This window comes from Rana temporaria, chromosome 2 (genome assembly GCF_905171775.1).
Source record: "Rana temporaria chromosome 2, aRanTem1.1, whole genome shotgun sequence".
Classification (NCBI taxonomy): Eukaryota; Metazoa; Chordata; class Amphibia; order Anura; family Ranidae; genus Rana; species Rana temporaria.
Window position 1 is genome coordinate 46,045,447 of NC_053490.1, and position 72,089 is coordinate 46,117,535.

The 72,089-nt window shown below is 44.4% G+C and overlaps 2 protein-coding genes across 4 annotated transcripts in view; one reads left to right on the forward strand and one right to left on the reverse strand.

Moving 5' to 3' along the window:
* Nucleotides 1–1,582, forward strand: part of LOC120928991 (high affinity choline transporter 1-like) — an 80,728-nt gene extending 79,146 nt beyond the window's left edge. For all 3 annotated transcript variants that reach the window (XM_040340154.1, XM_040340152.1, XM_040340153.1), the window contains exon 8: nt 1,009–1,582. In XM_040340154.1, the coding sequence (XP_040196088.1) occupies nt 1,009–1,509 (501 nt within the window). In that variant the 3' untranslated portion in view covers nt 1,510–1,582. The remainder of the gene's footprint in view (nt 1–1,008) is intronic.
* An 18,993-nt stretch (nt 1,583–20,575) lies between these two features.
* Nucleotides 20,576–54,324, reverse strand: LOC120928992 (transmembrane 4 L6 family member 1-like). The gene is made up of 6 exons (XM_040340155.1): nt 54,160–54,324; nt 43,097–43,279; nt 40,706–40,771; nt 34,181–34,326; nt 24,103–24,295; nt 20,576–20,743 (listed from the first exon to the last, which is right to left on the reverse strand). The coding sequence occupies exons 2-6, from the start codon at nt 43,265–43,267 to the stop codon at nt 20,729–20,731; spliced, it is 591 nt and encodes a 196-aa protein (XP_040196089.1). The 5' UTR covers nt 43,268–43,279; nt 54,160–54,324; the 3' UTR covers nt 20,576–20,728.
* Between the last annotated feature and the right edge of the window lie 17,765 nt (nt 54,325–72,089).

Here is a 72,089-nt window from a genome sequence, read left to right on the forward strand (position 1 = left end):
TCAGTAAAAATAATCTTTATTGGGACAAGATATACATGTTGGCATTTAATACAAGCACACAATACGCACCTGGGTGCATATAAAAGCAACAATGTGCAAAATACAAAAACAATAAACAGTAAATATGCCAAGATTGGCAAAGACAAAGGAAACAAAACAAAAACAAAAACAAACAGAACACGAAAGCACTCTCCTAGTGGGTGATGTAGATATGCCTGACGCGTTTCTGGTTAACAAACCGTCATCAGGGGCCACAGGAGCAGAGTAGTGCAGGTTGTAGTTCAAACCACAGAGTGGACTGGGTGTGGGTCCCCCTAGACTAGTTCAGTTCACGTTCAGTCCAAAAGATGTATAAGGGTGGAGTAGCGTCCAAAACAACCCTCACTGCCGGAGGAGCGGAAATTAGAAGGGCCCAGGACCTGCTGGTGTATATACCAGCTGAGTAGCGTCTTGCCCAATTCCAAGCACTCGTCATAAGTCAATCCCCCTTTACGGTCTCAATAGACCTAAAGCAGGGATGCCCAACCTTTTGAAGAGCGGGGGCCACTTAAGTGACTTGGTAACCGGGCGCGGGCCACAATGAGTGGAGCAGGCGGATGACAGGTCTGTGTCCACTCTGCATATCGAGAGCAGACACAGACATAGCCCGCTCCACTCTATGCGCCCTTCGATTCAGTCCACCCAGGCGGATTTGATAGGTAGGCGGTGCACGTGCGGATCAGTTTGAAAACAGCCCAGCAACCCCTGCAGAACAGACATGCCTATATCAGCCATCCCAGAGCAGGAGGTCGTGGGCCACATCAGAGGGCTTCGCGGGCCACATGTGGCCCCCGGGCCACTGGTTGGGCACCCCTGACCTAAAGCATTCAGCAGGGTCCAGGGGTGAACTGTGGCGTTGTCCCAGTAAGAGTAGGTACACTAATGGACCCTAATGGATGAACATGAATATCGATGGCCACAAACTGATTTATGAACATGTCCCTTATTTTCTTTGCTCTACTTTCCTAGGCCTCTGATCGAGAAGTTCTGTGCGTCATGCGTCTTTCCATGATCCTGCTGGGCTCAGCAGGTACAGCTTTGGCGTTCCTCTCAAATTCCGTGTATGACCTTTGGTTCCTGAGTGGAGAGCTGGTGTACGCCCTTTTGTTCCCTCAGCTTTGCTGCGCCCTGTTCCTCCCCAGTACCAACACGTATGGATCTGTGGCTGGATTTGTCTTGGGATTTGTTCTCCGACTCCTGGGAGGAGAAAACTCCCTTAAAATTCCCCCATTGCTACAATACCCAGGATGCATCTTTGCAGATGGTGTCTACGTGCAGTTGTTTCCCTTTAAGACGTTTACCATGCTGGTCAGCCTGATCACCATAATCGTCACGTCTCATCTGGCCCAGTTTTTGTTCATGAAGAAAATACTTACATTTCGATGGGACATATGCAACGTGTTTCACAAAGAGCTGTCTCATCCAGCTCCACATGAACTGGAAGAGCGAGAGACTCTCCATAACACCTGAGACCAGGCCCAAAAAGCTTTCAATGACTTCTACCATCTTTTTTTTCCAAAAATAAATACTTTATGCAATAATATTACTGCTATGTAAATACATTCAAAGTGATAATTGACTCTATTAAGCAATACTATGCCTTAAACATTTACACTTGTCATTTGCAATGTAATAAGATGTTTTAGTTACTGTATATGTATCGTGTCTTGTCACAATGTCTGGTTACAGTACACTAAATCTTAAAGGAATTTCATTTTTTTTTTTGTTTTTTTAAGAAAATGTATTAATTCATTAAAATAATAATGTTATTTTATATAAGCATGCTGAGCTCTCTATATATAATCATAGATACTTTAATTTCCAGGGTAACATATCCTAGATCAAATGTACTGTATATACTTGAGTATAAGCCGACCCGAATATAAGCCGAGGCGCCTAAATTTATCACAAAAAATTGGGAAAACGTATTAACTCGAGTATAAGCCTAGGGTGGGAAATGCAGCAGCTACTGTAAGTGGAAAAGAGGCTCAACAATGCCCATCTGCAGCCTCACTGTGCCCATTTGCAGCTTCACTGTGCCCATTTGCAGCCTCACTGTGCCCATTTGCAGCTTCACTGTGCCCATCTGCAGCCTCACTGTGCCCATATACAGCCTCACTGTGCCCATTTGCAGCCTCACTGTGCCCATTTGCAGCCTCACTGTGCCCATATACAGCCCCACTGTGCCCATTTGCAGCCTCACTGTGCCCATATACAGCTTCACTGTGCCCATCTGCAGCTTCACTGTGCCCATCTGCAGCTTCACTGTGCCCATCTGCAGCCTCACTGTGCCCATTTGCAGCCTCACTGTGCCCATTTGCAGCTTCACTGTGCCCATCTGTAGCCTCACTGTGTCCATCTGCATGCCTCAGCCTCATTGTACCCATCTGCATGCCTCAGTCTCATTGTGTCCATCTGCATGCCTCAGCCTCTCTGTGCCCATCTCCCTCATGTACCTGATCTGTGTCTCATGTACCGGCGCTGGTTCCATCTGCAGCCTTATGATCTCCCGGATAAGGTCAAGGAGAAGGCGGGGCTTTGTTACACTGCCCGGCCACCGACTAGACTACATACAATGAGACTGGGTTCACCCCTGTGTGATCACAGACATTGCATGTGTTTCGCACCGCACTGCTGGGCAGATCACATGCAATGTCTGTGGGAATTCAGCCATACAAACTGTATGACTGAAATCGCATCACATTCATATCAAAATGGTGCAGGACCCTTTTTTTGGTCTGCACTGGAATCGGATCGCATGGGTATTCACACCTATGCGATCCAATTCCTGCACCATTCGACAGTTTGCACTGCGATCTGAGAACCAGCCTGGGGGTGTCATTACCTTTACACTGACCTCCCAAGTGGTTCACAGATATCAGTGCGAACCAGTGTGCGCATCGGCACTGAATCGCAGGGTATCCTGCATCTCACCATTGTGAACCTGGACTTAATGTAGCCAGCATCTAACAGGAGGCTGGACCACAACAGAAAAAAAAGAGAAGGGATTTGGAGACCTGGAGAATGAAGAGATACTGTTTTTGAGATAAGAATACATACTCAAATATATTTTATTGAAACCAGAGTTTAGTGTAATTTTAATGGACCAATCCACTTTGCAGCGGGGATAATGTGCCACCTTCACCTGAACTAATCAAACACACCTACCAGATTTTAGATCTTGTTGAATCTAGAGAGGTCAATATGTACTGGATCTGTGGTGCTCATCTGTGAAGCACTCTCCTAGGTTAGAGTAGACTGTTAGATACATTTAGTTAGCCCCTCTGTAATCAGTGGAGCAGGGGTTGATTGTTTAGGCTTGCTCCGTGTCTCACAGGCAGCTACTTTCCTCTGTATTCTAGAGGATTCTGGAATTCTAGTGGGAGCAGTGGTGGCTGGTGCTCAATATTTTTTTTGGGGGGGGGACTCGGCAAACAAACATCCTTCTCACTCGCCAATCGGTTTCAGAACCCACTTCCTGATTGGCCGGCAGGAGAATCAGGAAGGCAATAGCAAATATTAATTTGCTATTGTCACACAACTGGGTGGGCTCAGGGCGCAGTGCTCTACGCCCCAAGCCCACCCTTTTTTTAAGCCAATTAGAGCCTCAGGCTCTAATAATGTGCTTAAAAAAAACAAAACAAAAAAACAATTGAAATCCAATACGCCCGGCGGCCTGCATGGAGATTAGGGGCAAGGCGCATGGATTAAGGGGGGGCAGTGCCCCTGAAGTCCTTATGGACAGGCATGCCACTGAGTGGGAGGAAGAACAGAGTGGGCAGCCTGAATATTCATGGGACTCTAGCCAATCCCTGGGGAGGTGTGCCCAGAAAGTTGTGGAAAAGCCTATAAATAGTCCTGGGCCTGAGGCAGAAGGTGCGTAGTTCCTGGGTCCAGCACTGGTGGAGGAGACCCCTATGCAATTTCTCGAGGTGCCATCTAGGTTTCCAGATGTCCTATGGTGGCGTGGGTTCATATCTCGTTCATTAGAGAGTGCCCAGTGCATATCTGAAGGAGGCAACCAATGATCCTGTGACCACGTGTGTAGATGACCTGGTGCTAGAAGTAAGTGACTGAATGCAGTTTTGGTCCTTTGGGAAAAGTCCCAGTCACTTGTCAGCATTAGAGACTCTGTGGGACATTTTTGCATACCTCAGCAAATTGGAGAAGAATCCTCAAAGTCAGCAGTTCATCGGTTTTGGGGTATCCCAAGCTCTCCATATGCCCATCCATGTTTTAAGTTATAATAAATCCTAAAGACACTTAGACCTGTCCTTTGAGCCAGTGGAAAAGTGAAGATAATACTGTGTGTCTGGTTGTGAGTGCTCTAACCGGGCGAATATTTATTTACCACTGTATACAAGATACATTTTTATAAAACTTAATTAATAACTTCTTATGTTTCACAAAAGCTTAATTTTCCATGCTCTCCAAACACTCTTTTTAGCCTCTGTAGGAGCCTTTCGAAAATATTGGTGCTTCTGGGGATGGGGGAACATGTGAAGCCCTCCTCAGATACAGTAATCAGACCTGAACAGTCAATCACCAGTGCAACTTTGGATGGGTGCAACTTGAATACAACTTTGGCTTTGACCAGTGATAATGGACAACTGTTGCACACAAGTTGCATTGTATAACATTCAGGTACACTTTCATGCAACCTCTAAGGCCTTGTACACACGAGAGGATTTATCCGCGGAAACGGTCCGGAGGACCGTTTCCGCGGATAAATCCTCTGGCGGATTTTGATCTGATGGTTGTACTAACCATCAGATCAAAATCCGCGTGGAATTCCCTCCGCGGTGACGTGTTGCGCCGTCACCGCGATGATGACGCGGCGACGTGCGCGACGCTGAAATATAAGGACTTCCACGCATGCGTCGAATCATTACAACGCATGTGAGGGAGGGAATCGGACGGATTGATCCGGTGAGTCTGTACAGACCACCGGATCAATCCGCTGGACTGGATTCCAGCGGATAGATTTCTTAGCATGCTAACAAATTTTTATCCGCTGGAAATCCATCGGCCCGAAAAATATCCGCGGATAAATATCCGCTGGGTCGTACACACCAGCGGATCTATCCGCTGAAACCGATCCGCGGATAAATTCCAGCGGATAGATCCTCTCATGTGTACGGGGCCTTAGGGTTATACCATTAAAGTCTATGGCCTTCAAGTTGCATGAAAGTCAGACCAAAGTAGTGCATGAACTACATTGAAGTTACTGCAACTTTAAGTCATGCATATATGAATGGTTATCATTGGAAAACATGGGGAACGACTCGTCATGCAACGTTGATGTCCAAAGTTGACAAGTCGCACACAAGTGTGAATGGGGCCTTAACCACAGTGACAAAAAAATTTGAATGAGCACGATAGAAATTTTTTCTCGAACAAACACATTTCTATGTATATGGTTTTCATTCAGTAAACCCCATTTATTCTAAAATTAAATGTTAAAAGCCAACAAAATCTTTTGAATGACAAATGAATGTTCTGAGAATTTTCAGACAAATTTCCTAAGGCCAGCTATACACTGTTCGAGTCCCCCCCAAAATCCATACCAGACCCTTATCTGAGCACCAGCCCGGCTGGTCAGGAAAGGGGGTGGGAACGAGCGAGCGCCCCCCCTCCTGAGCCGTACCAGGCAGCATGCCCTCAACATGGGGGGTGGGTGCTTTGAGGCAGGGGGTGGTGCTCAGCTGACCGGCCGGGCTGGTGCTCGGATAAGGGTCTGGTATGGATTTTGGGGGTTCCCCTTAAAATCCATACCAGACCTATGGGCCCGGTATGCTCATGAAGGGGGAACCCATGCCGTTTTTTTTTTTCAAAAAAAATTGACGTGGAGTTCCCCTTCATGCACAAGTCGAGTACAAGTCGCATGCGAAAGTTGGATCTGTTAACACGGAATCCGACTTTGATCTGACTTCAGAAAAAAAGTAGTGCAGGAACTACTTTGAAGTCGGCACAACTTAAAGCGGGAGTTCACCCATTTATTACATTTTTGCCCTTGTCCCCTTAGATTCCTGCTCGTTCGGTCTAGGGGAATCGGCTATTTGTATTAAAATATGATCCATACTTACCCGTTTTCGAGATGCATCTTCTTCCGTCGCTTCCGGGTATGGGTCTTCGGGAGCGGGCGTTCCTTCTTCATTGACAGTCTTCCGAGAGGCTTCCGACGGTCGCATCCATCCTGTCACTCGTAGCCGAAAGAAGCTGAACGTCGGTGCGGCTCTATACTGCGCCTGCGCACCGACGTTCGGCTTCTTTCGGAAAATCGTGACGCGATGGATGCGACCGTCGGAAGCCTCTCGGAAGACTGTCAATCAAGAAGGAACGCCCATTCCCGCAGCCCATACCCGGAAGCGACGGAGAGGATGCATCTCGTAAACGGGTAAGTACAGCTCATATTTTAAAACAAATAGCCGATTCCCCTAGACAAAATGAGCAGGAATCTAAGGGGGAAAAGTGCCCTCTAAGGGTGAACCCCCGCTTTAAAGTCGTGCCAGTATGAATGGTAGTCATTGAAAATCATGGAGAATGACTTGTCATACGATTTTGCCGTCCAAAATCGTGGTACAAGTCGTAAAAGTGTGAAAGGGGACTCGGAAAACACTATAAGCAGACAATCTGTAAAATAGCAAGCCAAGCAATCTAATTTAGGGTGACCAGACATCCCTGGTTTCAGGGGACAGTCCCCGGATTGAGGACACTGTCCCCGGACCAAGTCTGTCCCTGGTTTTGTCCCCAGATTGGATTTGAACAGGGGCTGGGGCAATTTCAAAGACATTCAGTGCAGAATAAAAAATAAATTCTGAATTACACACCTCCACTCCACCGCTTCTACTAGCTTTTGGGGGGGGGGGGGGGTGTATTTTTTTCCATTACCTGTGCCTCTTTCTGATGATCATGTGCTGGTCGGAGCGGAGGGAATATTTCTTCAGTTTCGGGTGCATGCCCATTCCGCTCCACTTCTGTTCTTCTGCCTTGGCTCAAGTCCCGGTGTAGCGTCCCACTCAGGACATGTGGGAACTGCAAAAGTATTACTTCTTTGTCATTGCTATATTGCATGTCATTTTGCATTGCTACACCTGTGGTATCCCTGTTCATAGGCTGGTCAAGTGTGCTTCATACTTCCCACCACAAGATGGGGCTAGCACCACTCTGGGATATCTATCCCAGCTCAGGTTTATCTGTGGTCAGTTGTTCAGTTCAGGAGGTCAGTGTGCAGAGAGAAAGCAGAATGTCAAGGTGAGAGAGAAGGTCAGTCCAGAGAAGGGACACATTGGAACTGCTCAAATCAAAGGGTAAAAGACACCATCCGGCAGCAAAGACCTTTGAGAATAAAGGTGAAGGATTTCTTAGCCACCGGCAACCTCACCAATGTCACTGGATTCAAAAGGGACCAGAAACAAGTAAGCATTATACTGAACCACAGCCTGAGTCCAGGCCTACTAAAGCCTATTAACAGTGGATCAGCAGAATTCCTCTATTTACCCGGAGACTGTATTCTAACTGGATGTTTGTACTGCAACCAAAACCAGTCACAGTAAAAGTTGTATCCTACCACTGTCTACCTCCTTCTTCGACATTGCTACTACAACTGGTTGTACCACCATTAACGGTACTGGCGTCACGACAAATACCATCAAGGGACCCAGCTGCCACAAGCACTCTAACACCCCTGTCATCACGGGCACCTCAACCACCATCTCGGCTGGCGTTTCCCTATCACAGAGCGTGCCCCGGAGGATTTCGTGCTGTCTTCCTCTTCACTGTGCGACCGGCCCAGGGAGGCTTTCTGCTAACCGTGAGTAAACCGATGAACTGTATTATTGCTGTCTCTCATCGGCCCACCGTGCACTGCACGTGTTCCCCCTGCGGTTCTGGCTCGTCGCACCGGCCAGCCGCCAGCCTGTCTATCTCCTTGCCTTCCCTGGTGGAGGAATCTTCCTCCGCACCCCATCCAGTAGTAGCCGGGGCCCGGAGAGTTAGACTTGACAGGCTGTGAGGCGGGCGGCGACGGGCAGAGAGTCGCTGATTGCTGCCATTACTAGTAAAGTGTCCCCGGATTTCATTTTAAAAATCTGGTCACCTTAATCTAATTTCATATAAAAATCTGCAATGGCAACCACCATATTTCTGTTCTGACAGGTTTTCTTTAACTCAGTCACATACGTGAGCAGAGGAACAGATCAGCCACCCAAGCATAGAAAATAAACTTCCAACACCACCAAGACTTATATTCCCAGTTTTATTTCATTTACCAGACATCATATACATTTATCTTAGAGACAAACCAACAGTTATTTGTGAAATAAATGGGGCCACCAATTATGAAAAGACACCCCAGGGTACCAATAAATTTAAAATATAAGCACAGATATGATCAGACACATGATATACTAATAAATACAATCCATATATACTCATAGAGGGCCATTTATGAAGCAGTAGCATTGGTCATACCACTGATCTTAAGAAAATGAACATTTATAAAGCACAGCAATAAGCTATAGCAATGTGCTTGGCGCTCTGCTGACTCTGTGGACAATGAAGCCAGGAGTGCTAGTCTTATGAATAAAAGCACAAAAGATAAAGAAACCATTAGGTGAGTCTGGTAAAGTGACCTTGGAAAGTAATGTGACCTGATTTTCCTCCAATCACAGAATTCTGCTTTGAGCAGAGCGAGCTCTTTGGCACACCCTAGGCGCCACATCATGGCCTGCGTTTTATGACTGAGGTGTAAAACATGGCAAGTGGATTGCATTATATAGTGCAGTGCAGGGCTGATAGTGATACCTGCTCACTATTATAAATGAACATTAGAGATCTGGGGTCAGATTCAGAAAGATGCGCGTATCTTTAGGTGGGCGTAGCGCATCTCATATGCGCTACGCCGCCGTAACTTAGTCAGGCGAGTAGTGTATTCAGAAAGAACTTGCGCCCGAAGTTACAGCGGCGTAGCGTATATGGGCCGGCGTAAGCCTGCCTAATTCAAAGTAGGCTGGTAGGGGGCGTGTTGTATGCTAATGAATCGTGACCCCACGTAAATGACGCGCCTTACGAACGGCGCATGCGCGCGCATGCTCAGTATCACGTCGAATTTTGTCCCTAAGTTACGCCGGCTCAATGTTTAGTCGACGTGAACGTAACCTACGCCCATCCCCATTCACGGACGACTTACGCAAACAACGTAAAATACGCCGCTGTTCCGACGTTTCCGACATCCATACCTAACATGACTTACCCCTGCTTTATGAGGGGTAAAGTTACGCCGGACCGACGCCTTACGTAAACGGCGTATATAGATGCGCCGGACGGAACTACGTTTGTGAATCGGCATATCTAGGTCATTTGCATATTCGACGCGTAAATCAACGGAAGCGCCCCTAGCGGCCAGCGTAAATATGCACCCAAGATACGACGGCGTACTAAGACTTACGTTGGTCGGCTGAAGCCAGATTTCAGGCGTATCTAGCTTTAAGAATACCGCGCAGAGATACGACGGCGCATCTTAAAACTTACGCGGCGTATCAATAGATACGCCAGCGTAAAATCTTTCTGAATCCTGGTTTATTCACTAAAAAATAGCAAAACTTTACACTTATGGTTGCACAGATGGTCTTTTAATGATATAATGTTTGCACACCACCTGTGCCCAATGCAGACACTGCCTATTTTCTAAAACACACAGAGACAAAGAAACCAATGCTTTCTCATCATTTATATTCACAAGTTATTGTGCTAAAAGCACTAGGTGGGAATAAAAGTCAATCTATGCTCCCTAGCCTGCTGAGCTGCAATTTATTTGTTAGGTCTGATCAGGTTCATCACTATACCTGCTGGCTGATTGCTTCTGCCTGCCTCTGGAAGAATGTTCCAGAAATAGTGTGGGAGGGTCAGCTACTGGATTATGAATATTTATTTGACCTCAGCCAATCCCTGTTAAGGCTGACCAAGAAGGTGTGGCTGGGGACATGGCCGTCTTAAGAGCCCTTTCACACTGGAAACGCCTATAGCGGAGCGTTAAAATAGCGGTAAAACACCGATATTTTACCGCGTTTTTACCGCGTTTTCAATTCATTTCAATGGAGAGGGGCGTTTTTGGAGCGTTTTTTTCAGCGCTCAAAAGCTGCTGCTTGCAGGACATTTCTCAACGCTCCTCCAGCGCAACGCCTCAGTGTGAAAGGGTCCATTGAGATGCATGGGGAGCGTTTTATGTGTGTTTTAATAGCGCTATTTTTACCGCTTCAAAAACGCGGCAAAAAAGCACCAGTGTGAAAGGGCTCTTAAGGCAGGGCAAAAGGGGGAGCTGCCCTGTACCCTGTCATTGTTGTGGGGCCCAAAGCAAAGCAAGTGCCAATTATCCCAGTTTAAATTCCCTTTTCCATTAAAGTTTTAGCCCCATGATGTGTTCTGATATCTCAGTGTGGAGTGCTGCTACTAAAGCTCTGCCCTATTGTTGTGTACAGATGACTCACCTGCAGCCCCCGTGTTTACATGTAAATAACTAGCGTTGATATGTAAATAATGGGAGCATTCATATGTAAATAGTGGCAGCATTCATATGTAAATAGATGAGGCCGGCTGCATTCGTATGTAAATGAAGGCGGCATTCATATGTATATCATGCCCCTCTGCAGTGGAGAGCTGATGTACTGTAACCTCTAGCAACCAATCAGTGAGCAGTATTACTGTACAGTAATCTCTAGCAACCAATCAACAAGAAGAAATCATGTGCTGTAACCTCTAGCAACTAATCAGTGAGCCGTAATGTGTGCTGTAACCTCTAGCAACCGTTTGAAAAGGAAGAATGAAGCTAGATCAGTTGTTGTACAATTCCAAGAACTCACAATCACATCCCGATAAAATTTGAAAATTTATAGGAGAAAAAGGCCCCTGGGATGGTGCGGATTGTAGCAATTAAATGGAATTAGCAAAAGGTATATAAAAGTAAAAAAGTTTATTTAATATGGATCGTAATGTTTATTAAATATGGATTACGATCCATATTAACCACTTCAGACCCGAGGACGTCCCAGGACGTCCTCGGCTTTGTGCAGTGATATCTGAATGATGCCTGCAGCTGCAGGCATCATTCAGATATCGCCGTCTTCAGCCGGCGATTCTGTGCACCAGAAGAACGATCAAAGCGGCGGTTCCGCCGCTCGATCGTTCTTCTAGGCAGCGGGAGGGGACATCCCCCCTCCCGCCGCCATCCGGTGCTTCTCCGGGCTCTCCCGTGCCATCGGGGGCCCGGAGAGCGAATCGGCCGGCGCTCGTTGGTGAAGCATAGAGATGACTGGTGACCAGACTGTCACAGTCATCTCTATGGCCGTCGGAGGACCGGGCGCGACATTATGACGTCATGCCCGGTACCCGAAAGTAAACAAAGCCGCTATCGCGGCTGTCGGCATGTAATCAGTGATTTTTTTTTCACCGATTTCATGCTTGTACGCCTGGAGGAGAGATGTGGGGTCTTATTGACCCCACATCTCTCCATAAAGAAGACCTGTATTCCTATTACAAGGGATGTTTACATTCCTTGTAATAGGAATAAAAGTGATCAAAAATGTTTTTTTTTAAAAAAGTGTAAAAATAAAAAAATGTAGAAAAGTAAAAAAAATTATAAAAAAAAATGCAAGTCCCGCCCACATATGTAAACACCGTTCAAACCCCACATGTGAGGTATCATCGCGTGCGTTAGAGCGTGTGCAACAATTCTAGCACTAGACCTCCTCTGGTACTCAAAAATAGTAACCTGTAAAAAATAAATAAAGCGTTGCCTATGGAGATTTTTAAGTACCGAAGTTTGGCGCCATTCCATGAGTGTGCGCCATTTTTAAAGAGTGACATGTTAGGTATCTATTTACTCGGCGTAACATCGTCTTTCACATTATACAAACAAATTGGGCTAACTTTACTGTTTTGTTATTTTTTAATTCATGAAACAGTTTTTTTCCCTAAAAAAGGCGTTTGAAAAATGATTGCGCAAATACCGTGCAAGAAAAAAAGTTGCAATGACCGCCATTTTATTCCCTAGGGTGTCTGCTAAAAAAATATATATAATGTTTGGGGGTTCTGATTAATTTTCTGGCAAAAAAATTGTGATTTTTACATAAAGGAGAAAAGTGCCAAAATAGGCCCGGTAACGAAGTGGTTAAATAAACTTTTTTACTTTTATATACCTTTTGCCAATTCCATTAATTTGCTACAATCCGCACCATCCCAGGGCCAGTTTTTCTCCTATAAATTTTTTAACCTCTAGCAACCAGTCAGTAAGTGGTAATGATATGCTGTAACCTCTGGCAACCAATTGCAATCACTGCCTGATCTGATACTGTAAACTGGTTTTAAGTCTGATATTTATCGTACGTCCCAGAGGAGGTGGAGAGCAAAAATTGCATCCCCCCCCCCCCCCCTCAGTGTGTGCTAGGGCTGAGGATCTGAACTTCAAGAGGAGCTCAAGTCTCCTGTGTAAAAATGAAAAAGTCAGCAGCTACAACAACTGGACACCAGTGGGGAAATGTCCTCTACCTTTCTATCCCTGTGATACCAGAAAGAGAAATAAGAGGGAGTCGGGGGTCACTATGACAGTTTTGGTTTGAGTTGGACTATATATTCCAATTAAAACATGTAATACACCCATTGCTACTCATCTTATGACAATCTGCTGCATCCTAATTTCAAATCATTCTTCATTTGTTTCACTAGATGGCAGTGTTTAGTCAATGATGGCTCAGAGACGCTCATGTAAATTGCTCTTTCCACAATGGTAACTCTTTGAGAAAAGATTTAAAAACGTGCAAACAAATTTAATTTGTGAGACTGATAACTGTACCCCACAGAACCCTTTATTGGGATTACTAGACAATAGAATGTTGCCTTCAGCATCGTGTGAATGTTAAATTTGCCTTGAAAAAGTATTAATTTTCCACATTTTGTCAAATTTATTTTATTGCCACATAATTGGAAGTGGAAGGTAAATGATAAATGATTTTTTTTTTTTTTTTACAAATAAATATGTGAAAAGTGTGGCGTGAATTTGTATTCAGCCCCTTTACTCTGATACTTCTTAACTAAAATCTAGTGGAACCAATTGCCTTTAGAAGTCACCTAATTAGTAAATAGAGTCCACCTGTGTGTAATTTAATCTCAGTATAAATACAGCTGTTCCATGAAGCCCTCAGAGGTTTGTTAGAGAACCTTAGTGAACAAGCAGCATCATGAAGGAACAAAAAACACACCAGACAGGTCAGGGATAAAGTTTTAGAGAAGTTTAAAGCAGGGTTGCCACCATTTCTGCAAGGCAAACACTTTAGCAGTGCACGGCACATTTTTTTTTATAGTATACACTATAGGATTGTAAAAGACCTGGGACATCTTTGGGTGCTTCATGGAAAGTAATAATGTGGCGTGCTTATCACAATAATTTAAAAATAAAACTCTTCCAGTACATATGATTTTGAGTACACTGAAAATAGTCAGAGAGCTAACACTTTGTCTGATCCGACCTTAAGGCCAGGTTCACACCTATGCGAATTGAGTGGGGCTTAAACCGCATCCAATTCGCAGGACATTTCAAAATACATTGTTTTCAATGAGGCTGGTTCACATATGTGCGATGCATTCGCACTGCGCATTGCCTCCAAACCGTGTGCGGTTTTTATGTCTTGCGGTGCGGCTCAGGTGCGAATTCAGTCCCATTATCTTCTATGGGTACGCATCTAATTCGCAGATGTGTTCAGTTCTCTTCAGGAATTTCTCTCATTCAGCTCAATACACTTCTCCCCCCCACTCTCCTCTCACCCGGAACTTCTCCCAGGTCTCCAAATTTGCATCTAAAACATTGCTAATCTGCTGAACACTTCTCTTATCTCTCTGCAGAGATAAGAGAGCTGAAATTCGCACCGCACTAGTGTGATTCAGGCCTAAAGGAGTTGTAAAGGAAAACATTTTTTTTGCTGAAATGACTGTTTACAGGGTATGGAGACATAATAGTTAACTGATTCCTTTTAAAATTGATTGAAAATAGATAAAAATCAATCATATAATGTACCTCTAGTTTAGTTTTTGCATCTAGTTTCGTTTTTGCATGTTATCCTGCCTCTGTGCTACACAGAGCCATAGAGCAGTGATGGTTTGGAAAATTAAACTATAAGCTCCCAGAACTGTGGTCATCAGGAAACAGACAACCAGGAAGTGTCCAGAACAGAGAACAATTACAGCAACATCAGAGCAAAAACGAACAATGAGGACATGAAACCAGGACTGCGGTAAGGTAATGGTGTTTTTGTGTTGTATAGCCGTTTTTAAGCTGCAAAAAAAAAAAAAACAGGACCAGTGCGTTCTGAGGCTCCAGCGCTAAGCTGTAAAAACGTCAGACGCCGGCAAAAGGTGTTAAACACGATTTTACAAGACTTATTACTGTGTTAAGCCTCGTTTGGCGTTTCTGTCTCTATTCAAAATCAATGGTTCCCTATGGGATAGAAGTCGTACCAGAAGTGGAGTTTTTGGCTCAAACTTATGTTGCATACACACGGTCACACCAAATTCCGACCGTCAAGAACGCGATGACGTACTACACTACGACGAGCCAAGAAAAATGAAGTTCAATGATTTTGCGCATGCGTGTTTTTTTTTGCGCATCAGAATTGCATACAGACGATCGGAATTTCCGACAAGAACGTTTCCCGTCTGAAAGTTTGAGAACCAGTTCTCAAATTTTTGCTGTTGGAAATTCCTGACAGAAAAAGCCAGATGGAGCCTACATACGGTCGGAATTTCCGACCAAAAGCTCACATCAAACTTTTGAGTCTGCAAAAGACTTGAGACTTCCATCAGGACAAAGACCCTAAACATACAGCCAGAGCTACAATGGAATGGTTTAGATGGAAGAATATTCATGTGTTAGAATGACCCGGTCAAAGTCCGGACCTAAACCCAATTGAGAATTGAAAAATTGCTGTTCACAGACGCTCTCCATCCAATCTGACAGAGTTTGAGCTATTTTGCAAAGACTTGCAGCTGTTTTTTCAGTAAAAGGTGGTTCTACAAATTATTGACTCGGGGGGCTGAATACAAATGCACGCCACACTTTAAATTTATTTGTAAAAAAATTGGAAAACCATTTATCATTTTCCTTCCACTTCACAATTATGTGCCACTTTGTGTTGGTCTATCACATAAAATACATTTACATTTTCGAGTAACATGACAAAATGCGGAAAATTTGAAGGGGTATGAATACTTCTTCAAGTGGTTTGGTTTCTACATTGCCACCATCCTTAAGGCCCCTTTCACACTGAGGAGTTTTTTAAGCGGTTTAGCGCTAAAATAGCGCCTAAATACCACCTGAAAAACTCCTGCAGTCTCAGTATGAACACTGAGGCGATGCGCTGGGGGGACCACTCCAAAAGTCCAGCCAGCAGCATCTTTGGAGCGGTGAGAGGAGCGGTGTGTTTACTGCTCCTTCCCATTGAAAACAATGGGACACCGCGGCTATACCCCTGGCAATGCGCCTCTGCAGGTGCGGTGGCGGTATAGCGCCGCTATTTTTAGCGGCGCTATACCGTTGGAATTGCGGCAGTATTCGGCCACTAGTGGTGCAGTTCTAACCCCCTCTAGCGGCCGCTAGGGGGTTAGAACTGCACCACTAGCGGCCGAATACCGCGGCAACTCCGCGTCAATTTCAGACGGTATAGCGCCGCTATACCGCCAAAGCACCTCCCACCCCAGTGTGAAAGGGGCCTAAATCCAATGTACATACAGATATAAGGTTGCTGTGGGACTTTGAGTGCAATGTGTACAATAATCCACAAAAGTATAAAATGTATGACAACTTTATTACAAAATATGTATAAAAAAACACAGTTGGCTATCAATCATAAACAGACATTCGCTGATTAAATACGAATATACATAATACTCATATCATAGTCCAAAGCTGGGGGACTTATCAAAGGTTATCTGAAGTATGATGTTTGTCGAGAACATCTGCAGATATTAGACCGACCCTTTTTTTATTTGTTATAGATAGATAGATAGATAGATAGATAGATAGATAGATAGATAGATAGATAGATAGATAGATAGATAGATAGATAGATATATTATAAAGTTGGTATACGTTTTATAATTTTGTGGATTTTGTACACATCACCCTCAAAGTTCTTACGGAAACCTTTATATTTGTATGTCCAATGTTTTATTTATGTACAATGAAATGGGCATTTTTTATGTTGTTGACAATGAGAAGAGTTTTGGAATTGTCCGTATAATTGGCACATAATGCAGCATTTACATAATAAAACTTGTTCACTCCACATTCTACACATCAGGGAGGTATAGCAGCAGCTGGGAGGTGTTCAGGAGGTGCTACTGCAATCTCCTGACGCCTGTTATTTTATTTTTTTTAATTGCCAAATATTTGGCTTGTGATTTTGGTGCAGCCCCCACTGATCTCAAAGGGTGAGTTGGACATGCGGCACCTCCTATCAAACTCTGCAGTTTCTCTTTTCTCTTTGGGATCTGACTTTTTACGACTTCACAGCCAAAACCTGCCAACTGGCGTTCCACAGTCCAATAAGTCTCATCGGATGGTGGAATGGCAGCGCATAGTGCTTTGTTCAGGAAAAGTAATTCCTCCGTAACTAAGCTAAGGGAAGAACATTTTTTTTTTAGCTAATCAACCACTTCAATACAGGGCACTTTTACCCCCTTCCTGCCCAGGACAATTTTCAGCTTACTGCGCTGTCGCACTTTGAATGACAATTGCGCGGTCATGCAGCACTGTACCCAAACTACATTTTTATAATTTTCTTCCCACAAATAAAGCTTTCTTTTGGTGGTATTTGATTACCACTGGGGTTTTTATTTTTTGCTAAACAAACTAAAAAATCCCTTTTTTTTTTTTAGTTTTTTTTAAGTTTTGGTTATAAAATGTTGTTTTCCCCTTCGCTGACTGGCACTGATGAGGCGACACTGATGAGATAGAACTGATGTGCACTAATGAATAGGCACTGATATGTAGAAATGATGGGCACTGATAGGCAGCACTGATGGGCCCTGACAGGTGGCACTGATGGGCACTGACAAGCGACTGTGATGGGCACTGATAGGCGGTACTGATTGGCACTGACAGGTGGCACTGATGATGAGGTACTGACAGGTGTTACTGCTGGGCACTGATATGGGCACCGACATCCATTTCTGATGGGGCACTGACTGGCAGCTGATGGGCACCTTTTTGGCAGCTGTAGTGGCACATCTGATGGGGCTGTGTGATAATCAATGTGCTTATTATCAGCACAGACCCCCCCTCTGACAGGGAGAGCTGCTGATCGGCTCTCCCTATCAGTGCGAACCGAGGAATGCCGTCACTTCCTGGTTCACGCGATGATCAGCTGTGATTAGTCACAGCTGATCATGTGGTAAGGAGCCTCTGTCAGAGGTTCCATACCACGATCGGAGATGCAGAGTGTCAGACTGACACACAGCACCTCCGCGGGCACGCGCCGGCATGCTATCCCGCTGGACATCATATGACGCCCGGTCAGGATAACAGAACCACAGCCCGGCCGTCATTCTGCTATGGGCCGGAAGTGGTTAAAGAGTAGTTAAACCCAAAACAAAAATGTAATATTTTACAGACTACCAGCCGTTAGATAAGGTAAGGTGAGTGAAGAAGTTTAGTTTTTTCAGGCTTTATTTTCTTTATTTTCACTTGGTAATCCTGAGAATAACACATTTCCTGTCCCTAGGTGGCTACACTCACTGCTCCACTGTATCTATGGAGGGAGCCATGGTTGCCACGTGGCTGGACTGCAAGCATATTGATCTTTGTTCATCTATTACATAGGGGTGTGGGGATTAGTAGTTAGTATTATATAGGATTTATATAGCGCCAACAGTTTAATCGGCACTTTACAACATAAGGGCAGACATTACAGTCACAATTTAATTTAATACAGGAGGAATCTGTTATTAGGTGGAGGCATGATAGGCTTCTCTGAAGAGAAGGGTTTTCAGAGATAATCTAATAGTGGACAGACTAGGATAGGGGTCCTCAAACTATGGCCCTCCAGTTGTTCAGGAACTAGAATTCCCATCATGCTCAGTCATTTCTGTGAATGTCAGGCCCCCGTACACACATCCGAGGAACTCGACGTGCCAAACACATCAAGTTCCTCGTCGAGTTCAGTGTGGAAGCTGCCGAGGATCTCGGCGGGCCGACTTTCCTCATTGAACAACGAGGAAATACAGAACATGTTCTCTTTTCGGCCCGTTCCTCGTCGGCTTCCTCGCTGAAAAGTGTACACACGACCGAGTTTCTCGGCAGAATCCAGCTCCGACCGAGTTTCTGGCTGAATTCTGCCGAGAAACTCGGTCGTGTGTACGGGGCCTCAGAGTTTTACAATGCCTCGTGGGATGTGCAGTTCCGCAACATCTGGAGGGCCATAGTTTGAAGATCCCTGGACTAGGAGATAGTTGTACAGATTGGGGTAGGGAGTTCCAGAGGATGGGAGAGGCTCAGGAGAAGTCCTGGAGATGACATGGGAGCTAGACTTTAAACAAAAAGATAACATTGCTTTTGCTTTCTGTTTGTCTCACAAGAAGTGACAAGGACACAGCTTTTCTGAAAAGATCAACGGGTAAGTTCTGTTCTTGCTCAAAAATGTCTTACACTAAAAATTGAAAATGAATACAGACACCGCATCTAAGGCCCCTTTTACATGGGCCGGATCAGTTTTTCTTAGCAGGGGTGTGGTCCATTGAGCTAAGCAGATTGGGAGGATGACAGGTGTCCGTTCTGGACACAGCCCGCTCTGCTCTATGGGCGGTCAGATGTAAACGAACCAGCTGTCCGTTTATGCCATCTGTGTCCTCTCAATTCCAAAAACAGGACGTGAGAAGAAAATCCCCCAAAGTGAAGGAACTCCTGGTTGTCAAGTGTCCCAAGTGGAAGATTTCCCCTCTTCCTGTTCTGGTGACAACTTAAATTTGGGATTTTTTTTTCTTTGAATCTCAAAGAAACGCTAAACAGGGCAATTAGAAAGAGTGAATAAAACAAACATAAGTTCGTTTACATCCGCCATTCCATAGAGGAGAATGGAGGGTCCGATCAGGTCTACCTGAAAAACGGACAGACACGCCTGATCGGACTGTGTGAAGGGGGCCCAAGGACTGGAAGCTGCAATATATAAGATTTTTGTTCCTGGGTTTAGTTATGCTTTAAGGATAGTAGGCACATTACTTTTTTAAGCTTACAATGGAATACATTCATTTGAAGCTAGAGGTGCAGTATACATATATAAGTACAGTGGAACCTCGGTTTAAGAGTAACTTGGTTTGAGAGCGTTTTGATTTGCGAGCAACTTTTTTTTTTTTAATTCTGGCTCGGTTTGCGAGTGCTGAGTCACAAGACAAACAGAATTCAAGCTAAATAGGCCTGCAGCACCTCATTTGGCCTGAGGTACGGGGGTGCAGAAGCCGAGCAGAGCCGAAAATAGGCTTGCAGCACCTCATTTGGCCTGAGGTACGGGGGTGCAGAAGCCGAGCAGAGCCGAAAATAGGCTTGCAGTACCTCATTTGGCCTGAGGTAAGGGGGCGCAGGAGCCGAGAAAAGCCGAACATTGGCCTGCAGTACCTCATTTGGCCTGAGGTACGGGGTGCAGGAGCCGAGAAAATAGGCCTGCAGTACCTCATTTGGCCTGAGGTACGGGGGTGCAGAAGCCGAGTAGAGCCGAAAATAGGCATGCAGTGCCTTATTTGGCCTGAGGTAAGGGGGCGCAGGAGCCAAGAAAAGCCAAACATTGGCCTGCAGTACCTCATTTGGCCTGAGGTACGGGGGCGCAGGAAACAAGCCATTTTCGGAGCTCTCTGGCGCCCCCCCACCTATGGCCGCATTCGGTATTGCTCCCCATTGAAGTCAATGCGGAACAAATTATTTTCGTTTCCATTGACTTCAATGGGAAAACTCGCTTTGATATGCGAGTACTTCGGATTACGTGCATACTCCTGAAACGGATTATGCTCGTAATCCGAGGTTCAACTGTAGTACATTTGTCTGTCTTTCATAATTAAAACTCCACGCAGAATAAGATTTCTAAAATATGAAAAATATGTTAATAAGATCTTTTACATCAAGAAGTTCACATTCACACGTGTCTTAAAAAAAATAAAATAAAAATAAATATATATATATATATATATATATATATATATATACATATATAGAGATGTCCAGAGCTCTCAACTGATTTTGAATATTTCTGATTTGGAACAAAGTCCCTCTGTCTCTCTTTCCTCCTCATTTTGGTCTGATCTATATAGTTATATATAAAATGCACTTTTTATCTATCAAAAAGTGTTTCCCAGCGCTAAACCTTTCATCCAATTTCTAAATTGCTGCATTTGTAAATTTCAAAAGCCAATATAAAGAAATAGTAGTGGTAAAAAAAAAAAAAAAAGCAGTTGTGGGTTTAACTAATCTTTTTTTTTTTTTTGTATAATTCTTCTTTAAGGGGGCGTGGCAGGGGGTGTGTCCTATGCCTACATACTTTTGCTAATAGGTGTTCCTATCTCAAAAAGTTGGGAGGTATGGATATCCCCTTCAAAATATATTATTGTTAACTTTAAATCCAGAGAAGAATGTATTCAGAAGACTCCTTATCCCAGTGTTTCAGGCAACAGTAGTCTGAAAAAAAAGACACACAATGATTACTGCAGGTTTCCGGAATACCCTGGTCTATATTATACAGTACCATTAAAGTAGAACTAAAAGCAAACCACTTTTTTATTTTTATTTTGGATAGAGCAAGTGACGGTTATACTAGGGTTGTCCCGATACCACTCTTTTAAGACTGAGTACAAGTACCGATACTTTTTTCCAAGTACTCGCTGATACTGATTACCGATAATTTTTTTTCAATGTCATGTTACAGTTTGAAAGATGGGGACTGATAGGTGGCTGGCACTGAAAGGCGGCACTTATGGGCACTGACTGGTGACTGGCGCTGATGGGCACTAATAGGTGGCACTGACAGGTGGCTGGCACTGACAGGTGGCACTTATGGGCACTGATAGATGGCACTAATAGGTGGCACTTGTGGGCACTGATTGCACTCATAATTGGCACTTGTGGGCACTGATTGCACTCATAGGTGGCACTTGTGGGCACTGATAGATGGCACTGATTGCACTGATAGTAAAATCAGTGCCATCTATCAGTGCCACCTATCAGTGCAATCAGTGCCATCTATCAGTGCCCACAAGTGCCACCTATGAGTGCAATCAGTGCCCACAAGTGCCACCTATTAGTGCCATCTATCAGTGCCCATAAGTGCCAACTGTCAGGTGGCGCTGGTAGATGGCACTGATTGCACTGATAGGTGGCACTTGTGGGCAATGATAGATGACACTGATTGCACTGATAGGTGGCACTTGTGGGCACTGATAGATGGCACTGATTGCACTGTTAGTAAAATCAGTGCCATCTACCAGTGCCACCTAACAGTGCAATCAGTGCCATCTATCAGTGCAATCAGTGTCATCTATCATTGCCCACAAGTGCCACCTATCAGTGCAATCAGTGCCATCTATCATTGCCCACAAGTGCCACCTATCAGTGCAATCAGTGTCATCTATCATTGCCCACAAGTGCCAGCTATCAGTGCAATCAGTGCCATCTACCAGTGCCACCTGATAGGTGGCACTTATGGGCACTGATAGATGGCACTGATTGCACTGATAGGTGGCACTTGTGGGCACTGATAGATGGCACTTGTGGGCACTGATAGATTGCACTGATGGCACTTGTGGGCACTGATAGGTGGCACTTGTGGGCACTGACAGGTGGCTGGCACTGAAATGTTGCAAAAAATGACACAAGATTTATTTAAAAAAAACTATGCTGCAACGCCCATCTTGGTACACCCTGCACTCGGGCTGGGTGTAACAAGATGTCTGCTGCTGCTTACTGCAGCCGAGTGCAGGGTGTACCAAGATGGGCGTAGGGACGTTCACCGGTCACCGATCCTGATCCTGATGCGGCTGCCCTACACCCCTGCCAGCTTACCACTGCAGGTGAGGACTCGCTCTCCGCCCGCATACCGTCCACCGACTCGCTCTCCGCCCGCATACACTCGCTCTCCGCCCGCATACCGTCCACCGACTCGCTCTCCGCCCGCATACACTCGCTCTCCGCATACTGTCCACCGACACAGACTCTGCCCGCCCCCTCTCTAGCCAACTCCGCCTGCACTCTCCATCCACCACTGTCCGCCCTCCCCAGTCACTGACTCCTCCCGCCCTCTCCAGCCACTCTACCCTAAAAAAAAAAAAAGAATAAAAGTATCGGGTGAAGCATCGGGAGCATTTGCGCAAGTACAAGTACTCACGCAAATGCTCGGTATCGGTCCCAATACCGATACTAGTATCGGGACAACCCTAGTTATAACCCCTGTGAATTATTTTGCCATCTGTGTCCTCTCAATTCATGTTTCATGGCCAAAAACCGGAAGTGAGAGAAATTTCTCCAAAGTGAGGGAATTCCTCACTTTGGAGAAACCCGACTAGGTCAGCGCAATATCCAAAATTGCAGCTCTTGTGGGATGTTCCCGGTCTGTAGTAGTCAGGAACTACAAAAAGAGTTCAAGGTAGGAAATCCAGTGAATACACGGCAGAGTCACTGGCGGTCAGGGCTCATTGATGCATTAGGGGAGCCAAGGCTGTCCCATATAGTCTGATCTGTACCTTAAAGGGGTTGTAAAGGTTTGATTTTTATTTTCTAAATAGGTTCCTTTAAGCTAGTGCATTGTTGGTTCAGCTTCCTGAGGAGGAACAGGAAGTGAGAAATTCAGACAAAGAAAACAAAGAAAAAATTTTTTAGAAGGGAAATCGAAGGAAAATGTAAGTGAACCAACAATGCACTAGCTTAAAGGAACCTATTTAGAAAATAAAAAAAATGAACCTTTACAACCCCTTTAAATTACTGAAAGGGTTAATGCTGGGTCCCATAGAAAGGTGTTGGAAACCATAGTGCATTGCAATTTGTTGCATATGGGTAAAGTGACCATATTTTTTAAATTAAATCAGGGGACGTATTTTTTTTTTTTTTACAAGTGGCGGCAATTAGCAACTCTCTGCCTGTCGCCGCCCGCCTGACAGCCTTTCAAGTGTTACTCTCCGGGCCCCGGCTACTACTGGGTGGTGAGCGGAGGAAGATCACTCCACCAGGGATGGCAAGGAGATAAGCAGGCAGGTGGCTGGCCGGGACTTGAGCCAAGGCAGAAGACAATGGGAGTGGAGCTGAATGGGCATGCACCCGAAACTGAAGAAATATTCCCTCCGCTCCGACCAGCACATGATCATCAGAAGGGGGCACAGATAATGGAAAAAATACACCCCTCTAAGCTAGTATGAGCAGCAGGGCGGAGGGTGTAATTCAGAATGTTTTTAATTCTGCACTCACTGTCTTTAAAATTGCCCCAGCCCCTGTTCAAATCCAATCTGGGGACAAAACCGGGGACAGACTCGGTCCGGGGAAGGTGTCCTCAATCCGGGGACTGTCCTAGGAAACCGGGGATGTCTGGTCACCCTACATACAGGGCTGTGTTGCAGAAGACTGGCCAGCCTGCCAATGCTGACCCGTGTCCACAGCCAAAAGCACCTACAAGGGGCACATAAGAACTGGACCATGATAGTGTCTTTGAGGAATTCTCCAGATTTCAATCCAATTGAGCATATGTGTGATGTGCTGGAAAAACAAGTCTGTTCCATGGAGGCCCCACCTCACAACTTACTATAACTTAAAGGATCTGCTACTGATGGTTTGGTGCCAGATACCACAGTGTGCCTTCAGAGGTCTAGAGGAGTCCAGACCTTCAATGGGCTGTTTTGGCAGCAAAAGGGGTACCTACTCAATATAAAGTGGACGGTGATATTATGGTTGGTGGCTATAATGTGATGGCTATCTATGTATTTTCATTTAGTAAAACAGATAAGTGTGAACAGCCCCTAATTCTGCAGGAATGAGCATTACTAAAAGTGACGTACGTTGACCTTCCTTTTCCTCAAGCAGGTGCCGCAGATCACCCCGATGACTCCGTTGATGACTTGTATGAGACATAGGACGGCCTCAATGGCAGAGATTCCCAGCGTAATGGAGAACAAAACAACATTCCACAGCACGACATTCTCTGGTTCCTTGCAGATGCTCCACCTGTCCTGATCCAACAGGTAATTCTCTCTGTGGATCAGAGACAAGTTTGTTCAATGAGTATTTCTAAGCGTCAAGTCAATTCAACCAGTAAACGGATAATCTTAATAAGGCTGGACTTCTTACATCTTTGCCTTTTTGAAATCAATGGAAACACATGAAAATGCATCTTAGCACACGCGTTGAGATGTGTGTCCATGCACGTCATGATGCACATTGACCATTCATAACGCACATAAACACACCATGATGTGTGTCATGCATGTTGATGTGCGTTGTGGTGCATGGTGAGATCTAATACAAAGTGCTTTGCAAGGCACGTTGAAAGTGCATCAGCACGCATTAGCATGAATTTTCATGTGCTTACATTTATTTTGATGGTAATTAAACCAGGGAAATTCAATATGAGTAGTCCCAGCATAAGAAACATTGTAAATGTGGTGAATATAAAAACCCTGCACAATTTACCTTACAGTACATGTGGATTTTCACCAGGAAAGGAAAATTATTGTATTTTTATAAAAGTATTTTATAAAAAAAATAATAAACAATTCCGGCACCTGGACGAAGTCTTCTAAGACGAAACGGCGTAGGGTAGCGGCGTGCTGACGTCTTTAACTGCATACTGTGTCCCGGAGTGAACGGGTTGTGCTAGCCGGCCAGCTAAATTTTCACAAGCAAATTTTATCTACTTTCTTGTAAGTGTGATTTTAATTTTTTATAATAAACTGCTATATGGATTCACACTATGTTAGCTCTTTTCCTTCTCCATATTGGTTTTAAACTACACTAACCATCGGTCCATTGTGGGAGAAATCTCGACTCTTGGATATCCTGCCACACAAGCCCTTGGCTGGGGAGTAAGCCATCTGCTGTCAGAAGATCTTTAGTTGGGATCTTTTCCTCTGGTAAGGGGCAGTGTGTTTGAAAGGTGGAGGTGTTTTATCTATCCGTGCACTATTCTGAGGTCTTCATGCATTGATGTCACCATCCACTTGAAGGAATATGATAATTGACTGTCAGTAATCGTCATCAGATGCACGTTTTCATGCGTTCCAACGATAGACTCAATTTTATTTCACTTTATTTTTCTATTTGTCTAAATACACAACCATTGGGACTGTCTCATTTCACCATTTTGGACAACTCAAATTGTTCCATGTGAATTTATCTTATCTGTATCATATCACCAAGCATCACAGATACAGTATTTGTATGTTTATATTAGTTGTGCAGCTTGTTTTTCATTGCATTAGTTCTTTGTGGGTATCTCACATTTTAAGTTGCTAGCATTTTAATTTTAGGTTCACTTATTAGACAGCGCAGTATCACCACATTTTCCACACACGTAAAACTGCCATTAGGGATGAGCTTTATGTTCGGATCAAACATGAGTTCGACTCGAACATTGGCTGTTCCCCAGTTCGCGGAACAGCGAACAATTTTGGGTGTTTGCAGCAAATTCGAAAAGCCGCAGAACACCCTTTAAAAAAAGTGTATGATAGAAGTCTAAAGTGCTAATTTTAAAGGTTAATATGCAAGTTATTGACATAAAAAGTGTTTGAGGACCTGGGTCCTGCCCCAGGGGACATGTATCAATGCAAAAAAAAGTTTTAACACGGCTGTTTTTTTCGGGGGCAGTGATTTTAATAATGCTTAAAGTGAAAAAACAAAAGTAAAGAGTGAAATATTCCTTTAAATTTCGTACAGGCTTATAGTAAGCCTGTAAAGTAGCGCATGTTTCCTGTGTTTATAACAGTCTCTACACAAAATGAAATTTCTAAAGGAAATAAAGTCATTTAAAACTTCTCGCGGCTATAATGAATTGTCAGGTCCCGGCAATACAGATAAAAGTATTTGAAAGTCATTGAAAAAATGCGTGGGGTTCCACCAAATTCCAGTACCAAGCTCTTCAGGTCTGGTATGGATTTTAAGGGGAACTCTGCACCAAAATAAAAAAAATGCCGTGGGGTTCCCCCCAAAAATCCATACCAGACCCTTAAGCTCTGGTATGGATTTTAAGGGGAACTCTGCACCAAAATAAAAAAAAATGGCGTGGGGTTCCCCCCAAAAATCCATACCAGACCCTTATCCGAGCACGCAACCTGGCAGGCCACAGGAAAAGAGGGGGGGGCGAGAGAGCGTACTGTACCGGGCCACATGCCCTCAACATGGGGAGGATGTCCGCATGTTGATGGTGACAAGGGCCTCATCACCACAACCCTTGCCCGGTGGTTGTGGGGGTCTGTGGGTGGGGGGCTTATCGGAATCTGGAAGCCCCCTTTAACAAAAGGGACCCCCAGATCCCGCCCCCCCCTATGTGAATTGGTAAGGTGTACATTGTACCCCTACCATTTCACAAAAAAAAGTGTCAAAATGTTAAAAAACGTCAGGAGACGGCTTGGGACAAGTCCTTTATTAAAACAATAAATAAAAAAAAAAGATTCCAGCGATGTAATCCATTCTCGATCTCCAGCAATGTAATACATTCTCGATCTCCAGAGATGTAATACATTCTCGATCTCCAGCGATGATCTCCAGCGACCCCCGTACACGTCACTGGGTAACCCCGGCGATTCCCCTTGCGTCTCTGGCCCCACCCTCAGCTATATAAGAGCTTTCAGGCTGGCGGCGAATCATTCATCGGGTGCCTCCGGTGGAGGCAGGATCATATGCGTCGTATCCTCACTGGAGATCATCGCTGGAGACAGAGATAAAAATCACTGCTCCCGAAAAAACGTCAATTTTTAAAACGTTTTTGCATTGATACATGTCCCCTGGGACAGGACTTTTTTTGCCAATAACTTGCATATTAACCTTTAAATTTAGCACTTTTGATTTTTCATGTCCCTTAGACTTGAACAGTGTTCGCGTGTTCGAACAAATTTTTTGCCTGTTCGCATATTCTGCTGCGAACCAAACCAGGGTGTTGAGCTCATCCCTAGCTGCCATGAATTGGCATCAGGACAGGAAAATGATGTTAAGTATTTTCCACTGTCAATCTCTCTGCCAGGACATAAAGGAAATAGTGGATGAGACTCATTAAAAGTGTGACAACACTGGGCCAATTAGCACGGTCACACACGGAGTCCATAGCCCTGTGTAAGCTTTTTTAGCTCCCGGCAGGATAAGTCTAATTTAAGAAGTTCCAATTGGGTCTTAATTACAATGTCAAAACACCTAAAGTAGGATCCATCCATGTTACAACACCAATCAGATTCACACCTCCAGTGCAATATAGCAATTAAAGTGACACTAAACACACACTGCTTAATTTACATTATCCCTTCTATTTATGTATCTGGATGATGGATACTGTAATTATTTTAATATCAAGAATAAAAAAAAAACATTTAAGTACTTTGGGCCAGATCCACAAATATCCGGCGTAACTTAAATCTTCCTATTTAAGTTACACCGCCGCAAAATTTCTACCTAAGTGCCAGATCCACAAAGCACTTACCTTGAAATTTGCGGCGGTGTAACTTAAATGTGTCCGGCGCAAGGCGTGCCGAATCTAATGGGGCGAGTCCCATTTAAATTAGGCGCGCTCCCGCGCCGGACGTACTGCGCATGCTCCATCGGGTAACTTACCCGACGTGCATTGCGCTAACAGACGTCGCTCCGACGTCATTTGCTTAGACGTTAACGTAAATGGCCTCCAGCGCCATTCATGGACGTCTTACGCAAACGACGTAGAGTTTAAAATTTCGACGCGGGAACGATGGCCATACTTAATAGGGCTTAGTCAAATAGGACTTAGCCCTATTTTTACACGGCGTAACTCGACGTAAACGACGTAGATTTAGCGCGACGGGCCCGTCGGAACGTTCGTGGATCGCCGTAAGTGTTCATTTGCATATTCTAGGCCGGCCGCAATGGCCTCGCCACCTAGCGGCCGGCCTAGAATTGCATCCTTAAGATCCGACAGTGTAATTCAATTACACATGTCGATCTTCTGCCTATCTATGGTAAACTGATTCTGTGGATCAGTTCCATAGATAGAAACAGGGATACGACGGCGTATCAGTAGATACACCGGCGTATCCATTTTGTGGATAACCCCCTTTATCCGTAAATGATATACAGCTGTCACATGACCTAGATGTTTCCCAGGGAAACATAAGCAGGAGGAGCTCTAGTCCTCTGCTGCTGGTTACATGTTCCAAATAAAAAATAAAAATAAACGCCTTTGGAATACCGAGTAAAAATAAATAATCAATATCAATAAACTGTTTTCAATTGTCATACAAATATGTATTTAAAATCAAATCTTTGGGCCAGATCCACAAAAACCTGACGTAACTTAAAAAATCCAATTTAAGTTACACTGGCTTAAAGTTTCTACCTAAGCGCCCGATCCACAAAGCACTTATCTAGAAATTTCAGGCTGTGTAACTAAAATTCCGCCGGCGCAAGGCGTTCCTATTCAAATGGGGCGAGTCCCATTTAAATGAGGCGCGCTCCCGCGCCGGCCGTACTGCGCATGCGCGTCGGCCGTACTGCGCATGCGCGAAGTTACGTTACGCCGAGTTTTGAGGATCGCGACGGCTTAAAGTTGCGTCGGGGAAAAAAAAAATGACAGCGGCATGCATTCCTGAGGGAGAACTCCATGCCAATTTTCAAAGAAAAAACCGGCATGGGTTCCCCCCCCAGGAGCATACCAGGTCCTTAGGTCTGGTATGGGTTGTAAGGAGACCCCCCCACGCCGAAAAATTGACGTAGGGGGTCCCCCTACAATCCATACCAGACCCGTATCCAAAGCACGCTACCCGGCCAGCCAGGAAGGGAGTGGGGACGAGCGAGCGCCCCCCCCCCTCCTGAGCCGTGCCAGGCCGCGTGCCCTCAACATGGGGGGGTTGGGTGCTCTGGGGCAGGGGGGCGCACTGCGGGCCCCCCCACCCCAGAGCACCCTGTCCCCATGTTGATGAGGACAGGACCTCTTCCCGACAACCCTTGCCATTGGTTGTCGGGGTCTGCGGGCGGGGGCTTATCGGAATCTGGGAGTCCCCTCAAATAAGGGGGCCCCCAGATACCGGCCCCCCACCCTAAGTGAATGGATATGGGGTACATCGTACCCCTATCCATTCACCTGGAGGCAAAAAGTAAAAGTTAATAAACACACAACACAAGGCTTTTTAAAATATTTTATTATTCTGCTCCGGACGCCCCCCCTGTCTTCGTTATTAGCTCAATTACCAGGGGGGGCTTCTTCTTCCACTCTCCGGGGGTCTTCTCCGCTCTCCGGGGGTCTTCCGCTCTCCGGGGGGGGCTTCTCCGGACTCCGGGGGGGCTTCTCCGGACTCCGGGGGGCTTCTTCCATCTTCTCCCCTCTTCCGCTCTTGACTCGGCGAACCCCGGTTCTTCTGCAGCTCTCCGGTGCCTTCTTCTTCAGCGCTGGCTGCCTGCTATGTTTGTGTGTTAGCTCGATTTCAAACAGGCAGCCGGCGCGGTCTTCTGTGGCGTCATCTTCTCTTCTGGTCTTCTGTTCTTCCGATGTTGTCTCGTCGCCTGTTGTCGCTGTAATGATGGAAGCGCGCCTTGCATCACATTTATATAGGCATCACCGTCCCATCATGCTCCGGTAGGTACCCACGTGGTGGGTGCACGTGGGTAGGCACCCACCACGTGGGTACCTACCGGAGCATGATGGGACGGTGATGCCTATATAAATGGGCTGCAAGGCGCGCTTCCATCATTACAGCGACAACAGGCGACGAGGCAACATCGGAAGAACAGAAGACCAGAAGACCCTGACGCCACAGAAGACCGCGCCGGCTGCCTGTTTGAAATCGAGCTAACACACAAACATAGCAGGCAGCCAGCGCTGAAGGAGAAGGCACCGGAGAGCTGCAGAAGAACCGGGGTTCGTCGAGTCAAGAGCGGAAGAGGGGAGAAGATGGAAGAAGCCCCCCGGAGTCCGGAGAAGCCCCCCCGGAGTCCGGAGAAGCCCCCCCCGGAGAGCGGAAGACCCCCGGAGAGCGGAGAAGACCCCCGAAAAGTGGAAGAAGAAGCCCCCCCTGGAAATAGAGCTAATAACGAAGACAGGGGGGGCGTCCGGAGCAGAATAATAAAATATTTTAAAAAGCCTTGTGTTGTGTGTTTATTAACTTTTACTTTTTGCCTCCAGGTGAATGGATAGGGGTACGATGTACCCCATATCCATTCACTTAGGGTGGGGGGCCGGTATCTGGGGGCCCCCTTATTTGAGGGGACTCCCAGATTCCGATAAGCCCCCGCCCGCAGACCCCGACAACCAATGGCAAGGGTTGTCGGGAAGAGGTCCTGTCCTCATCAACATGGGGACAGGGTGCTCTGGGGTGGGGGGGCCCGCAGTGCGCCCCCCTGCCCCAGAGCACCCAACCCCCCCATGTTGAGGGCACGCGGCCTGGCACGGCTCAGGAGGGGGGGGGGCGCTCGCTCGTCCCCACTCCCTTCCTGGCTGGCCGGGTAGCGTGCTTTGGATACGGGTCTGGTATGGATTGTAGGGGGACCCCCTACGTCAATTTTTCGGCGTAGGGGGGTCTCCTTACAACCCATACCAGACCTAAGGGCCTGGTATGCTCCTGGGGGGGAACCCATGCCGGTTTTGTTTTTTACAAATTGACGTGGAGTTCTCCCTCGGGAAAGCATACCAAATGCCGTCGCTGCAATGGGCCTTTACAAGGTGTGACTAACTTTACACTTTGTAAAACGAGCCCTAATTTTACACTTGCAAAATAACACTTACGGCGCAAAAAAGAAGCTAGAAAGCTTTGTGGATCGCCTTAAGTGCTAATTTGCATACTAGCAACGGCATTTCGACTCGAAATGCCCCCAGCGGCGGATGCGGTACTGCATCCTAAAATTAGGCAGTGTAAATCAATTACACATGCCGGATCTTCTGTGTAACTTTGGAAAAAGCCTTTTGAGGATCGTTTCCAAAGTTACACACAGACTGAACAGCACTTAAGTCGGAGTATCTCTTTTGAGGATCTGGCCCTTTATTCTTTTTTGGTAATAACATGGTGTAGGAGGATTTCTGCCAGTCACAGGCTGTGTCACCCACCTCCAGCCTGTATCTTAGAATAAGAGGGAGGTGAAGCCTCCATTAATCTACATGTAATATACCAACCCCATTGTGTTTAGCTGGCTAGTGGGCATAGAGGAGGAAGGAGGGTGTGGGCTGTCATTTACCACTGTGTATACACCCACATGTGTGACTGTACAGTCACTTAGATGTGATAGGGCAGAAATACTCAGCATAGAAGCTCACTGAAAACTCAGCATGGCGGCAAAGTCCCTAGCTGAAATGGGGACATGAACAGACGGTGGAGGTAGAGAGCTGCAGGATCAACCAGGTCTTTTGCTGAATATAGAAAACGAATTTCATAGTGACTGAGTGAGTATGAGCAGTATACCACACAATTTATTAATAGTTTTTTATGCTGTGGGTTTAGTGACACTTTAAAAGCTGAAAATCTAAATCTAATTAGGTGCCCTGTGGCAATACAGATATTTCATATATTTTAAACAGTTTGAAAAATAAGACCTGTAACAGCGTCACCTGGCTAAAGAGTCAGTCCACCTAAAACCGACATACTAGTTGTTGAAAAGCTGTTGGACGGTGAAGACCTTTATCCCTCATGGATTCTGCTGGTAAGATCTTTGCGCTTGATTACTTGGGACTGCACAACTAAGGTTGCCATTGTGAGGGATTAACACCATCTTGTTTTATTTGTACAGTGGAACCTCGGTTTACGAGTAACACGGTTAGCGAGCATTTTGAAAGACGAGCAACTTTTTCTTAAATTCTGACTCGGTTTACGAGTGTTGTCTTGCAAAACGAGCAGAATTCAAGCTAATGGGGTGTGCAGTACCGCATTTGGCCAGCGGTGCGTGGGCGCCGGTGACACTCGGAACCATTCAGAAATACTCAGTTCCTGAGTGTTTCCAAGCCTTTCCAAGGGTTTCCGAGATCAGCCGACCTGTCCCCGAGTACTTCCGAGGCTCTCTGCGGCCCCCCACCTCTGGCCACATGTGTTATTGCATGCCATAGAAGTCAATGCGGAACAAATTATCTTATTATATTCTAATTAGATTCTCCTGGAACGGATTATGCTCGTATTCCAAGGTTCCACTGTATTCATATTATGGAGAATGCAACCGGAGCAGCTGAATGAAAGGTGGATGGGAACACCCTAACCTCCCAAGATTTCTGAAAAAACCTAAAGGATAAAAACATTTAATATGGTATTGTGTGCCTATTGTGAGTAGCTGAACTAAGTGCTGGGTCATTTCTGTATTGTTTAACCACTTAAGGACCGCCTCATGTAAATATACGTCAGCAGAATGGCACGGACAGGCACATGCACGTACCTGTACGTCCTCTGCTTGACGTGGGTGGGGGGTCCGATCGGGACCCCCCCCCCCCCCGGTACATGCAGCGGTCGGTAAGCCTCGGGGAGCGATCCGGGACGACGGCACGGCTATTCGTTTATAGCCGCCCCGTCGCGATCGCTCCCCGGAGCTGAAGAACGGGGCTTCCCCGTGCTTCACTGTGGCGGCGCATCGATCGAGTGATCCCTTTTATTAGGGAGACTCGATCGATGATGTCAGTCCTACAGCCACACCCCCCATAAGTTGTAAACACACACCAAGTGAACACTAAATGTTACAGCGCCCCCTGTGTTTAACTCCCAAACTGCAACTGTCATTTTCACAATAAACAATGCAATTTAAATGCATTTTTTGCTGTGAAAATGACAATGGTCCCAAAAATGTGTCAAAATTGTCCGAAGTGTCCGCCATAATGTCGCAGTCACGAAAAAAATCGCTGATCGCCGCCATTAGTAGTAAAAAAAATAAAAAAAATAAAAATGCAATAAAACTATCCGCTATTTTGTAAACGCTATAAATTTTGCGCAAACCAACCGATAAACGATTATTGCGATTTTTTTAACCAAAAATAGGTAGAAGAATACGTATCGGCCTAAACTGAGGGGAAAAAAAATGTATATATGTTTTTGGGGGATATTTATTATAGCAAAAAGTAAAAAATATTGCATTTTTTTCAAAATTGTCGCTCTATTTTTGTTTATAGCGCAAAAACTAAAAACCGCAGATGTGATCAAATACCACCAAAAGAAAGCTCTATTTGTGGGGAAAAAAGGACGCCAATTTTGTTTGCGAAACACGTCGCACGACCGCGCAATTGTCTGTTAAAGCGACGCAGTCCCGAACTGTAAAAACACCTTGGGTCTTTAGGCAGCATATTGGTCCGGGGCTTAAGTGGTTAATGCAGTGGTCTACAAACTGTGGCCCATGGGTCAGATGCAGCCCTTTCCTAGCATTTATCTGACCCTTGGGGCATTGTTTCCTCCACTCATATGAGGCACAATTCCTCCCACTGATACCAACAGTGGGAGACTATTCTTCCTACTGATACCAATAGCGGGGTACTATTCCTTCCACTGACACCAACCATGGGGTCCTTATCCTCCCACTGGCACCAAGGATAGAGCATAAATCCTTCCACTGCCATCAACGATGGGGTACTATACCTTCCAATGATACCAATGATGGGGCACTATTCCTCTTCCTACTGTTCACAGATGATGTCATTTTCTTACTCCCACTGACCACCAATCCTGAGACACTGTCTACTCCTAAGGATATTGGGGCAAATTCTAATCCCACCAGCCACAGTCCGGCCCTCTAAGATCTGAAGGACCTTAACTGGCCCTTTATTTTGAAAGTTTGGAAACTGGTTTAATGAATTTCCCTACCCATGTGCACCTCATTTTTGCTAGTTATTAATTAATCTGATCAACTGTCGTTTCTTTTGATTTTCTTGAACAGAGCTGGAACTTTCAGCAGATAGACCAGAGATATAAGAAGCCAGGGTTGACGGGTTCTATCCACTGTGCTACTTACTCATTGGTGTCATTCCTGAATGGGTATATGTAATCTCCATCTCCTGTGTCACACAGAGGACCATTAACCAAACCCATCACTGAGATTATCACGCAGTACACTGATCCCACTGTGCCCAGTGCGGACAGAATGACAGACAGGAACATCTGAAAAAAAGGAGACCTATGTTTACTACAGTAATATTCTGTCATCTTTCGCTTTGTCTTTACATATTTTATTCTTCTATATAGAGCAGTGGTTCTCAACCTGGGGTCGGGACCCCCTCGGGGGTCGAATGATGATTTGCCAGGGGTCACCAAAACCTGGGCTGTTCCTGAAGCTCACACCGATCTCCCAGCCTTTTTGTGGCCACCCAGCAGGGCTATCCCTGGAGCCTGTGGTAGCCCAGCTGGGCTGTTCCTGGAGGCCCCTGCCACCCACTCAGTCTCTTTGCAGGCGCCCATTCAGTTCACGATATGGCTGGGGGCCAAAGACTAGAGGTCAGCTGACTGGTGAGGAATGTGAAGTGGGAGGTGCTGGAGGAGACCCTATCTCCTGATTTCGGCATAGGTGTCACTGCTACGAGACACCACAAAGTCGGAGACACAGTGAAGCCGGAGACACAGTGAGTTACATGTGATTATAGTTGCCATTAAAAGGACTCCTTTAGGTAGCGCTATCTGTCTGTGTTTTAGGGGCGAAAAATACTTGTCTTGCCTTGGGTGCTGACAACCCACGCTACGAAAATAATTTTACTGTTAGGGGTCCCCACAACTTGGGAAATTGTATCAAGGGGTCACGGCACTAGAAGGTTGAGAACCACTGATATAGAGCCAACAACACATGCAGGTCTGTGCAGATCTATTACCATTCAGTCTAGCGTTTTCCATAACTCTATGTGGTCTCCTACACCAAAAAGACGTCATAAGAACCCTGCACTATGGTAACCATTTCAGTCACTTCTTTGTTCGTAAGATGTGAAATTATTATCATGATGCTTTACAGTATCATTGCCATACAGAGATCTAGGTTAAATCTAGGTTGAAGTTTAGGTATGGCAATTTCTACATTGTAGACTAATGTAAGTACTGTACGTGCCATACCTGTAGGATCCTTTTGGAAGTTGGGTGGTTGGCACTGATATTATGGTGATCTCCAATTCTCCATTAGTTTCTAGATCCCGTACTGAGCAGCTGCCCTGCTGCTTTGTGAACATAGGAGGCTGCTTACTCAGTGCAGGCGCCATTCAGGAAGCACTTTTTCTTAAAGAATTCAAAGCCTTCTCTGATGGGATGAGTTGGAGCGGCGGGGCAGTGAAGTCACAATCTCTACCTTGTCCAATCAGACAACACTTTGCATTCATTGAAAAAATGCAAAGTGTTCTCTGAATGGCACAAGAGCCGAGCAAGGGATTTCTTGTGCTCAGTTAGCTGCTCAGCAGGAGACCCAGAAGCTAGTGAAAATCACTTTTGTAGCGGTGCCAACTACAGTCATTTCCAGCTTTCATAGAGATCCTACAGGTATGGCACATACTGTACATACATAAACAACATTTATATCTTATTTTTTCACACAAATATAGCTTTCTTTTGGTCACCATTGTTTTATTTATTTATTATATAAACAAAAAAGAATGACACACTTTACACATTAACCTTCTCACTACCGGCCGTCATCAATTGACGGCGGCACGATACCTCTCTTGTTCTGAGAGGACGTCATATGACGTCCTCGTCTTTCAGAGCCACTAGGGGGCGTTGCGCCCCCGCCGCGTTACTGGGAACCCGATGCGCGGGCACCCGCAATTGCCCAGTAACTGAGCAGGACCGTGGATCTCTGTGTGTAAACACAGAGATCCACGTCCTGTCAGGGAGAGGAGACCGATGCTGTGTCCCTTTTACATAGGGACACAGATTGGTCACCTCCCCCAGTCAGTCCCCTTCCCCCACAGTTAGAAACACTATGCAGGGTACACATTTAACCCCTTCCTCGCCCCCTAGTGTTAACCCTCTTCCCTGCCAGTCACATTTATACAGTAATCAGTGCATATTTATAGCACTGATCGCTGTATAAATGTGAATGGTCCCAAAAATGTGTCAAAAGTGTCCGATGTGTCCGCCATAATGTCGCAGTCCCAATAAAAATCGCAGATCGCCGCCATTACTAGTTAAAAAAAAAAATAATAATAAAAAATCATAATTATGTCCCCTATTTGGTTTTGCGCGAACCAGTCACTATACGCTTATTGCGATTTTTTTTTTTTACCAAAAATATGTAGAAGAATGCGTATGGGCCTAAACTGAGAAAAAAAATTTTTATTTTTTTTTTAAATTGGGATATTTATTATAGCAAAAAGTAAAAAATATTGGGCCAGATCCACAAAGAAGTTACGTCGGCGTATCTATTGATACGCCGCGTAACTTCTAGAATGCTCAAAAATCCACAAAACAAGATACGCCTGAAGCTGGGCTAGATCCGACTGACGTACGTCTTAGTACGCCGTCGGATCTAAGGTGAATATTTACGCTGGCCACTAGGGGGCGCTTCCGTTGATTTCCGCTTCGAGTATGCAAATTAGCTAGATACGCCAATCCACAAACGTACGTCCGTCAGGCGCATTTTTTTACGTCGTTTACGTAAGGCTTTTTTCGGCGTAACATTACCCCTGCTCTATGAGGCATACGCAATGTTAAGTATGGACGTCGGGCCAGCGTCAAATTTTCCGTCGTTTACGTTGTTTGCATAAAACGTTCGCGAATAGGGCTTTGCGTAGAATTACGTTCACGTCTAAAGCATTGGCTTGTTGCGGGTTAATTTGGAGCATGCGCACTGGGATACCCCCACGGACGGCGCATGCTCCGTTCAGAAAAAACTTCATTTACGTGGGGTCAAGACGTATTAGTAATAAAACACGCCCACAACTTAGTCATTTGAATTGCGCGCCCTTACGCTGACACATTTACACTACGCCGCCGTAACTAACGGCGCAAATTCTTTGTGGATACGGAAAATACTACGGTGGCGTAGTGTATCGGAGATACGCTACGCCGGACTTAAAAATTCGCCGAGGTACATGGATCTGGCCCATTGTGTTTTTTTCTAAATTGTCGCTCTTTTTTTGTTTATAGCACAAAAAATAAAAACCGCAGAGGTGATCAAATACCACCAAAAGAAAGCTCTATTTGTGGGGAAAAAAGGACCTCAATTTTGTTTGTGAGCCACGTCGCACAACAATGCAATTGTCAGTTAAAGCGACGCAGTGCCGTAAGCTGAAATTTCGCCTGGGCAGAAAGGGGGTATATGTGCCCAGTAAGCAAGTAGTTAAACATACAGTGCTGTGAAAAAGTATTTGCCCCTTCCTGATTTTTTTTTGCATATTTGTCACACTTAAATGATTCAGATCAAACAAATGTTAGTATTAAGCCTCATACACACGATCGGACTTCAAACAAAATTTTCTGTGGATTTTTGTTTGAAGGAAGTTGGCCGGCACACCCATAGCATACACACGGCAGGACTTTTCTGCAAACTTTCCCAAAACTTTCCCAACATCACATGGTTTTTCTGCTCTTTTCTGCTCTTTACCGCCACCCTTTTGTCAACTTCTGCTATTGTTGGTTGATTTTAACATTGGTTCTGGGCATGTGTGTTTGTACTTTGGACAAAAGTCTGATAGATTTCTGTACACACGGATGGACTTTGCACCATCGGACTTTTGTTGCCAAAAAGTTTGTCCGTTTGCAGAACAAACTTTTGTCCGATGAAAACCGAAAAAGTTTGTTTGATGGAGTGTACACACGGTCGGATTTTTTGGAAAACGTGCTAATTTTGAAGTTTGTTGGCAAGAAGTCAGACCGTGTGTACGAGGCTTTACACAAAGATAACCCGAGTAAATACAAAGTGCAGTTTTAAAATGGTGATTTAATTTATTAAGGGAAAAAAAGCTGTCCAAACCTGCCTGGCCCTGTGTGAAAAAGTAATTGCCCCCCTAAACCTAACAACTGGTTGTGCCACCCTTGGTGGCAACAACTGCAATCAAGCATTTGCGATAACTGGTAATGAGTCTTTTACATCGCTGTGGAGAAATTTTGTCCAACTCTTCTTTGTAGAATTTGTTTACATTCAGCTACCCTGTAGGGTTTTCCAGCATGAACGGCCTTTTTAAGGTCAGGCCACAGCATCTCAATTGGATTTAAGTCCAGACTTTGACTAAGCTACTCCAAAACCTTCATTTTGTTTTTTTCAAGCCATTCAGAGGTGCACTTGCTAGTGTGTTTTCAGATCACTGTCCTGCTGCCTAACCCAAGTGTGCTTGAACTGATGGTGCCTGGATCTGATGGTCGGACATTCTCCTTGAGGATTTTCTGATAGAGCGCAGAACTCATGGTTCCCTCAGTGATGGCAGGTCGTCCAGGTCCTGAAGCTGCAAAGCAGCTCCAGACCATCACACTACCACCACCATGTGTGACTGTTGGTATGATGTTCTTTTTATAAAATGCTGTATTAGTTTTACATCAGATGTAACGAGATGCACACCTTCCAAAAAAGTTCAACCTTTGTCTCATCAGTCCACAGCATATTTGCCCAAACGTCTTGGGGATTTTCAAGATTTTTTTGGTAAATGTGAGAGGAGCCAGTGTGTTCTTTTTGGTCAGCAGTGGCTTTGGCCTTGGAACTCTCCCATGGACACCATTTTTGCCCAGTCTTTCTTATTGTTTAATCATGAACACTGATCTTACCTGAGGCAAGTGAGGCCTGTAGTTCTTTAGATGTTGTTCTGGGTTCTTTTTGACCTCCTGGATGAGTCAACTTCATGCTCTTGGAGTAATTTTTGTAGGCCGGACACTCCTGGGAAGGTTCACCACTCTTCCAAGTTATCTCCATTTGTGGATAATGAGTCCCCCTGGGTTCACTGGAGTTCCAAAGCCTTATAAATGGCTTTGTAACCCTTTCCAGACTGATACATGTCAACTACTTTGTTTCTCATTTGTTCTTGGATTTCTTTAGGTTGCAGCATGATGTGTTGCTTTTTTAGATCTTTTTGCATGCTTCAGTTTGTCAGACAGCTTCTATTTAACCACTTCCATACAGGGCTGTTATACACACCTCCATACCAGGCCTATTCTGGCACTTCTCTCCTACATGTACAAATCATAATTTTTTTGCTAGAAAATTACGCAGAACCCCCAAACATTATATATGTTTTTTTAGCAGACACCCTAGGGAATAAAATGACGGTCATTTAAACGTTTTATCTTGCACGGTATTTGCGCAATAATTTTTCAAACGCCTTTTTTTTGGAAAAAAATTGTTTCATGAATTAAAAAAAATAACAAAACAGTAAAGTTAGCCCAATTTTTTTGTAAAATATGAAAGATGATGTTACACCGAGTAAATAGATACCCAACATGTCACGCTTTAAAATTGCACACATTAATGGAATGGCGCCAAACTTTGGTACTTAAAAATCTCCATAGGCAACGCTTTGAAATTTTTTACAGGTTACCAGTTTAGATTTACAGAGGAGATCTAGAATTGTTGCTGGCACTCTAACGCACGCGGCGATATCTCACATATGTGGTTTAAACGGCGTTTACATATGTCGGCGGGACTTGCGTGTGCGTTCGCTTCTGCGCGCAAGCTACTGGGGACAGGGGCGTTAAAAAACATTTTTTTTTTTTACATATTTATTTATTTTTACACTTTTTTTATTTTATTTTATTTTTTTTATTATCACTTTTATTCCTATTACAAGGAATGTAAACATCCCTTGTAATAGGAATGTGTGTGACAGGTACTCTTTATGGAGAGATGCGGGGTCAATAAGACCGCACATCTCTCCTCCAGGCTGGAAAGCATGAAATCGGTGAAAAAAAATTCACCGATCTCATGCTTGCTGTTGCTTAGCAGCCGCAATTGCGGCTTTGTTTACTTACGGGGACCCGGGCGTGACGTCATCACATCGCGCCCGGGTCTTCCGACGGTCATAGAGATGACTGGTGACCATCTGGTCACCAGTCATCTCTATGCTTCCTGCCAGCGCCGGACGATTCATTCTCCGGGGCCCGATAGCACGGGAGAGCCCGGAGAAGCAACGGATGGAGGCGGGAGGGGGGGATGTCCCCTCCCGCCGCCTGTAAGAACGATCTAGCGGCGGAATCGCCGCTATGATCGTTCTTACGTTGTGCAAAATCGCCGGCAGAAGAGAAGGATATCTGAATGATGCCTCTAGCTGCAGGCATCATTCAGATATCCCCCCCACAAAGCCCAGGACGTCATATGACGTCCACTCTGAACGGTAGAGGTTCTTTGTGGACGTCATTTTACAATGGGCCGGTTTTGAAGTGGTTAAGCAATTTCTTGATTCTATAGGTCTGGCAGTAATCAGGCCTGGGTGGGGCAAGTGAAATTTAACTCAGCTTTCCAAAAAATGTGATTACAGTTTATTCATGATTTAGCAGGGGGGGGGGGGGCAATTACTTTTTCACACAACTGTACAAGATATTTTTAAAACTTCTTATAAGCTTGATAATTACAGTTTCTTACCCCACATCTGTTGGCACAACACCCTTCTCCTCCAGCACCCAACATCATAAATGCAGGTAGGAAGACCTGGACAACAGAGCAGTACAAATTAGACAACATTATTCAGAAAACAATTATCCAGTCAGCTTTAGTAGCTGCGAATGCAAACCCCAAACATTGTTAGGTTGTTTAAAGACTAAGGGCTAGATTCAGGTAGCTTAGCGCATCTTTTGGCCGGCATAGCGCATCTCATATGCGCTACGCCGACGTAAAACAGGGAGCCCAGAACAGTATTCTCAAAGATCTTGCGCCGTACGTTGCGCCGGCGTAGTGTAAATGTGCCGGCGTAAGCCCGCCTAATTCAAACTAGGCAGGTAGTGGGCGTGCCTCATTTAAATTAGCCGTGACCCCATGTAAATTAAGGGCCAATCGACCGGCGCATGCGCGCGCATGCTCAGAAGCACGGCGCATATACTCCCTAAGATACGACGGCTCAATGTGAACGACGTGAACGTAACCTACGCACAGCCCCATTCACATACGACTTACGTAAACAACGTAAAATTTGACGGCTGTTCCGACGTCCATACCTTAACATTGGCCCAGATTCACGTAGGGAGCGCGTATTTGTGAGCGGGCGTAACGTATCCTATTTACGCTACGCCTCCGCAACTTTGACAGGCAAGTGCAGTATTCACAAAGCAAAGTTGCGGCGGCGTAGCGTAAATAGGCCGGCGTAAGCCCGCCTAATTTAAATGTGGAACATGTGGGCGTGTTTTATGTTAACTTAATGTGACCCCACGTAAATGACGCATGCGCCGTCCGTGAAAGTATCCCAGTGCGCATGCTCCAAATTAACCCCCAAAAAGCCAATGCTTTCGACGTGAACGTAAATGACACATAGCCCTATTCGCGAACGACTTACACAAACGACGGAAAATTCGACGCTGGCCCGACGTCCATACTTAACATTGGCTGCGCCTCATATAGCAGGGGTAACTTTACGCCGGAAAAAGCCTAACGTAAACGGCGTATCTGTACTGCGATGGCCGGGCGTACGTTCGTGAATAGGCGTATCTAGCTGATTTAAATATTCTAGGCATAAATCAGCATACACGCCCCTAGCGGCCAGCGTAAATATGCAGTTAAGATACGACGGTGTAGGAGACTTACGCTGGTCATATATTAGACAAATTCTGGCGTATCTGAGTCTTTGAATCAGGCGCCAAGATACGACGCCTCACACTCAGAGATACGATGGCGTATCTGGAGATACGCCGTCGTATATCCTACCTGAATCTGGGCCCCAGGCTTTTACAGGCGTTTAGAGGCAGAAAAAAAAGGCCCAAATGCATCTAAACACTTCTAAATGCATCTAAACATCAGTCACGTTCAGCGCTTGAGTGCGCATTCATTTCAATGGCTAGAATAAATGAATATTACGGCCAACAGGATGTATTAATTCCCAAATGCTTGATGCTCCTACAGCTTTCTGTGCATTTTTTTATGCTGCTTTTCTCCTGCCTGGAGAAAAGGCGTTCAGAAGAGCTGGGCAAACACCCATGTTCATGAGGCCATAGTATAAGCAAAGCAAAGTTTATCATACAGTATATTCTTCTTTCAATAAACATAATGGCCCAGATTCAGGTACATCTGCGCGATATTTGCGGGGGAGCAGGGCAACGATTTTGCCCTGCGCCCCCGCAAATATTTTGCGCTGCCCTCGATTCACGGAGCAGTAGCTCCGTAAATTGCGAGGGCGCGCCGGCAAACTTGCCCGGCGTAAGCGCGCACAATGTAAATGATCCCGCGGGGGGCGGGAATCATTTAAATTAGGCGCTCTCCCGCTCCGAGCGTACAGCGCATGCTCCGTCGGGAAACTTTCCCGACGTGCATTGCGGCAAATGACGTCGCAAGGACGTCATTTGCTTCAAAGTGAACGTGAATGGCGTCCAGCGCCATTCACGAATCACTTACGCAAACGACGTGAAATTCAAATTTCACGTCGCGGGAGCGGCAGCTATACTTTAGCATTGGCTGCCCCTACTATTAGAAGGGGCAGCCTTGCGCTAAAGTTGCCGTACAGAAACTCTGTACCTGGCTTGCGCGGGGCCCGCGCAAGTTTGTGAATCAGTTGGTAGTATGCAATTTGCATACTACACGCTGATAACAATGGGAGCGCCCCCTAGCGGCACACGCAAGAATGCAGCCTAAAATCTGCGAGGCATAAGAGCCTTATGCCGCGCAGATTTTAGGCTGCAGTCGGTGTAACGAGGTTCCTGAATCAGGAGCACTCGTTACACAGGAGCAAGTAAGCAATTGCGCCGTGTAACTTATGGTTACACGGGCGCAATTGCTTCTTGAATCTGGGCCATTATTTTCCTTCCCAGTAAAATATAATTTTGCTCTTACCAGTAATCCAGCTCCAACGATTCCATGGAAATACCATACAAAGTCTGTTATCTGCTCTGCCTCTATGATCTTTCCATTTGGGAAGAACAGGACAAGGTTAGCAGTAATAGCAAGGATTCCCAATGGGAAGAGGAGTTTCCCAATAAGCTTTGCGCATTTCCCCGTGCACATTTTCTGGTTAGCCTGAAACAATAATTGTGATGAGAATCCGTTAGTTCATTAGTTATACCATCTCCTTCATATTCCACAAAATCCTCAACATTTGCATCTTTCACTTGTGAGAGCTAGCAAGCTTGAGACACTTGTATATGAACATATAGGACTACAGTTAGATATCCTACTGTCCCAGACACATTTGAAAGATGAGTCCTCTTTGTAGAAGCACCACCGCTTGCCACATTCAATTATCTAGTAAAAACTACAAGTTGAATGAGTTATCAGAAGAATCATCTTAATTTTTAACTTCAGATCAACTGTCAGTAGCGTGTAGCGCTTCTGATCCTTGATACAGTAGCTGCTGGTCTCATTTCAGCATCCTGGTTTTAGCTGTGATACATTCTCCCGGTCTGTTTGTCCACCTGCAAGCTGATAGATTTGTGGCCAGACTCTGGGTGGAGACCAAACCTGATTTAAGCCAGCCAAGCCTGCAGTCTTATGCTTGTGATATTGCGTTTGTTATACTTGCCCCAAGCTCCCTGTTTGTCTGCCCTCTTCTGCTAGATTGGATTCCTTCTTTGAGAACCTCAGATCAGATTTCGACTATGCTCAGAACTCGGTCTGCCCTTTGAATACGGATTTGAACCTTGCAAATTTGAACCTTGCCTGCCTTGTACCTGGACTGTCATTGAACCACTCTGCCTGTCTGCCAACCGCAAGTACCTGTTTGCTGTGTTCAGTTTGTGCCTGTCCCAGCGTGGTAGACAGGCACGATAGCATTGTGTACAAGTCCTGGGGGCAACCGAGCACCAGTAGGCCTGCTTGTCTTATGAGAAAAGTGTCTGCTATAGGTGAAGAACACAGAAGTCAGCTATAGTGCCTGACCACCTGCGTTAGGGGTAAGCATGACATCAGCAAACAAGGTGCATGCAAGCACTGTTGCAGTTCAAGAGAAGCAGAGATCAGTGAAGATATTAAAGCTGGAGAATCATTGTGCCAGGCAAGAACATGACATTTTCAGCAAGAGGTCCTTAAAGCGGAGTTCCACCTAAAAATGGAACTTCCGCTTAATCCACTCCTTGCCCCCTTACATGCCACATTTGGCATGTCATTTTTTTGGGGGGGGGGGAGTGGGGGCTTCAGGAGGAGTGGGACTTCCTGTCCCACTTCCACCGAGGGGCTGGTAAGGCGAATAGCTTAATCGCCTTATTGCAGCCCCTCCCTGTAGGCGAGCGCATGTCCAATCGAACCGCGCCGCTCGCGCATGCGCAGTCCCGCTCGCGCATGCGCAATGGGTGCCCGGCCGTGAAGCCGAAAGCTGTCACTGCCGGGTGCCCACACTAGGAATGAAGAGGGGGGCGAGGAGCGAAGCCCCGGCCGGCGCGTCGCTGGAACTGTGCAGCAGGTAAGTCTTTTTATTAAAAGCCAGCAGCTACACTTTTTGTAGCTGCTGACTTTTAATAAACTCAAAAACAGGCTGGAACACCCCTTTATTGGTAATTGATCTCTTGTTGGCCCTTTAGGTGGGCTTTAATGCCCAGGAGGTGGCACAGCTTTTGCATCTTGTAACTGCTGTTATTGGCGCTCACATGGTTGGAAGTCTGTGCCGCTGGCTTCTGACCAGGAGCCGTGACCGAGTGTTGTTGGTGACTGCTCAGTCAGTGCGCTGCACATTGAGTGTGCTCTCATCACTCAACCTCTGGCCACTGTGAAAGCATACGTACGGCAGTTGGACATTAAAGTCTGTTGCTGTTCCATATATTTATTATGCTGTCGACAAGGGTTCAAAGCCCAACTGAACTTTAAAATGGAACTAAAGTCAGGGATACTCACCTATTTTCCAATGGTCTGATGACCCTCTCTGGCGATGGCATCTTTCCCTGGTTTCTCCCATGTGCTGGTCTTTGGCCATCTGGATTTGCCAGTGCGGGATGATGTCATTCCAATGCATGCATGCAAGTGCAGTCAACCCATCACACTGCATTCTCTGCATTAAGGTAAAAAAACTCAGCTCCATCTCCAGCCCCCCCCCCCTCTAGATATTTACCTGAACCCAATCTCAATCCAGAGCTGTGGCCAAGAACATCAGTGCGGCTCTCTCTCTGTCCCTCCTCACTGAACTCCTGCTTCTATCAATCACATCCAGTGATGAGGGAGCGGGGGGTGGGGCCAAGCTGCACTGTATGTGTCAATAGACACACACAGCCCTGCTCAGGATTAGACCCGCATGTGTGCCACCATAGGAAGCAGCTTCTTATGGTGGCGCATGGAGAAGAGGAGGAGACCAGAGTGCTTGACCCCAGAAGAGAAGGATCAAGTCAGAGCTGTGTAAACTGGAGAGCTATAGGCAAAAAAAACAACAACTCTGAGGCCCCGTACACACGGTCGGACAAAACTGATGAGAATGGTCCGACGGACCGTTTTCATCGGTTCACCGCTGAAGTGGCCTGATGATCTGATGTGTGTACACACCATCGTTCCAAAAACCGATCGGGTCAGAACGCGGTGACGTAAAACACACGACGTGCTGAATAAAACAAATTTCAATGCTTCCAAGCATGTGTCGACTTGATTCTGAGCATGCGTGGGTTTTGAACCGATGCTTTTCTGTACTAACCATCGGTTTGGACCGATCGGGCAGTGGTCCATCGGTTCGGTTTTGAAGCATGTTTTAAAATTTTAGACCTAAGGAAAACAGACCGATGGGCTATACACACCGTCGGTTTGGACCGATGAAACTGAACCTCGGTCCATTCTCATCGGTTTTGTCCGACCGTGTGTACGGGGCCTAAGGCTGGCCATAGGAATGAATGCCTCTGTCCACACAATCGAGGTAGAATTCTCCCAGCTGAGGCCTTGTATTCTGACAGCAAAGACTCCTCCACTGTCAGAAAACACTGCGACTGATCAAGAAATATTTTTCAACCTTCTCATTCAACAGAAGTTGATCGTTAGATCATCTTCTGTCGAGTGGGTGTGGCCACACATGGAATGAAATTTGGGCCTTTCCCTGCTGCACCGGCTGAATTTCGACCCATCTATGGCCAGCTCAAGGATTCACACCTTGATGCACTTGGGATGTATTTTGCGGATTTAAAATGAAAGCTCAGTTGGGCATTTAGCTAGTTCCAACCCAATCATAAATTACATTTTTGGGGTGGACTTCTGCTTGTGAACCTGATATTTTCTGCGGTTTCACTTTCACCTACAGGTCTCCTCCCCACCTGCACCTTGTGACTGGACAGAGAAATGAGAAACAGCAAACCGATGAGGTCATCTCTTTGTCACTATGCTCAGTCTTCCAATCAGTATGCTCCTTGCACTACAGAGCTGCATCAATTTTCTCTTTTATTCTGCTCCGAATATGAATGTTTGCATTGGTTTTCATTTTAACATTAATGTTTACATAGTACACAGTACAGTTTAGTGAAAACACTCAATTTCTTTTTAATTATTATTATTAATTATTAACTGTATGCAGTTGGTGAGATTAATGATTTTGATTCTGCATGAATCATTTCCAGCTTGTATGTATTTTTATCTAAAATTCAATAAAAAGATTTTTTTTAAATGACAGAGGTTCAGGAAATAATTACCGGTATTTAACAAATAACTGCATAGTGAGTGGAAATTCTGCTTAACGTTTGTTTTTCAGTGCATCCCTCTTTGTGAGTCTTAAGCAATAATTATTTTATATTGATCTCTTCACTTGTCAAACAAACCATAATAAATGAAACCCTTGTGTTTGGCAGATAATTAATTTACTTGGCAACGTGCAGAGATAATCAAGAACCTATAATCCATCCCAACTATTCAGCAATCAAACATAAGACCCTAGGTCAGACCTACCCAGAATAAGACCCCAAAGCAAACCCTTACAGCAAAAGGTCCTAGGGCAGATCCACCTAGTATAAGACCGTGGATTAGACTAACCTAGGATAAAACTTTGATTTAGACCCACCAAGGATAAGACTCCAGGGCAGACCCACTTAGCATAAGATCATGGGGCAGACACATCTAAAAAAGGCCCTGGGTCAAACCCATCAAGTAAAGACTCTGAGTCAGACCCACCTAAGATAAAACACCAGGGCCGACCCACTTAGCATATGATCTTGGGGTAGACCCATTTAGAACAGGACCCTTAGGCCTCGTACATGGCTGTACACACCATCATACAGAAATCCGCGCGTACACGATACGCGGTGACGAGGCCGCGCCGTCGCCGCGATGATGACGCGGCGACGTGCGTGGCCATGGAAGTTCAATGCTTCCACGCATGCGTCGAAGTGATTCGACGCATGCGAGGGATGGCGGCCGCTCGGACATGTACGGTAAGTCTGTACAGACGACCGAACATGTCCGGCGGACAGGATTCCAGAGTACATGTTTCTTAACATGCTAAGAAACATTTGTACGCTCGAAAACGGTCGGGTGGACAAATGTCCGCTGGAAACCTGTCCGCTCGGCTGTACAGACGACCGAACATGTCTGCTGAAACTGGTCCGCGGACCAGTTTCAGCAGACATGTTTGGTCGTGTGTACAGTGCCTTGGTCAAACCCATCTATGATAAGACTCTGGGTCATACCCACCTGGTATAGAACCCCAGGGCAGACCCACTTGGCATGAGATCCTAGGGCAGATCCACCCAGTATAAGACCCGAGATCAGACCCCCCCCTAGGATAATACTCCACGGCTGGCCCACTTAGCATAAGATTTGTAGGGAAAAACCACCTAGAATAAGACCCTAGGCCAAATCCATCAATGATAAGACTCTGAGTCAGATCCACCCAGGCTAAGACTCCAGGGCAGACCCACTTAGCAAGAGATGTTGGGGTAGACCCATCTAGAAAAAGACCCTTGGTCAAACCCACCTAGCATAAGACTCTGGGTCAGACTTACCCAGCATAAGAAACCAGGGCACACCCACCTGGCATAAGATCCTTGGGCAGGCACACCTTGTATACGATCCTGGTCAGACCAACCTAGAATAAGACCCTGGGACAAACCCATCTTGCCTAAGGCCCTGGGACACATCCACCTATCTGTTTCCTGTGTCTTTTGGAGAGATTTCTCCTCATATCCTGTCCTAGTGACTACAAATATGCTAAAAATAATGCATCCTCACCTTTTATTAAATACAACTGTTTTTATTGCTGTTTGTTGTTGGAAAAATTTACTTTGGTTCAAGTCCGTTTATGCGACTATATTTTGAGTGAAAATAGATTTATACATTCTGGGCCGGATTCAGAAAGAACTTACGCCGACGTATCTATTAATACGCCGCGTAAGTCCACGGATGCGCCGTCGTTTACGTAAGTCGTACGTGAATGGGGCTGGGCGTAGGTTACGTTCACGTCGAAGGCATTGAGCCGTCGTATCTTAGGGAGTATATGCAATGTCATTCTGAGCATGCGCGCACATGCGCCATTCCTTCGGCCCTACATCACGCCCACTACCTGCCTACTTTGAATTAGGCGGGCTTACGCCGGCCCATTTACGCTACGCCGCCGTAACTTAGGGAGCAAGTGCTTTGTGAATACTGGCCTTGCCTTTCTATGTTACATCGGCATAGCGCATATGAGATGCGCTACGCCCGCTCAAATATACGCCACTCTACCTGAATCCGGCTTATAATGTTTTAAATGTATAAATTCCACGCAAAACATTATTTTCTGGAACATTATTTTCTGGAACATTGTGGGGCCACATTCTCCTAGGCCTCGCTGCAGCTGCAAGGTCTGGAAAAATTTCACTTTCAAGGTATACATTGTATGAATAGTTTAGCTGGCTAAAGAAAATACAGAAAACATTTTGTTTATTGCAACTGATAGTTAGCACATTGTTTTAAATGTTTAAAATTGTTCTGCTTTCTAGATATAGACAGCATATAAAATAAAGTAAGTTCCCCTTTATTTCTTTTTGAACTATACAATTAATCAGTGGGGAAAGTTTATGAAGAAGAGGTCATGCTTTCAAAAAGATAAAGTAGTTTAGACCTGGACTCCTCAAACACTGTATATCATAATTAATGTATACGATGTGTTATGCGCTTTATGTTTATAGAAACTAAAGTCTGTTTATGGTCTATAAAATATATATATTTCTATGGTTTATGCATTGATACATTCATTCATTTATTTTATGTCTATGGTTAATGCATTCATACATTTATTTTTGGTTATCTTAAGTTTTACGTAGCTCTAAACCCAATCATATAATCTTGTCTAAACTTTAGAGTGTATAGTCAAAACTTTTATTTTTATTTTTTGGTAGAGTGGGTAAGGTTAAACACCCCTGTTAGGATTATTTGGTATCTTGGGCTCCCACATTTTAGAAATTAGAGATTTTCCCTGGCTCGCTATCCTGAGAACACATTTTTCATCGCACAAAAAGTGAAGTGAACTTTTATTTTTTGGTAGAATGGGTAAGGTTAAACACCCCTGTTAGGATTATTTTATATCTTGGGTTCCCACATTTTAGAAGTTAGAGATTTTCCCTGGCTCGCTACCCTGAGAACACATTTTTCAGCGCACAAAAAGTGAAGGGAATTCTTAACCACTGGCCAGAATTTTTTTTGCAATTTGGCACTGTGCTACTTTAACTGGTAATCGCGTTCATGCAACACGGTATCAAAACAAAGAGCTTTCTTTTGGTGCTATTTGATCACCTCTACAGTTTAAATTTTTTATGTTATAAACAAAAAAAGCCGACAATTTTGAAAAAAAAAAAAACAATATTTTTTACTTTCTGCTATAACATATCCAATATTTTTTTTTTCAAAAAATCGAATTTCACACAGCCGGTCCACCCTGACACAGTAAATGTGTGGTGGGCGGTCCAAAACTGATTAAACAGCAACACAGAAGAAGCACAGTGGCTAAGTGGTTAGCTGTTCCTAGCAGCATCGGGGTCGTTGGTTCGAATCCCAACTGCAGCACTACCTATCTGAAGTTTGTATGGCCTCCCTGTGTCTGCGCTTCCTCCCACACCCCAAAAGACGGTAGGTTAATTGGCTTCTGTCTAAATTGGCCCTAGTATGTGTATGTATGCATGTGAGTTCGGGACCTTAGATTTATGTGTAAAGCGCTTTAAAGGTGTTGTAAAGGTTTGTTTATTTATTTTTTTCTAAATAGGTTCCTTTAAGCTAGTGCATTGTTGGTTCACTTACCTTTTTCTTCCATTTCCCTTCTAAATGTTTTTTTTCTTTGTTTGAATTTCTCACTTCCTGTTTCATCTCAGTAAGCTTTCCACCATCATCTGAGCGGTGGAAAGTCATTCAGAACAGCTTACTGAACACCTTACTGAGGAGGAACAGGAAGTGAAAAATTCAGACAAAGAAAACAAAGAAAGAAAACATTTTGAAGGAGGTTGGTGTGAAGGTGTAGTGGTGAGAGTTCAGGGGGTGGAGGTTGGTGTGAAGGTGTAATGGTGAGAGTACAGGGGTGGAGGTTGGTGTGAAGGTGTAGTGGTGAGAGCACAGGGGGTGGAAGTTGGTGTGAGGGTATAGTGGTGAGAGTACAGGGGGTGGAGTTTGGTGTAAAGATGTAGTTTAAAAAGCCAGTGGCGTGTGAAACACACCCAAAAACTCCACCCTGTGCCAAAAAAAGTGCACCCACATAAAGAATGACACAAAACATGCAACGGGTGTTACACGATCCTCCCTAGGAAGGACCTTACCCTGATCCCCCGGGGCGTTAGGCTCCAGACGAACCCCTTTCTCTGGAGGGTCTGCCAAAACAGACCCACCCAAGTACTCAGTGGGGCTCCCCCGAAGGGAGACCCCATGAGAGAAGGCGAACCAAGCCAGAAGGCCATGTCCACCCCCTCCCAAGACGTTCAGGACCCACACCCTACTATTCACAGTGACAAAAACATGTAACAGCAAACAAAAAGATACAAAAAAGTGACAAACACAGGGAATAAATAAAAATAAAGGTGGGAGAAGTGAAAAGTGGCCATTGTGCAGTACAATAGCCAGTCTCTCGGCCAGGAATCAAAAATTCCTCTGGTCCTAGCTAAAAGTCTCGGCCCTAGAGGCAGGTGCGAAAAAAGTGTGTAGTGAAGTGACAAAACTCGAAGTGCCCCTAAACACTTGTGCGAGCTTCGGCATCTCTGGACTGCCACTCCAGGGGCACATTCACCACAGGCTTTTCTCTTAACCCTGACTAACAGCCCAGGTACTGCAGCTCCCACCCCAAGTGTAAGAGCCCCTGTGGAAGGCTCAACCATCACTCCCAATACTCCTACATTATTACATTCGGCGAAATACTAACCGAAATACTAACCATAGCAGTGTTCTTTTTTGAAAAAAACTGACCGGAGCAATAACTACACCAATCCAGGCCAGAGGGCCAGGCTTTAGACACGGTAGTGAAAGAGAGTGCAGGCGCAAGTTGCGGATGGGGATGAGGATGGTTGCAGATGCAGTGATGAGTGGTGCTTCTGTAAGGATTTGTCAGCTGTAAATCCAGATGAAGACTTTTCAACCACCAGCAAAAGTTAGGTGTGGGGGAGGGGGACTTAGTGTTATGACCTGCCAGTATAGATGCCTCAGAACTTGAGGGGCAGGAAGGTGCTGCAAGCTGTCGGGGCCAGAAAATAGAAGGCCATGTCCCATTCTGAGTCATCTCAAAGACTCTACACTACCCCAAACCCAAACCTGGCATTTAGTAACTGCTAACCTCTTCTAACCTGCAGCAAACTTTGCAGTTAATACATTTTATAGAAATCAAGCGTGTATACACAGATGAGGTGGCAGTGGAAGCGACCCGACGTTTTTCGTATGAGAATACTTCATCTGGGGTAGACCCCAGATGAAGTATTCTCATACGAAACGCGTCGGGTCGCTTCCACTGCCACCTCATCTGTGTATATACGCTTGATTTCTACAGCTTTCATGTGAGTGTATTTGCTGTTTTAAATAAATTTTGTACCTTACAATTTTACGCTATGTGGCCACCCTTCTCTTTTTCTCCTTAATTATCGTTTGACACTATTTGGAGAGGTTTTGTTCAAGAATCCTTTTGTCATCATAACCATCGGATGAGCTTATCATTCAGCTCCCACCATCAGTATCCTGGATTATTATTCCAAAGCCTTTTATGACTTCTGGTGACGTATGTCCCCACAAGTCCACCATTTCTGGTATCAGATACCCATACTGGTGGAGGTGTTTTCGTCACTTCAAGGAACACAGCAATAATATTGCACATTGATATATCTCCTCACCGGGTGTAACCGTCCCTTTATGGACTTATTTGTATTATATTCACTTCGAGACCAATATAATCATTATTTATTTATGTGATTACCACTGTTCAATGTGTATATTGATCACATTTACGTCTCATCATTTAAGCACTATTTATATTGTCTTTCCCCCCATGTCTAAGGTCATTATTTACATGGTTTAAGCGCTACACTTCGTTTTTCTTTTCTGTTGTTTGCTTTTTCATTCATAATTAGCCGTGTTAGCAGTTGTTTCCAATACATTTTATACTTAGAACTAGATGGACTTGTGTCTTATTTTTCAGCCTAACTATATGTAACTATGATTGAAGTGGTATTGTAATATCGGACTTTCCTGGATGGAGGGAACATTTACAAGCCTATTTCATAAATCTTATTTTACACCGAAATTTGTAACTTTTTAGAAACCCTTTATGTACAATATTTACAAATGAAAAGTGGCCACTTTACATTCTCTAAATACCTAATAGTCCCATAATTGTGGGAAATTTTGCATTAAGAAGTTTAGAAAAAGAGTCTGTTAGTAGCTTAAACAAGCTAAAAATAGAGACTATGAGTACTAATTCTTTAAACGATGTTAAGAGAGTTATACTGTATTAATATCACCAGCATTATACTAATATTTTCTGTGTTTTTATGTGTCATCAATTCTATTACACGTCATAAAAAAAAGACAAACATCATTGATGAAGCAATTAGCAATGAGGCATGGAGGAGCTCAGCTATGAGGAAAGATTAGAGGAACTGAATTTATTCTCTCTTGAGAAGAGGAGAATAATGGGGGATATGATCATAATTTAACGATACCAAGTGGACACTGAGTCATTTGCATGGCTTCATATGGTTCTGGGGGACTTCAGCAGTGAGATCCCCCACCTGTAACCTTTGCCACTCTGCCTGCTGAAATTTCCATAAAGTAAAAGAATATTCAAAAATGGAGACTAGGACTAGTGCCGCGTGCACACGATAATTTTTCGGCTTGTAAAAAACAAAGTTTTTTTAAAAACGTCATTTAAAATGATCATGTGTGGGCTTCACATCATTTTTCGGCTTCTGAAAAACGACAAAAAAAAATTCGAACATGCTGCATTTTTTAACAACGTTTTAAACAATGTCGTTTTTCGGGTTGTAAAAAATGATCGTGTGTGGGCTAAAACGACGTGAAAAACCTGCGCATGCTCAGAAGCATGTTATGAGATGGGAGCGCTCGTTCTGGTAAAACTAGCGTTCGTAATGGAGTAAGCACATTCATCACGCTGTAACAGACATAAAAGCGCAAACCATCTTTTACTAACACGGAATCAGCTAAAGCAGCCCCAAGGGTGGCGTCATCCTCATGGAACTTCCCCTTTATAGTGCCGTTGTACGTGTTGTACGTCACCGCGCTTTGCTAGAGCATTTTCTTAAAACGATCATGTGTAGGCAACGTCGTTTTAATGATGAAGGTGGAAAATACGACGTTTTTTCTAGATGCTGAAAAACGTTGTTTTTTACAAGCCGAAAAATGATCTTGTGTATGCGTCATAAGACCAGGTGATGGCGTCTACCTGCATCCAGATATGTAATTTATACTTCACATGACATGCATACATAGTGGGAAGTTTCATTTCCAGGGGAAATAAGCTATACATTCTGCATCTATTTGTTATTACCTACCTGTTAAATCAGGAGAGATGAACCAAGGCACAAAAGATTTAGGTGATGAGTGGACTCGGGGGGACTGGTCAGCCTGGTACTTGGTTCGATGTAAAATGAAGCTTTGTCACCAACTGTTCGCAAACACTGATCTGTCTGAAAAGAATTCGAAAGGACCCTGAACTCCCTCTGCAGGGTGCTGGTTTGACAAATAGCCAGATATTGATTTTCCTAGTGATGAATGTAGCACTGTTCTCTGGGTCAGTGTTCCCTCTTCTTATTGATTAACCCACTGTGCTGATGTCATAATTTATTAATAAGGATGAGAGGAAATACTAAAGGCAAATATGGCCAAACATGCAAAGATATATTACCAATATATAGGTAAAAATAAAAAAAATGTACATGGTCCTTATTTTTTGGATTAGTGTTGGGTGATGGGAGTAAAACAATACATGGATTATGCAATTTTCCTTTCCTCAACCACGGGTCGAGGGAAAGGAAATCGCTCAATTCCCCCATCAACACAGTTAGTGGTGTGTGTATTGGTTGGGGGCACTAAATCAATAAATTCAATTGCATACCATCTATTAAGAAGCATACATAGACAAATAAAGTTCATTAGTAAAAAATTGTGATCTTACGTGAACATTACAATATTCATAGATATTTCATCAATAAACAAAGTGGATCAAACTTACAATATCATCAACAATCTGCGTTCATTTACTGGTACATACCAAGAGGAAAATCCTGGAATCTGGTCGTTACTCCACCACGGTGTCATTCAGAAATAAAATGAAAAAGTAGGGCCATAGCGTAATTCCATTTTATTAAAACAAATAATTAAAACATATGCCAAACGGCCTCTTACTTTAAAATGTGTCTTGCCTCAGCACTGAAGGAACACTGCATCTGTTACTAAACTCAGGATGAGAAGCAGCCGTCCCGCTCTCGTGCTGTGTTGAACCGGCGTGCGTTCCACCGTTGTGGTATACAGAACCGGAAGTGGCCGGAAGGAAAAACAGGACCGGGATGCGCCTCGACGTACGTTTCGTCGTTGTGACGTCGTCAAGAAGCCTGACACAAACACAGTCAGTGTTGATGGAGGTGTAAAACGTACAGAAATAATAATAATAGTAGGCGCAACTTATTTATGTACAGCTCTGCGCTTTAGGATATGAGCACTCAAATTGTCCAACATCAATGATAAAATACCATGGATAAAAGCAGCTGCTAAAAAGAAAACAGTCCAAAGTACATAAAGCAGAAAATGTAGTGAATGACTCCCAAAGAGTCCAATACAGTCCTGCAGCAGCGCTGCAAACTCTACGCTTGCTGTGATCCTAGACAGTGTTGAGGTAAGAAAGATGTGCTCCAATCACCACTGTTGTTCACCACGTGGGGGATAAGGAAACCCCTTCAGGGGATACACTCACCAGATGGTAGATGTAAAACAGCATGTAATCCACCTTTCTCGTATTCGTCAGACTTTCACCATATCAATGATATTCAGCATGTTTGAGGAAAAGAAAGCCCATATAGAGTAGTAACGTTTTGCAAATTTATTGAACAAAATCCCCCAAATAAGCTTTCCCCTTCAGTAATATGCGTACCACATAAAAATTAAAAACAGGCATAAAATATGTGTTGGTGTTTGCCTCACGGTTATTGACCCTGAAGACCGCTCTGTTAAATTTCCTCTCGGCGGCTTCCTGGTTCCTTCCTCGTGGAGCGCAAACGTCACTTCCGGTTGCTGTGTTTGGAGAGTCACGCCCTAGGGCGTGACTCTCCAACAGAGCGGTCTTCAGGGTCAATAACCGTGAGGCAAACACCAACACATATTTTATGCCTGTTTTTCATTTTTATGTGGTACGCATATTACTGAAGGGGAAAGCTTATTTGGGGGCTGCTGCAGGACAGTGTTGATGGAGGAATCCTCCCCAGTATGCTATTTTATTCTGACTGCGGGAGGTTTCCTTAGCGTCAGAATACAATGATCACTGCTGACAGCTATGGCCGCTGGCAGTGATCGCAGAATTAAAATATAAGACAATAGAAAAGGAGAGACCGCGCTTAGGATTAAATGAAGGCTTATGGTAATACAACAGAAATTAGATAAAGTAAATAAAATGAAATCCCGGACTGCAGCCCCCCACAAAGTAATCCCCAAAGGGGATACAAGTAAAAATTAAATGAAAGATAAGGGGTAGTGGCGCTGTCCTACCTATAAGCTACCCGTGCCAGATATTCACGGCATAGGTGTGAGGTCAGGGTAGACATTTACACATAGATGCAAGTATTATTAGTATTGCATGATCACTATTTGATTACTTATTTCCACATTATATAATTATATTTTTATTTTTATTGTATTGTCTTTGTTATATGGTTATGATTTATCATGCTCAGGCGGAAACATGTAAATAAGGCACATCTCATTCTTGCTTGATTAGATGGGAATCCCCCAAAATGAACGGATTGGCTATCATCGCTTAGTGGGAGGGCTATTTCCATGCTGAAGCCTGCTATATAAGTTACTAGTTCTCGTATGCAACTAGTAGAATCAATAAACGTGAACAGGTGTTCAAACTGATAAAAACAGCGCTAATATGTGGATAATCATCCAAATAAATAAATAAATAAAGTGGTGAAAACCTGAAAGATACTGATGGTGTGAAGGGTGATCTATAGCTGGTATAAGTGCACCTGGCACCAGATATTGCACCAATATTGTGGATGGGTCCCAGTCAATCTCGTATGCGTTTACCAGCTTCAGAAGACGTATTATCACGAAACGTGCGTAAAGCGGATACACGCACACCCGTACGCACTTCCGGTTACCAGCTATCTGTCAGTGGAACGCACGCCGTTCCCAGGCTGTTGCCGACACTTCCGGGTAATCTTAGTGCGGCGATTGGAGGTCTGCTACCAGCCTGGTAGCCGCTTCCTTGTGTTTTTTGTTTTATACATTTTTTTAGTCCATTGGAGCCTTTGGTTCCACTAGTTTTTTAATCCCTTATTTTTTATTTCTATTTTTTATTTACTTATTGTGCACGCCAGTGGCAGTGCTAATACATTATCCCCTGTTTTAAACTTACTACACCATGCGAGTGTGTCTGTTTTTCTGGAGGACTCTGGATTATTAAAAGGACCTGTGACGTTTGGATCTGGGAAGCCACGCAGCGAGGCCAAGGAAAATCTGAGCCAAGTCGGGGAGCAGCTGGAGATTAAAACTACATGCACTTTACCCATGCAGGGGTTCGTGCCTCTGGTGAGTGGGGACCCAGGAGTGGGAAGCACCGGGACCACCGCGTGAATCTTCACAACTGCATAAGCTGATCACCCACCTTTCCTAGGTGCACCTTTGAACGCATTGATTTATCCAAATAATTAATTAATTTTCTGAGACTGTTTATTTACACTTGGACCTGTGCAGTGCCTTTATATTTTTTGATTTTTTGGATGAACTTTTCTGGACCCTTCCTTTATGGTTTGGATCATTTACTATTACTGCCTTGGGATTCTTCACCCACTATTTTTACCCACTATTTTTAACTTTTTTTCCTCACAGTTTAATTATTGCAATTACCACCCAGTGTGGTTGATCACTCATTCACTGCCTGTTATTGCACGTATTATACTTTTTGATTTTTGCACAGAATTGCTGATAGACTATAGTTTCAGTACAGCTTGTGTCATATCCAATTAGTATTTGCCTATACTGTACAGCATATTCTTATTCACTGTGTGTCAGTATTTAGATACTGGCTTTTATAGTTATTTGTACCCACTTTATATACACTTACAGTTCGGTTACACATTTGTTTTTTACACTATTGGATTATCACCTGATTACCCCATTGGGTACCCTACCCACTATCTGGCACGGGTAGCTTATAGGTAGGACAGCGCCACTACCCCTTATCTTTCATTTAAAATATAAGACAGGCTGGTTGCACTAAAATCGATCGATAGATCGACTTTAGTACAACCAGCCAGACCATCAATGGATCCAAATTTGGCTTGTTCCCGCAAAACCGGCTGAATTTCCATCCATTTATGGCTGCCCTAAGACATGCAGACTCCTTCTAGTCTAAGGCCAGCCATAGATGGGTCGAAATTTGTTTGATTCAGCAGGGACAGCACTAATTTTGATCCATCAAGTGATTCTTTCTTTCAAGCCATAGTTGAAAGAAAGAAGTTGCATAATCTGTGGCTTGCTTAAGAAAGCTCTACTTTGCTTTGCACTGTTTTTTAGGAAGAACAGAAGATCTCTGTGTACTTCCCTGTCAGAACAGTGATCTGCCTTGTTTACATAGGCAGATCGTTCTGCCTCTCTTAGGAAGAACTGGTGGGTCCCGGCAGACATCACGTCCACTGGACCCGCTGATTGGCTCCCCCGCTGGCCAATCAGCACGTGCGCCCACAGTATCTAATGTCCGAAATGGCGCTCTAGTACGTTGTTTCAATAAAGCCGCCCAAAATTCTGACCTTTAAATCCAAAATTCTGACTTTAATTTTAGAATTTTAACTTTTAATGCCCTAGCAATTGTCTTTTAATCTCATAATTCTAACTAAGGACCAGAAGATTTTCCCCCTTAATGACCAGGCCATTTTTTGCAATACTTTACTGCATCGATTTAACTGACAATTGTACGGACGTGCGAAGATGTACCCAAACAAAATTGACATCCTTTTTTTCCCCCACAAGTAGAGCTTTCTTTTGGTGGTATTTGACCACCTCTACGGTTTTTATTTTTTGCGCTATAAACAAAGAATTTTGAAAAAAAATACAATATTCATTACTTTTTGCTATAATAAATATCCCAAAGACCGATACGTATTCTTCTACATATATTTGGTAAAAAAAAAACGAAATAAGCGTATATGGATTGATTTGCGCAAAAGTTATAGCGTCTACGAAATAGGGGATAGATTTATGGCATTTTTATTATAAAAAATTTTTTTCTAGTAATGGCGGCGATCTGTGATTTTTAGCGGGACTGCGACATTGTGGCGTTGGGACATTGGGACCACTGACATTTATACGGCAATCAGTGCTATAAAAATGCACCCGTTACTGTATAAATGACACTGGCCGGGAAGGGTTGAACACTAGTGATGAGCAAGGGGTTAAATGTGTACCCTGGGAGGTGTTTCTAACTGTGGGGTAGTGGACTGACTGGAGGAGGAGAGAGATCCCTGTTCCTGATCACTAGGAATAGACGATCACTCTGTACTTCCCTGTCAGAAAGGGGATCTGTTTGTTTACATTGACAGATCCCTGTTCTGGCTCTCTGTGGAGCGATCGCGGGTGGCCGGCAGACATTGTGGCCACAAAAGATTTATGGACTGTCATTATAGCACTGGATTATTAATTAATCATGAAATGTTATAGCATTTAATATTAGCACTATGCACTTTATTTTACATATGCACAAGATTTAGTCTAACCCATGATGTCACATTATTCATAGCGCCCCCTATCATTACGCACCCCAAATCAGACAAAGCTAGCATTATTGCACTTTGGGGGGAGCAGCTTATATGTTTTAGAACTAGCTCCTTTAGCTATTCCATAGCGCATGGTTCTTTTATTTTTTCACATGTGTCTCCATACTAGGGTTGCCACCTTTTCTTCCAGCCAAACCAAAACACTTTAGCGGCCTGGGACACCTTTGGGTGCCCCGAGGAGAGGAGTAATGTGGTGCGCATAGCGTGGTGCAGCTAACATTGGGTGTGGCCAAATTGCTCTTCCTGACACCAATGTCCACATTTTTTTACTATCACTATTCCTTTATATTCACTTTTAGGCCTAGATTCAGGTACGGCCGATCTACGTTGCGCGGGCGTGGCGTACCGTATTTACGCTACGCCGCCGCAACTTAGAGAGGCAAGTGCTGTATTCACAAAGCACTTGCCTCCTAAGTTACAGCGGCGTAGCGTAAATGGGCCGGCATAAGCGCGTGTAATTCAAAGTAGGCAATAGGGGGCGTGTTGTATTTAAATGAGGCTTGACCCCATGTAGATGCATGGCCGAAAGAACGGCGCATGCGCGGGCATTCTCAGTATCACGTCGTATTTACGCCCAAAGATACGTCGGCTCAATGCCTGTGACGTGAACATAATTTACGCACAGCCCTATTCGCGTACGACTTACGCAAATGACGTAAAAAGATACGCTTGTTCCGACGTCCATACTTTGCATGGGATGCGCCACCTAGAGACCAGCTTTATCTTTACGCCGACGTATCGCCGCCATTACTAGTAAAAAAAAAAATATCAATAAAAATGCCATAAAAATACCCCCTATTTTGTAAACGCTATAACTTTTGCGCAAACCAATCAATAAACGCTTATTGCGATTTTTTTTTAATGAAAAATAGGTAGAAGAATACGTATCGGCCTAAACTGAGGAAAAATATTTGTTTTTTATATATTTTTGGGGGATATTTATTATAGTAAAAAATATAATTTTTTTTCAAAATTGTCGCTCTATTTTTGTTTATAGCGCAAAAACTAAAAAACCGCAGAGGTGATCAAATACCACCAAAAGAAAGCTCTAATTGTGGGGAAAATAGGACGCCAATTTTGTTTGGGAGCCACATCGCACGACCGCGCATTTGTCAGTTAAAACGACGCGGTGCCGAATCGCAAAAAGTGCTCTGGTCTTTGACCAGCAATATTGTCCGGGGGTTAAGTGGTTAAAGTAGTACAGTGCAAAAAAAATGGCCTGGTCCTGAAGGGGGTGAAATCTTCCAAAGTCGATGTTTGACCCTCTTTGTCTGCCGCTCTAACGCATTTTAATAGGACATGCTGCATCTGACAAAAACACAGCGCAACACAAGGCAGATGAAGAGCAACCTCTGAATTGCCATGTGTCCTGCTTAATGAAAGTCATTAGGATTTTGGTTGTTCCAAAAGCACATTAAAAGCAGGAGAAACATCACACCCATCACCATGAATCCTAAAAGTAGCCACGCACGTGTCTCGTTTGATTGACTTCTGTCCAGTGGGAACGGTCACACACTGATTGAAATTCTGCTGGTCCATGCTGAACCATTGTTTCCCCAGTTTAACCACTTCCATACAGGGCTTTTATACACACCTCATTAACGGGCCTATTCTGGCACTTCTCTCCTACATGTAAAAATCATTATTCTTTTGCTAGAAAATTACGCAAAACCCCCAAATATTATATATGTTTTTTTAGCAGACACCCTAGGGAATAAAACGACGGTCATTGCAACATTTTATCTTGCACGGTATTCGCGCAATAATTTTTCAAACGCCCTTTTTTTGGAAAAAAATTGTTTCATGAATTAAAAAAAGAACAAAACAGTAAAGTTAGCCCAATTTTTTGGTATAATGTGAAAGATTATGTTACACCGAGTAAATAGATACCTAACATGTCACGCTTTAAAATTGCGCATACTCATGGAATGGCGCCAAACTTCGGTACTTAAAAATCTCCATAGGCAACGCTTTAATTTTTTTTTACAGGTTACCAGTTTAGATTTACAGAGGAGATCTAGTTCTAGATTTGTTGCCGGCACTCTAACGCACGCGGCGATACCTCACATATGTGGTTTAAACGGCGTTCACATATGTCGGCGGGACTTACGTGTGTGTTCGCTACTGCGCGCGAGCTACCGGGGTCAGGGGCGTTTTAATTTTTTTTTTTATTCTTTTATTTATTTTTTTACTTATTGTTTTCTTTTTTACACTTCTTTTCTAATTTTTTTTTTTTTTTTTTTTACTTTTATTCCTATTACAAGGAATGTAAACATCCCTTGTAATAGGAATGTGTGTGACAGGTACTCTTTATGGAGAGATGCGGGGTCAATAAGACCCTGCATCTCTCCCCCAGGCTGGAAACCATGAGATTGGTGGAAAAAAATTCACCGATCTCATGAATACTGTTGCTTACTAGCCGCAATCGCGGCTTTGTTTACTTACGGGGACCCGGGCGTGACGTAATCACATCGCGCCCGGGTCCTCCGACGGTCATAGAGATGACTGGTGACCATCTGGTCACCAGTCATCTCTATGCTTCCTGCGAGCGCTGGACGATTCTTTCTCCGGGCCCCCGAAGGCACGGGAGAGCCCGGAGAAGCACCGGATGGCGGCGGGAGGGGGGGATGTCCCCTCCCGCCGCCTGTAAGAACGATCAAGCGGCGGAACCGCCGCTATGATCGTTCTTATGCTGCGCAGAATCGCCGGCAGAACAAAAGAATATCTGGATGATGCCTCTGGCTGCAGGCATCATTCAGATATTCACCCGCAAAGCCCAGGACGTCATTTAACGTCCACCCAGGATGGGAGATCCCATCTGTGGACGTCAAATGACAATGGGCGGGTATTGAAGTGGTTAAAGTATAAAAAAAGTTTTGCATGAAAAAAAGTTTAATCCTTACAAGCAAGGAATGTCAACATTGACGTATCTTCATTACCTGCTATGGCCAGCGGGTGGCCTCACAACATTAAACTAAAGATACAGTATCTCACAAAAGTGAGTACACCCCTCACATTTTTGTAAATATTTTATTCTATCTTTTCATGGGACAACACTGAAGAAATTACACTTTGCTACAATGTAAAGTAGTGAGTGTACAGCTTGTATAACAGTGAAAATTTGCTTTCTCCTCAAAATAACTCAATACACAGCCCTTAATGTCTAAACTGATGGCAACAAAAGTGAGTACACCCCTAAGTGAAAATGTTCAAATTGGGCCTAAAGTGTCAATATTTTGTGTGGCCTTTAACCCATTAATGCCTTGTACACACGAGTGGAATTTACGACGGAAAAAGTCAGATGAAAGCTTTTCATTGGATATTCTGTCCGTGTGTAGGCCCCAGCGGACTTTTTCAGTCGGAAATTAGATAGAGAACATGTTCTCAATTTTTCTGATGAAAAACATTTCTAGCAGGATTTTCGGTTGCAATTCTGATGGACTAAAAACCATGCATGTTCAGAATCAAGTCGACGCATGCTCAGAAGCATTGAACTTAATTTTTCTCTGCTCGCCGTAGTGTTGAACGTCACCGCGTTCTTGGCGGTCGGAATTTCGTGTGACAGTGTGTATGTAAGACAGCTTGAATGGAATTCCGTCGGAAAAACCGTCAGAGTTTATTCCGATGGGAAAACCGGTCGTGTGTATTAGGCATGGAGGTCACCAGAGCTTCACATGTTGCCACTGGACTCAGTCCTCTTCCATTCCTCCATGACGACATCACGGATCTGGTGGATGTTAGAGACCTTGCGCTCCTCCACCTTCTGTTTAAGGATGTCCCACAGATGCTCATCAATAGGGTTTAGGTCTGGAGACAGACTTGGCCAGTCCATCACCTTTAGCCCCCATTCACACCTAGGCGTTTTGTCGCCTGTAGTGTGACGCCGCAGCAGCCCCGAGACGCTGGAGGGATGAAAACACATTGCCCTCTATGGAGATGGTTCACATCTCCACGCCGAACGCCTGCCGCCTGAAAAAAAGTCCCGGACCTTTTTTTCACGGCGGCTTTCGGCGTTCGGCATAGGAGATGTGAACCATCTCCACAGAGGGGGTGAGGCTGCATTCACAAACGCGGCGTTTTGTCGCCGCAAATCGCGGTACAAAACGCCACAATTTGTCGCCGCAATTCGCGGGACAAAACGCCGCGATTTTGTACGCCTAGGTGTGAATACAGCCTTACCCTCAGCTTCTTTAGCAAGGCAGTGGTCATCTTGGAGGTGTATTTGGGGTCGTTATCATGTTGGAATAATGCCCTGCGGCCCAGTCTCTGAAGGGAGGGGATCATGCTCTGCTTCAGTATGTCACAGTACATGTTGGCATCCATGGTTCCCTCAATTAACTGTAGCAGCAGTAATTAGAGTAAATTGGGAGCCACATTGCCAAGCTGTCCCTGAGCAGTTGTACAGCTTCCCACTGATACTGGGGCAGTTTTCCTGCCACTGGCACTGGGGTATTTTTTTTGCAACTATAGATGACCACTAATGTCAGGGCATTTTTTTTTTCTGACCACTGAGAGTGGGCCATTTTTTCCCTTTCTCTTCAATATCATTTCAATATATTTTTCAATACAGTTTTCTTCTCCCCTAGCTTAGATACATGACCATATAAAGATAATATCCCACCACAGAATCCCCTGTATGCAGTGCTTTAAGTGGGCCAAAAGAGGTGCCGGTACTCTATTAGGCGCCGATGCTCCCCCCCCCCCCAATACTGATATATATATATATAATGAGCTCTCATGGAGGTAACATGGAGGGAGGGAGCTAACAGAAATGAAAATTGTCCATCACCACCAATAAAATGGTATTTCCAATTGCCATCAAATTACGTTTTTTCCTGACCTACCTTGTGGCAGCAGAGCGAGGCAGGCACTGAAGTCGGCGGGCAAATGGGAGGTCTGGTCTAGCACGCGGCCTGGCTCCGCTGCTCACACAGTAACTGACTGACTCGTCTCCACCCCCCGGGAGCAGGCTGAGCTTGACTCAAGCACGTAGCCGACGCCGCCCGCACGGCCGCGGAGACTACAACTCCCATGATAATTAGCGGCACTGTGGCGACGTCACATGACAATAACAGTCATGATTCCGTCATTCAGCGCCGCAGACAGATCGTGGACAGCCGCGGCGGCTATTGTTTCGCGGTCTGTCTGCAATACAAACAGACAACATTACTTGGGGGGGCACACAGTAAATTTGGGGGGGACGTGGCCCGCTCAGGCCCCACCCTGGAGACGCCCCTGACTACAATGCTGTAGCTAGCTCTCCGCTGCGTTCCGGTACCGGAAACCCACGTACTGGGCGCACGGAGAGGTGCTGGTACTCTCGAGGGCCATTTTTGGAAGTGGCGGTACTGAGTACCGCCGCGTTCCGGCCCACTTAAAGCACTGCCTGTATGAGTTCAGAATATAACCTGGAGTTTATGTCTAGTCAGCTTAGCTCTGTGTTTTCACTCTTTGATAGCCAACCTGAGATCTGGTTCTCATTCCACACATTCCATGAAAGCTCCTCAGACAAAGGGTCTCCTATCATCTACAGCTGCTATTACTAATCTCACCAGGCATTATGCTTCCTCTCGAAACTCTAAACTATCTTTAACACAAATGATTATCAATGGCTTATCTTTGGAATACCAGCACTTTGTTTTGTCACACTGCACTGGTACAAACTTTTGACACCATTAATTTTCATGCAATGTGAATAGGTGCCAAAACTTTTATCACATGAAGCTCCAGTATGATAATGTTCCGTCCCACCTATATACAATGTGGTAGATTAACGTAGAATGGCGTATGTTTGTGCGGGCGTAACGTATCCTATTTACGTTACGCCTCCGCAACTTTTACAGGCAAGTGCCGTATTCTCAAAAAAAAGTTGCGGCGGCGTAGCGTAAATAGGCCGGCGTAAGCCCGCCTAATTCAAATTGTGAAGAGGTGGGCGTGTGTTATGTAAATTAACCCTGACCCGACGTGATTGATGTTTTTCACGAACGGCGCATGCGCCGTCCTTGGAATTTCCCAGTGTGCATTGCTCCAAAGTACGCCGCAAGGACGTCATTGGTTTCGACGTGAACGTAAATGACGTCCAGCCCCATTCACGGACGAATTACGCAAACAACGTAAAAAATTCAAAATTCGACGCGGGAACGACGGCCATACTTAACATTGGTACGCCGCACTTACGCCACCATATAGCAGGGGTAACTTTACGCCGGGAAAAGCCTAACGTAAACGGCGTATCTGTACTACATCGGCCGGGCGTACGTTCGTGAATTCGCGTATCTAGCTGATTTACATATTTTTAAGCGTAAATCAGCGTACACGCCCCTAGTGGCCAGCGTAAATATGCAGTTACGATCCGACGGCGTAAGAGACTTACGCCAGTCGGATCTAAGGGAAATCTATGCGTAACTGATTCTAAGAATCAGGCGCATAGATACGACCGGCCAGACTCAGAGATACGACGGCGTATCTGGAGATACGCCGTCGTATCTCTTTTGAGAATCTGGCCAAATATATACTTTCTGTTGTATTGAACTTATCAGGTTGTGATTTGGTATCTCCTTTCGTCTTCCTGTTTTATGCTAATTATTTTAATCCTAGACCAGTGGTCTCCAAACTACGACCCGTGGACCTGACCCTTTGCTTGCCTTTATCTGGCTCTTGGGGTCACTATTTCTCTCACTGATACGGTGTAAAATAAATAAAAGTAAAACATGTAATGCCCCCCCCCCCCAATGTGCTAATGTGCAAAAGCGTAGGTTCCTTACACAAAAGTAAAGAGTGATCGCACCACACATGTGAGGTATCCCCTCAAATGTCAGAGCGTGAGCAATAATTGTAGTGCCATACCTTCTGTGTAACTCCAAACTGGTAACCTGTAAAGGCTTCTGAACCGTTGCCTATGAAGATTTTTAGGTACCCTAGTATGAGACTACTCTGCAGGCGTACACAATTTTAAAGCGTGACATGTTAGGTATCTATTTACACTACGTAACATCATCTTTTATGTTTTACCAAAATGGGTATTATCGGGGCATTTTTTCAGGTGGAACTTGGTGGAACTCAGTTACACCACCTCTGGCTCAGACCCTTTGGTGCCTGCTCACCACAATCACTTGTAAACACAGAAGTCTGGTTTCTGTGTTTACAAGTGACAACTCTGCACCCTGTGTGTACCCCCCCCCCCTGAACTCTGCACTCTGTATGTAATGCAATCCTGATATTTAAAGGGGTTGTAAAGGTTTGTTTTTTATTTTCTAAATAGGCTCCTTTAAGCTAGTGCATTGTTGGTTCACTTAAAGTGGAGGTTCACCCCAAAAGAAATTCTGACATCACACGGAGTCGCACCATCCTACCGACAGAATGCCGTTGTTTTTTGTTTTTTTTCTCAGGACATACCTCGTTATTACCATTTTGACCTCACGGCGATCCCGCGGGAGTGGGCGTTCCCAAGCACTGCCTGTGATTGACAGGCTTCCGAACGGCGCATACTGCGCGTCACAGGTTGCCGAAAAGACCCAAACGTCGGTGCGGCTCTATACGGCGCCTGCGCACCGACGTTCGGGTTCTGTAACTTTTCCTTTCCTACGACTTGTCCTGATATACTGATGTGTCCATTAAAGCAATATTCCTATTTGTATTATTGTGTATCATTGGTAACATCTTTGTTTTAAAGGTGGTATCATTTATGTTATTGTTACTAATATCAGATTAATACAAGTTTCTTTTCTGTATCAATAAATGTAATAATATTCTCTTTTTATCACTGCTATTCTTTGTTTTAATTTTTATATAGACAAAAGGTTTTATTCACTTATTTTATATATTTGAGAGAGGTATGAATATTTCCCTAACAGATGGTGCCCGAGTGTGAGAAAGTTTAAAGTTTGGGTGAATATTATTTCTTGTATGGTAGACAGAGCTGGTCCTACTGCCAGAAATGCTAAGCGTTTTATGTCTTTTGTTTTAACCTGTCTGAATACCTTACAAACGAACTTTTCAGAACTTAACTTTTTACCTTTTTTGTCTATGCGAATATTTTGATGAGACTGATTTTGAATAATGTATGTATATAAAATGAAATTGCAGCAGGGTGTCAGTGCAAATGATAATGGCTCTATTTGGAATCTTGGAGACAGTGAAAAAGGATATGTGCCTCTGCCAAAAAGCAATTTCATTTGACCCTTTGAATGAGATTAGGCCAATCTTTGTGAGTGAAACACACCTATGCGTATAGGGCTGCGTTTCCACTGGTGCAACTCCAATGTCACCTGATTCAGGGTGTGATTTTGAGATGCAGCTTTAGTGCGACTGTGGTGTGGCTTTGATCCAGAAGTCGCATCAGAATGGTGCAGGTACCTTATCAAAGTCGCTACAGCTTTGAGTCACATAGATTTGAACGAGTGCTATTGAAATCAATGGGCTGCGATTTGTAATGCGACTTTGTGTCCAAAGTCGCATGGCAAATTGCATCAGTGGAAACGGGGACTAAATCACACTGAATTATCTGGATGTATGTGAATCTATCTCTCTGTGTAAACTACTAACTAGGGATTGTAAGCTTTTTAATTAGATCTGTAAACACTGGCTATATTGTAACTGCTAAAAATCATATTGCAATTAGGTGTGCATCAGTTAAACTGCCTCTACAAGTAATCATAGGGTCTAATCAAGCTTAAAGGGTCAATAAAGGATTTTTTTTTTTTAGCTAAATAGCTTCCTTTACCTTACTGCAGTACTGGTTTCATGTCCTCATTGTTCGTTTTTGCTTTGAAGTAGCTGTAATTCTGCTGTGATCTCCACACTTCCTGGTTGCCTGTTTCCTTATAACCATCATACTGGGAGCTTTCTCACGGTGGTCTAAGCTGTCATTACTGTGTGTCTAAAACTCCTCAGAACCAATCAGATTAATTTTAAAAACAAAACACTGCCCTGGATTTGTTTGTTTTTGTTCTGTGAGTCTTCCCGACTCACCTCTCACCCGGAACTTCATGTATGTACCTTTAAAACCGAAAGTTAAACTAGAGGCACACTATATGATAGATTAAATTCAATTTTTAATCATTTTTAAAAGGAATCGGTTAACTTTTATGTCTCTATACCCAATAAACAGTCATTTCAGCAAAAACATTTTTTTCCTTTAGTGACCCTTTAACGCTTGGGAAGCCCTGTGGTACAGTAAGCATTTATTTTAGAATACTTTGGAAAAGTCCACGGGGGGATTAAACGATTTAGTTTGGAAAATCTCCGGGCTAACTTTTTGTAGGACTATGGTCAGTACATAGATTGTTCTGACAAGTAGTGAAAAAAAAGCAGCAACGGCGACAGGGACGGTACCTGTCAACCCAATCATTGGACAGAGCATAGCTAGCTTTGGGAAAAAGCAACCTATAAGAGGTTTGCGGGATCAGTTCAAGGTCCTTCGTCCGTAAAGGATGGGTAATAAAATTGCTTCAAAGAGGGAGTCTAACCATGGGGAACCTTACCACTTGACCCCGAAGGAAGAAATGATAGATAAATATGGACCTTGGGTTGTAAAATATATGCAATATTGGGAATCGCTGGACTGGAAACGGTACTTTAAAAGAGGTAAAGAGATGCTGGGAGTACAGGGATGGTAGAATCCATGAACAGAACTGATGAGGTGAGTATTTTTAATAAGGACAAGCAGGGACAACCACTAAAAATGGTGGTAGTCCACATCCCCAGAGTAGTGACAGTGATGAACAGGGGGATGAGGAGGAACCTTACAAAACAGATGTTATGGGTTTAAGAAGAAGTACAGGTTATGATAGAAAACATGCTGATCTCTTACTCACTTACTCACCCCCCTTCTCACCCCCCTTCTTTCCAACCAGGTCTGTGAGAATGTAAAACGGATTGTATTGACATGCAAATGACCCGAGCCAAGATAATTATCTGTTATGCCGCGTACACACGATCGTTTTTTGTCTGATGAAAACGGTCTCTTGGACCGTTTTCATCAGACTAACCGATCGTGTGTGGGCCCCATCGGTTTTTTAACCATCTGTTAAAAAACTAGCAACTTGTTTTAAAATTATCTGATGGTTAACTAACCGATAGAAAAAAAACAATCGTCTGTAGGCACGTCCATCGGTTAAAAATCCACGCATGCTCAGACTAAATTAGGGGACAGGAGCGCTCGTTCTCGTAAAACTAGCGTTCGTTATGGAGCGAGCACATTCATCACGCTGTAACAGACAGAAAAGCGCAAATCGTCTTTTACTAACACAAAATCAGCTAAAGCAGCCCAGGGTGGCGCCATTGGATTTAAACTTCCCCTTTATAGTGCCGTCGTACGTGGTTTACGTGACCGTGTTCTGACACGATCGGTTTTTTAACCGATGGTGTGTAGGCACGACTGATCATCAGTCAGCTTCATCGGATAACTGATGAAAAAATCCATCAGTCCGTTTTCATCAGATGGACCGATCGTGTGTACAGGGCATAATAGTGAATTGAAAGGTGCCTTTACTAAAATGTGTTTGTTTTTCACAGAGAGCGTTCTGCAAGAGGTTGTGATGAAGTATTATAATTGGTTAATAAATGGTACCGTTAAAAGGTTTATTACTAGTTGCTAATTTTTTTTCTCACCATGGTGAATACATTTTTTTGGGGGGGAATTATTGGTATACCATAAAACAAAAATCCATGTGGTATTAATACGTATTACGTAAGTAATACATATTAATAAAAAGTTGAGCTCAACAATTTTTGGTATTTTAAAAAGTGCACGGTTTATGTAATGTAATGTATATTTGTGTTTGATATGCTAATATCTTGTTACAGGTATATACACACCAAACTGAGCATGTGCAGAGTGCCTCCTAGGGCTCTGTACTATCAGAAGATGAATTGAGGACTGTGAAAAAAAGGAGAAGACAGGATAAAACAGCCTTTTTACATAATGTCAAGGATTAACCCCTAATTGTCGCGTACAAACGATTGGATTTTCTGTCGTTAAAAACTTGGATGGTTTTTCCGACGGAATTCCTCTCAAGCTTGGCTTGCATACACACGGTCAGACAAAAGTTCTCTGAACTTTCGACCGTCAAGAACGCGGTGATGTACAACACTACGACGAGCTGAGAATATGAAGTTCAATGCTTCCAAGCATGTGTCGAATTGTTTCGGTGCATGCGTCGGAATTTTGCACGTCGGAATTGCTACAGACGATCGGAATTTTCTATTGGAATTTTTTCCAGCTGAAAATTTGAGAACCAGCTCTCAATCTTTTGTTGGTGGAAATTCCGACAGCAAAACTCAGATGGAGCCTACACACGGTCGAAATTTTCGACCAAAAGCTCATATCGGACTAATTTTGTTGGAATTTCCAACCGTGTGTACGCGACATTAGGTTCTACAGAGTATAAAAAGCTAGCTTTACTGCATATACAGACTGATTTTACTGTTGTGGGTTTAGTAACACTTTAAAGTGGAGGTTCAACCCAGATTCACAGAAAAAGTACGCCGGAGTATCTGCTGATACTCCGGCGTACTTTTAAATTTGCCGCATCGTATCTTGATTTGGAATCCTCAAACCAAGATACGACGGCTTTTGGCATTGATTCGACAGGCGTACGGCTTCGTACGCCTTCGGATCGTAGGTGTAATTCTTCGCGCCCGCTGGGTTGAGTTTGCGTCGTTTTCCGCATCGGGTATGTAAATTAGCTGGTTACGGCGATCCACGAAGGTACACGCGTTCGTCGCATTCTCCTACGTCGTCGCTAGTCGGCTTTTCCCGTCTTTAAGTTACGAGTGCTATTTAGGTGGTGTAAAATTAGACCATCCATGTTAAAGTATGGCCGTCGTTCCCGCGTCAAATTTTTAATTTTTTTTTTTTGTGTAAGTCGTTCGGGAATAGGAAAGGACGTAACGCACGTCGCCGTTCAAAGAATTCCGTTGGGGCGACGTCATCTCGCGCAAAGCACGGCGGGAAATTTGAAAACGGGGCATGCGCAGTACGTTCGGCGCGGGAACGCGCCTAATTTAAATGATACACGCCCCATTTGAATTAGGCGGGCTTGCGTCGGACGGATTTACGCTATGCCACCGCAAGTTTACAGGCAAGTGCTTTGTGAATCAAGCACTTGCGCTGAAAAGTTGCGGCGGTGTAACGTTAATGACATACGTTACGCCGCCGGAATTCTATGTGAATCTGGCCCTCAATTTTTAACATTAGATTGATGCTCGTTTTGTGAAGGGGAATCGGGTGCTTTTTTAAAATCGAAGCAGTACTTACCGTTTTAGAGATAGATCTTCTCCGCCGCTTCCGGGTATGGGCTGCGGGACTGGGCGTTCCTATTTGATTGACAGGCTTCCGACGGTCGCTTACAGCGCGTCACGATTTTCCAAAAGCAGCCGAACGTCGGTGCGCAGGCGCCGTATAGAGCCGCACCGACGTTCGGCTTCTTTCG

Excerpts from the sequence above, each read along its gene's own strand:
- LOC120928992 (XM_040340155.1), bottom strand. The coding sequence starts at position 43,267 with ATGTGCACGGGGAAATGCGCAAAGCTTATTGGGAAACTCCTCTTCCCA. Across the intron at positions 40,772-43,096 it reads TCGTTGGAGCTGGATTACTG|GTCTTCCTACCTGCATTTAT; the intron begins GTAAGAGCAAAA and ends TCTGTTGTCCAG. Across the intron at positions 24,296-34,180 it reads TTCAGGAATGACACCAATGA|AGAGAATTACCTGTTGGATC; the intron begins GTAAGTAGCACA and ends TCTGATCCACAG.